Source organism: Gossypium hirsutum, chromosome D02 (assembly GCF_007990345.1).
Source record: "Gossypium hirsutum isolate 1008001.06 chromosome D02, Gossypium_hirsutum_v2.1, whole genome shotgun sequence".
Lineage (NCBI taxonomy): Eukaryota > Viridiplantae > Streptophyta > Magnoliopsida > Malvales > Malvaceae > Gossypium > Gossypium hirsutum.
The window spans coordinates 52,732,700-52,804,788 of NC_053438.1; the positions used below are offsets into that span (position 1 = coordinate 52,732,700).

At 34.2% G+C, this 72,089-nt stretch overlaps 1 protein-coding gene and 1 pseudogene across 1 annotated transcript; one reads left to right on the top strand and one right to left on the bottom strand.

The window, feature by feature from the left end:
* The first annotated feature begins 26,896 nt into the window (after positions 1-26,896).
* On the top strand, positions 26,897-34,411 carry LOC107909921 (cysteine-rich receptor-like protein kinase 25). The gene is made up of 7 exons (XM_016837629.2): positions 26,897-27,965; positions 28,082-28,203; positions 28,296-28,584; positions 28,658-28,790; positions 33,623-33,727; positions 33,852-34,002; positions 34,082-34,411. The coding sequence occupies exons 1-7, from the start codon at positions 27,017-27,019 to the stop codon at positions 34,409-34,411; spliced, it is 2,079 nt and encodes a 692-aa protein (XP_016693118.2). The 5' UTR covers positions 26,897-27,016.
* Positions 34,412-34,441: 30 nt separating this feature from the next.
* Positions 34,442-37,798, bottom strand: LOC107909923 (putative receptor-like protein kinase At4g00960; annotated as a pseudogene).
* Positions 37,799-72,089: the final 34,291 nt, after the last annotated feature.

Below are 72,089 nucleotides of genomic sequence, written 5' to 3' on the forward strand. Positions count from 1 at the left end.
TGTTCATCTTTTTTTTTTTCCTTTTTTTTTTACTTTTCCCAAAATCCTTCCACCCTCTTGCCGTTTTTCTCTTTATTGCTGCTGAATTTCAGCTCTCTTTCACCCTTCACCTTCTTGATTTTTCTTTTCCCACTCTGCCTCGTGTCGCTCCATGTTTGTCTGGGATTGTTCGGTAAGTTTTAGATAGGTGATTTGTCTTCGTTTGTTCATTTTCTTCTAAAGTGTTTTGTTTATGCCAATTAGGGGAGGATTCAAGGGCTTGTAATCACCAATCGGAGTCTTAGTTTGTGTGGGAATTACTGTTCATCGGTTGAAGGTAAGGTTTAGTCGCTTATGGGTTAAAACCTCGATACAAGTTTGATTTGGGATCACGTTACGTGAGACTAAATTAGTGTTATTTGTTCAATTATAGGCTCTAGAGTGCTCGGGGACTGTTTTAGCATCAATAAAAACTAGGTGTGTACCCGAAACGTAAAAAACAGGATTCGGTGAAAAGTCAAAATTGCTTGTTGTTTTGACAACAGCAGTAGGCTAAATTTGAAAAATCACCATAAGTTGTAGAAATTGAATTGGAGGATGAAAAAAATATGGAATTAAATATTATTGAGTCTAGTTTCTCATAGAAGAAACGGTTTAAATAATGGAATTGTAAATCGTGAGATATAATAAGTTTTGTAAGACAAGGTCAGAATGAATTCGGGTTCCCCTGTTATGACTTTGGAAAATCATAAAAAATTGGTAACATCGTCCAAGTTTTTTATTAATGAGTTTATTTTTAATAGAAACAAATGGTAACATCATCCAAGTTTTTTACTAAAAGATAATTAATTTTTAGCAAAGAAAGGTCGAAGCTGTCAGACAGCAGAATAGGGGTAAGTTTGAAGATTTTACTGTAGTTATTGGCTGAATCAAAAATTCTAAAAATTTTATGGTAGAAAACTATTTGAGTCTAGTTTCAAAGACATCAAGCGAATATTAATTTGGTATTTTGTAGCTCAAGATATAAATAAATTAGTAACAGTGACTCAAGTAGACAACTTTGAAGGAAGATATAAGTAAATAATGAAAACATATATGAATATTTAGCTAGCACGGGTTACATTAAAAATGGACCACGCGGTCAAGGCCAATTTGGGCTGAGTGGGCCACACAGGCGTGTGGGCCCAAACAGGCAGACCACATGGGCATGTGAGCCCTTTTTCATTGAATTGATTGCTAAGGTTGCACGAGTTGCTCAAGTCGACTGTGAACCTACTGTAGGGTCGGTAAGCATCACTTAGACCTCTAATTGTGTGAATTGACTGTTTGATTTATTTATGTGTTGAGCATGATGATAGTATGCTTGTATACTAAACTGGTTATATGTACTGATGTCCTGAGATAGAATGTTATGACTTGTATGTTGCATTGCATGGGTTTGGGTTGATTATATTTGGAGGAAGTGTATTGAAAGGCTCTTAAGCCTAACATACTGGCAGCTCATCTGCAAATTACTGTTTTGTGCCACATTCGGTACTACCTAGAGTGTAGGGATGGGTGGGTTGATTTGATCTCCACATGGAGTGTAGGGTTGGACGGAGATGGTGTGTAGAGACTGGTTGGGTAGAACTTTGTTATTGAATACTGCATGGCTGCTACTGATACTATGATGGGCTAAGGTCGTATTCTAGATTTGATATTGTACTGAGATGGGTTAAGGCCCTACTGCATATTTGGTGCTATACTGAGATGGGCTAAGGCCTAAACACTGAAAAAGGGCTTAGGCCTAGGACTATTTTAACTGTGCACTGTGATTTGCTATTGTTTGTTTTCTGTGGGATTACACACTGAGTTATCGTAAACTCACCCCTTTTGTTTAAATGTGCACAGGTAATCTCCAGATTTAGACGAATCGATGCGGCGGAAGACTCGGTAGTGATCGCGATTTTGGACTTTCATCGTTTTTAACCCATATTTACAATAATTGGTTTTATTTCTATTATATTTTTACTGGCTAAGTTTTTGGGTTGTAATTGGACTTTCGGACTTTGATGTTGGGTTTTAATTATCTTTATCTTATGGATTACAATTGCTAGTAGTAGGAAACCTCGGTTTTCAAAAGAAACAAATGTTTTTCCTAAACACACGATTGTTTAATCTGTTTTAAAAGCTTACACAAACGAATAACGTTTTGAAACTATTGATTAAATGTGCATCACAATTTTGGAACTAATAAGATATTAAGATAAGAAATTTAATGGAAATGGTTTTAACTCGACGACACGGTTTTCAAACACCTTATCATGTGACATTGCTAGATCCGGCCATAACGTCTGGGCCGGGTTTGAGGTGTTATAGCTCCACCACTGGAGAGTTTTTGGGCTCTACGGTGGTGGAGCGACCGCATACGGTGGTCGATTTTTTTTTGTAAAATTACATTTTTTTAAAAAAATCACCAATTTTCCTAAAAATCGAAACTTTATTTTAAAAATTTAAACTTTTCCTTTAAAATGACTAAAAAATAATTTTATTTTAAAAATCTAAACTTTCTCTTTAAAAAAAGCACTATTTTTAAATTCAAAGCTCTATTTTGAAATAGTTGTAAAAGATCAAAATTTTATTTTAAAAAATTTAAACTTTTCCTTTATTTTAAAAATCTAAACTTTCTCTTTTTTTAAAAAAAAATTAAAACTTTTTTCAAGATCAAAACTTGTTTTTTTTTAAAAGAAACCTTTATTTTATAAAGGGGAAGAGAAAAAAGGGGATTTTTAGGGCTCCTAAGGGCGGAGGATCGACGGTCTGGTGACGTCCCCTTCATCGAAGCCCAAAAATTGACCCCTCATGACATGTCTAAGGCAAAAAAAAAATAGAAGAAAAAAAGAGGAAATAGAATGCTTGTTGTTGGTGTTGTTTTTTTTCACTTATTTTTTTAAGAACAAAATTTGAAAAACCTCTTTTTTTTTCCTCTCATTTCATTTCATGTATATATACTACTTTTCAATATTGTGTATTTGTAAAAAAAAAGATAATAATAAAATTTAATTATAATAGTAGTAGTAATGATAATAATAATTTGGGCCCTTGGTAAGCCCAAAAAGAAATGAAAAAGAAAGAAAAAATAAAGGCCTTTAATTGGGATCAGATAAAAATGGGTGCCTACAACAGTTATATATTAATTATTATCATATATTATTGTTTATTATTATAGTGGTTGAAAATATGCTCTAAGTCTATACTATTCGTACATTTGAAAGTTAACACTCCTACTCTATTATATAATATTATATAATATTATATAATATCGTATAGTATACAGTATATTAATAATTTATATATATTTATCAATGATTTAACATTATAATATCATGCAATACTATATTTTTATTATAATATATAATATAATATTTATATATAATAATACATTACATATTAATTATTATAAATTATTGTTTATTATTATACTAATTGAAATAGGTTTTAAGTCCCTATACTTTTCATACATTTAAAAGTTAACATTCTTACTATATTATATAATGCTATATCATATCATGTTGTATATAATATATTAATAGTTTATATATGCATCAATGATTAAACATTATAATATCATGTAATACTGTATCTTTTATTATAATCTGTAATATAATAATAGTACATTATATATTAATTTTCATATATTATTGTTTATTATTATACTGGTTAAAATATGCTCTAAGTCCTTATACTTTTCGTACATTTGAAAGTTAGCCCCCTACTATATTATATAATGTTATATCATATCATACTTTTTATTGTTATACTACTTGAAATATGCTCTAAATCCTTATGTTTTTCATACATTTGAAAGTTTGTCCTTCGACAACATTATAATCTCATATCATATAATATATTAACAATTTATATATATATGCATAAATAATCAAACATTATAATATCATGTAATACTATAACTTTTATTATAATCTATATTATAGTAATAGTTATATATAATAGTAGTACGTTATATATTACTTATTATCATATGTTATTGTTTAGTATTATACTGCTTGAAATATGCCCTAAGTCCCTAAACAAATGTCTATGTGCTTTGTTATAATAATAGTAGTAAGTTAGCCCTCCTATTACATTATATAATGTTATATCATATCATATAGTATGTAATATTATATATATGATACGAATGTCTATGTGCTTTGTTCTCTCGTGATGCATTTGATCTTTGCTGAGATGTATGACACTTTGACTATCACAATATACAACAGTTGCCCCTTAACAAAATTGCTTCTTTTACTGCTTCAGTAATTACTATGTATTCTGCTTCATTAGTCGACAAAGCTATTGTAGCTTGAAATGTCACTTTCCTACTAATGACACAATTCCCCTAAGTAAATAGGTAACCTGTGAGAGACCTTCTTCGATCTAAGTTTCCTGCATAATCAAAATAAACATATCTGACTAAACCCATTTAAGTTTTTCTGAACTCTAAGCACATGTTAGAAGTACCTCGAAAATATCTGAAAATCCACTTAATTGCATGCTAGTGTAACTTACCAAGATAGACCATGTATCGACAAACAACAGTAAAAGAATGTGAAATATTGAGACGAGTGCATACCATTGCATACATCAAACTACCAACTGCACTCGAATAAGATACTTTTTACATGTACCTTTCAACTTCTTCATTCTGTGAGGAATCTAAAATTGAGAGTTTAAAGTGTGCAGTTAAAGGAGTACTTATCGGTTTTGCATCTTGCATCTCAAATCACTCAAGGATATTCTTGATGTACCTTTTTTGCGACAAAAACAATTTCCCGAAATGTCTATCTCTCAAAATTTTCATCCCCAAAATTTTATTTACTGCACCTAAATCCTTCATCTTGAACTTAGACTTAAGCATGGTTTTAAGACGATCAATTTTAGATGGATTTTTAGCCACAATCAACATATCATCAACATAAAACAAAAAAATACATAAAAGAACCATCATCAAGACAATGTAGGTAAACACAATTGTCATACTTACTTCGAGAAAAACTAATGCTCAACATGGAGTCGAACTGCTTATACTATTGTCGAGGAGACTGCTTCAAATTGTATAGACTTTTGTAAAAGACAAACATGATCTTCTTTACCTTCATATTTGAAGTCTTTCGGTTGTTGCATGTATATGTCCTTCGCAAGTTCACCATGAAGGAAAGCAGTTTTTACATCTAATTGCTGTAACTAAGATTGTTTGATGCAATAAGAGCCAAAAGCTCCCGAATGGACAAATGTTTCACAACAGGAGAGAAAACATCATGAAAATTAACTCCCTCCACTTGACTGTGGCCCTTTGGAATCAATCTTACCTTGTACCTAGTGTCGTAAGAATTCAAACCTTTTTCTTTTTAAACACCCATTTGTAGCCAATGATTCTTTTAACGATGGGTTGTTTAACTAGCTGCCAAGTCTCATTCTTTTGAAGTGATTCCATCTCTTGTTCCATTGCAATGAACCGTTTGTTAGAATCAAAGACCTTAACTGCCTCATAATAACACGAAGGATCGGTTGAATCAATGCTCTCAGTAACATTTAGAGCATAAGCCACTAGATTTCCTTCATAATATTTCTCTGGTGGTCGAATTTCTTACATTTTCTTATCATGAGCCAACTTATAATTAGTTAACTGAGATGATGAAGGTACTTGAGGGTCAGATGAAGTCCTAAATTGATCCAAAACAACTTCAATTTTGTAAGAATCAGGAATTTATTGCTTTGATGATGTCACTTTCTATCTTGTCGAGACAATGATCATGTTTGTCGTGACATTGAGACGAGGCTCTTCGTTTCATCGCGACGTTGCCCCATGTTTCAACTTTTTCCTCCACCTTGCTCGAGACGCTTTGATTTGCTCTATATTTAAAAGCAAAAGACCCATTTTCTAATGGAAACATGGCAGATTCATCGAATGTAAAATCTCTACTAACAATTATTTTGTCAGATTCCGAACACCACAACTTAAAACATTTTGTACTGGTGGAGTATCCCAAAAAGATGCATTTAACAACCCTTGGGTCAAGCTTTCCCTGGCTAACTTTAGTATAAGCATGACAACTGAAAATTCTAAGATTAGAATAATTGGGAGGATTACCTGACCATATCTCATCTGAAACTTTACTGTTCAATGCTCGATTAAGAGATCAATTCACCAAATAACTTGTCAAGTTTACGACTTCAACCCAAAATTTCTTCCCCAAACTTGTATTAGAAAGCATGTATTGGGCCTTTTCTAGTAAGGTTTTGTTCATTCTTTTTGCAACTCCATTTTTCTGTAGAGTTTCAACAATGGTTTGATGTCTTTCAAATCCTTCCCATTTGCAAAAATATTTAAACTCTAAATAATAGAACTCAAGGCCATTATCCGTTCTCAACAGCTTCACAGATTTTCTAATTTGTTTTTCTAACAGTGTCTTCCACTGTTTGAGGATTCTGAAGACTTTGCTTTTCTGTTTAAAAATATAAACCAAAATTTTCTGGAGTGATCATCAATAAAAGTTAGGAAATACTTATTACATCCTTTTGAGATGTCAAGAGACGAACCCCATAAATCAAAATGAATGTAATGAAGAGTCACTTTTATTCTATGCACTATTGAATTAAAGTTGACTCAAGTTTGCTTCCCAAAAATGCAATGCTTATAGAGACCTAACTTACACACTCCAGTGTCTTTAAGAAAACCTTTGTTGCAAAAGACTGTCATACCTTTCTCACTCATATGACCCAATCGCATGTGCCAAAATTTGGTTTAATCAAAACCAGTGAAGAAAGAATCACACCTTGTCATCGAGACGTAGAGAATATCATCACCGGGATGTTGCATTGTCACAATGTTGGGGTCTTCCTTGTCTTGACATGGCAACGATTTCAACTGTTCTTCAGTAATTGTAGTCGCACCAATTACCATTGACCCTTGCAGAACGCATAACCTACCTTTTTTTTTTGTCCTCTCATCACAACGAGAACTCCACGAGAGACTTTTAAGCCATTTGATTCAATAACTATCCTACAAATATTAGAATCCAAAATTCCCAACGAGATGAGATTTTTCTTGAAGTGAAGTGTTCAAATAATTTCATCATGCATCTTGATTTGTACGGTTCCTACGCCGACTATCTTACATGGAGAATTATTTCTTATCAGCACAACTCGACATTCAATTGAATTGTACGTGGAGAACAAGTCCCTATTGGGACACATGTGATAGGAGCACTCTGAATCTAGGATCCATTCAGAAGTAAGATTGGAGATTTCACTCGTCGACACCAATAAGAAATCATCACCTTTATCTTCAGCTACACTAGCATCAACAACTTCAACTTTTTACTTATCTCTCTTACAATTTATTATCCCTCTTAAATTTATTTTGAAGTTTCCAATATTCTGCCTTAACGTAGCCCACAATATTTGTCATGGATCTTGGATTTAGATCTCACTTTAGACCTATTTCGATCAATTTTTCTAGATTGTTGTCTGCTTCTTGCAACTAAAACTGAGGCTTGCTCGTCTGACATTTTGTTTGGGCCTAACTTGTTTTTGAGTTTATCCTTACTTAGAAGATTCCCATTCACGTCTTTGAACAAGAGATGATCTTTCCCATGAATCAGAGTTTCTTTGAAAGTTTTATAACAAAAGTGCAAAGAACATATCAACAACATAACTTGATCCCTGTCACTAATATCTACTTCGAGATTCTTTAAGTCATTAAGAAAGGTAACAAAATCACTAATATGAACTCTAATAGACTTACATTTGGTCATTGTGAGCATGTAGAGAAGTTGTTTTAATACTAACCTATTGGCCAAGAATTTTGTCAAGTGCAAGGCTTCCAATTTCTTCCATAATGAAAATGTTGTTTTCCCCTTCAAAACCTTTTGTAACACTTTATTTGTTAAACATAATTGAATTACAAATAGAGCCTTTTTGTTTAACCTATCCCATTCTGACTGTTCCATGTCTGTGGATTTCTTCTCTGCAAAGATCTTTTCAAGATCACTTTAGACCAGTATTGCTGACATGCGAACTTGCCACAAACTAAAATTTGCTATGTTGTCATCTCTGAATGGGTTACTAGCTCTGATACTAGTTTGTAGAAAATTAACTTGAATAATGCAACGAACAAGTAAATTAACTAAAATCGAACAAATCAAACACACAAATTTTACATGGAAAAACTCCTCAAATGAGGATAAAAAACCACAGGCAAAATGACATTTCACTATAATAAAGGAGAATAAAAAAGAATGAGAGAATTAAAGAAAAACCTGAAACCCCACACGAAAAACCCTTCAAACAAATAACAATATTCTCTCAAACTAAATATTTTTGCTGTATTAAACTTAGAGTAGCTAAGACCTATTTATAGGTTGAAACTCGTACAATATTTGACTACAATAACCCTAGGTTAATTAGAGTTTAAGTGGAAAACTAAAAACAAAGTTTCACTGGGAGAAGAAAAGTTGAAAAACTTGAATTGTACGTCACCACATCATGATGTCGGGACAAAGAATACTTCCTCGTTGCAACGTCACACACTGTTTAGTCCAAAATATGAGTTGTAACTCCACATTATTATAGATTATTATTTATTATATTAGTTGAATATGTTCTAAGTCCCTATACTTTTGGTACATTTAAAACTTATCATTGCTACTATATTATATAATGTTACATCATATCATGTAGTGTATAATCTTAATCTTGTGTTTCCAGTAATGAAAAAATCATCTATTAGATAAGGGCTAATATGCTTTGTGACCTCTGAAAAAGTTCGCTTCGCTACCTATATTTTTGTTTTGTTCACTTTGGTATTTGAACCTAGCAACTAGATCTATTTTGGTCCCGAAACTTCGATTCTATAAAGATTTGATTATGTGACCAATGTTCTTAGAAGATGTTTGGATTGGTCGATCGAACCGATTGGACTGAGAATCGATCGATATACTAGTCCAAACAAAAGGGTTGAAGTAATTGAATAAGAAAACTGCTCGAAACCAACAAAAACTGAAAACTAAGGCAAAAACTTTTAGTTGAACTAGTTTAATAAAACTTTTAATTTTAAAAGTTTCTTGAATTTTTAATTAATTATTTAATTATTGTAGGTCAAGCAGTTGAACAGATCAAACTAATTGAATTGGAAAGCAATGGTCTGACCTATTCAGCTAGTGGTTCGATTATTAGAACATTGTATATGACACTTTAAGACTATGCCTTGTCATCAGCTGAAAAATTATAAACATATTATTTACTAAAATAATATTTACTAAAATTAATCAATAGCCTTTATTGATCATAAAACTCTCTGCCAATGAAATTTATTATTTACTAAAATAGCCTTTATTACCGCCTTTTTCTTAAATAAATAAAATTTAATTTAGAGATTATTTAATAATATTTAAATTTAAATTACATAAAAATCCTTTAAATCTTTAATAAATGAAATTAGTCTATAAATTTTAAGCATAATGACTTATTTGGCTCTTTCAACTTTAAAAAAAAATAATAATAAGTTCAGTCCTTCATTTTTTTAAATCTTTTTTAGCCTTTAAATTTGCGATATTTTATCAAATCATCCTAAAATGGATGAAAATTTTAATGTTTGTTAACTTTGCTAACGTGGCATACAAGTGAATTAATATGTGGATGCCACTTCAACAATTAATTAATTTATAAAAATTAAAAAAAGTTATAAAAATATTTTTAAAAATTAATTTTTTTAATATTTTAAAATTTTTGAAAAATTAAGAAATTGCTGACATAGCATCCACGTAGACTATCACGTCAACAAGCGTTAACTTTTCCATCCATTTTGAGGTGATTTGATAAATAATATAAATTTAAGTGCTAAAAGATGTGAAAATTTAAGCGAATAGCGAAAATAACATTTCTTTTGTAAATTTGAAAGACCAAATAAGTCATTATGCCTAAATTTTATTAAAATCTATTCTAAATCTCACTAATTAATCGTATCATACATCATATATATATAATATAACAAGATACATGAGTCCATACAAGTAACGAATCTTCTCTTTTTCAACGGTTTTTAAAATAATTTATTTAATTTTTATTATACATTTAATTTCTATACTTTTTAAAAATTATTCTATACCTTTCTAATCAAATTATTCTTTTAAAAATATTTAATTTTAAAATATTACTTGGTATATATTTTTGGTGAATTACAATAACAAGGCAAAGCCTGAATAACAAATATGAATAGTGCAACTCAAATCCAGACCACACTTGAGACAATAAACACCCTGGACCATCACACCATCACATGGGGTTCACTTTGTATATATTTTTAAAATTTGGTTCCTATTTATTTGAAATGATATTCTATATAAATATTAACTATTTTATCATTATGCATGGGATTATTGCATCCCGCATAACTTATAACATAAAATAGGAAAATATCTTTTATTTAATTTAAATAAATAAAATGTAAATAAATAAATTAAATCTTCATTTTATAGGGTATTTGGTAAACAAAGTTTTGAGTCTTTTTTAACTGATTTGAGCACAAATGGAGGATTGGGTAGTCAAATCCTCTAATTGTAATGTTTGGTGAATGGAGGTTTATAATAACTTGTTGAGCTAAAACTTCCAAAAACAAAAAATGTTAAGATGAGCAACTTTTTTCATAACTGATTGGGAATGAGATATATGGAATGACATATCTGATCATACTTACTCAAAAATTACTCCCTTTGCCACATGTATCTATTTCTTGAATATTTATGTACTTTTTAATTTATTTTCAATTTACTTGTGTAAAATAATTTTTTGTGCAAATTTATATTATTTGAAATATGCTACTTGCCAAATTTATTCAGAGTGTAACATAATTATCATTAATTTACATACTAAGAACATGACATAATTATCACTAAGAATATAACTTACAATTATATTGATACATTATTAATATTTATCAATTTTCACAAGGTTAATATTTGCAAATAAGGAACTTAAGAAATTTGTTTATGTAACGCCCCAAAATTTTAATTTTAGGTATTGTGAATGTGTGACACAAATACCTGTCAGCTTTAGTGGTTATGTGTTCTGTGCGTGTTTGGGAGGTCTCAAGTTCAAGCCAGGACTTGCGTAAATTTTGGTATTTTTATGAATAATTCCTATCTTTGGTCAGTAGGCTTTTAAGTAAAAGTTGGCAAATAATTAACAGAATGAGCCTATTGGTCTAGTGGATAATTGGAGTGCTGGTGTGAGGGAGATCATGGGTTTGAATCTTTGGGATGACAAAGGTTGTATTTTCCTCCTAATTTCAGCAAGAGTTGTGTTGAACTGAGTTTTTGAGTGGTGGATGTGTAGTGGGAAGTGAGAGACCGATTTTAGGACTGAATTAGGGGATTATGGGAGAGAATATCCAAAATCTGATCACTTTTCCTTTTTCAAAAAAAATTCATTTTTTTCTCCATCTTTCTCACGTTTTCTCTCCCCTATCTCTACCTAATTTTTTTCTTTTTTCCTTCTTACTCGATTATCTTTTCATTTCTTTCCTCTACTGTTGAAATTCCTTTGTTCCCCCTAAACCATTCTTTCCTCTTGATTTTATAGCGTTAAGCAGCACTTGTGCAAATTCAGTAAGTTGTTGGGTATCATTTTAAGAGATTACTTTGTGTTCAATAGTCTAATTCCGCAGTGTTGGCAGAAATATTTCATGAGGATTAAGGCTCTCCTCATGATTTTTGTAAACGTATCGATTTGAAGTTTTTGCAGCAAGTGTTCATCATTTTATAAGTATTTTGGTTTCGAGATTTTGATTAATCACAAGGTAAGATTGATTATGGTGTTATTTGTTCAATTATAGGATTTGGCAAAAAGCTGAAATTGCTTGTTGTTTGGACAGCAGCAGTAGGCTAAATTTGAAAAATTGCCATAAATTGTGGAAATCGAATAAAGGTTGAAAAAAATATGAGACTAAAGATATTTTAGTCTAGTTTCTCATAGAAGAAACGAAGTAAGCAAAAGAATTTCATATTATATGATATTTGAATTTTAGTGAGATAGTGTCAGAATGATTTTGGAATCCCCTATCTTGACTTTGGAAATTAATTAAAAATTGTATAAAAATAATTATTGGTTAGAATATATATTTTTAAAATCCTGAATGAGTCTACTTTTAAGATAAATAAACGGAAACATCATCCAAATTCTTTATGAAAAGATAATTAATTTTTAGTACAGAAAGGTCGAAACAGTCAGATAGCAGAATAGGGAAAAATTTAAAAAATAAACTATACTTATTGGCTAAACCAATAATTCTGAAAATTTTATGGTAAGAATATATGTGAGTTTGGTTTCAACGAAAATTTACGGATCTTAATTTGGAATTTTGTAGCGTAAGATACAAATAATTTAGTAACAGTGAGTCAGGTAGATAGCTTTGAAGGATCATATGAGTAAATAGTGGAAACACATATTAATAATTAACTAGCACAGGTTACCTTAAAATGGATCACGAGGCCAAGGCCAATTTGGGTCATGTGGGCTACACTGACATGCAGGCCCACACGGGCGAACATCATGGGCTTGTTGGCCCATTTTCACTGTTTAACTAATAAGGTTGCACGGGTCGCCCAAGTCGACTGTGAACCTACTGTAGGGTCGGTAAGCTTACCTAGACCCCTAATTGACTGAAATGACTGTATGACTGATATGATTAAGTCTGATGATGTTCCACTGATTTGATACTGTATGCCCTGTTTATATGCATGATATTATGTTATAGCATGTCATATCTGTATATTGCATTGCATTGGGTTGGGGGATTATAATGTTTGGAGGAAATGTACTGAAAGGCCTCGAGCCTAATTTACTGGCAGCTCAGCTACAAACTACTGTCTAGTGCTGCATTCGATACTATTTGGAGTGTAGGGATGGATGGGTTGATTATATCCCCACATGGAGTGTAGGGTTGGACGAAGATGGTGTGTAGAGGTTGGATGGGTAGGATTTTTGTGACTGCATATCTGTAACTGCTACTGATACTGTGATGGGCTAAAGTCCTACTGCATGGTTGTTTTTCTACTGAGATGGGCTAAGGCCCAAACTGGACTGATACTAATACTGAAAATGGCTTAAGCCCAAACTATGATTATTTGTTTATTGCCTGTTCATTTGTATGGGGATTACACACTGAGTTCACATAAACTCACCCCTTCTGTTTAATCTGTACAGGTAATCCCCAGATTTAGGCGAATCGGTGCATCGGAGGACTTAGTGGTGGCCACACGACTTCTTTTACACTGTTTATTACCTATTTATGATTTTACTATTATTTGGGAGTATTTTGCTGTAAGTATGGCCTTAATAGATTTTGGTTTAAATTTGGTTTTTATACGGTTTTATGATTTAAATCTGCTAGTGTTAGGTAAAACTCAGGTTTTCAAATGAAATTAATGTTTTATCAAAAATACCACGAATATGCAAACTGTTTAAAAGCTTCCGCAATAAGAAAACATTTTGAAAATGAATAACTATTTGTAAATGAATAATGTTTTGGAAACTAACGACACGATTTGAAATTAACATAAGATAATGAAAAAAAATTCTTAAATAGAAAAGGGGATTTAGCGACGACATATTTTTTTGAAAAGCACTACCTTGTGACATCGTCAGATTCGGCCATAATGTCTAGGCCGGGTCTGGAGTGTTACAGTGTATTTAAATTTTCAAAAAATATTCTATAACACTCCTTAGCCCATCAAGAAGACATGACATATACCATTCAACCAATCAGTTCGCCCGATGGTCTAGGGCATTACTAACGGATTCAAACCCTTCGGCTTAATATAAAAATTTTAGAAAAACCATTATGAAGATTTTACTTAGTGTAAAATTAATTTATCTTCTTTCATTTGGTAACACATCTTTAGAGAAAATAATAGGAGTTATAAAATAAAAATCTATTACTAAACTACTGCATAGTTATGGTATCTCTAAATCATAATAATTCATAATCAACAAATTAAGAGTGTTTGACATACACTTTCAAAAGAGGGGGCAATTTTATTTTAAGATGAAATAATACAAACGACGTAGTTAATTGAAAAAGTTAATTACAAAACATATGTACACGCCATCCACCACAACCATGCATGATACAAAAATAAACAAGTGGCTCACTCAGAACTGCAACTCTGGCATTTCGTGGACAACTTCGGTAAGTGATTTTATGAGGTTAGTAGTTGAGAATGTTAAGTTTCTGACTATGGGTTATTCTGTTGTTTGGGCAGCATCTTTTTGCTTGGATCGAGACTTTTCTGGTACTACCTCGTAAGTAAACCAATTTGAAGTGTTGGGGGTAAGTTTCAATCGTTCAATAGTTGAGTAACCCGTTTGGGTTGGTTTTAATTTATCGGTTAAGTGAATAACTGAGTAGTATTTCGGTCAATTATAGGTTCGGGATTGCTTGGAGTTGCTTTTGCATCAAAAACATTACATGTGTGTAACCGTAACACTATAAATGGAAATCAACGAAAAGCTCAAAAGTGAGGCTATCGACGTCACACGGTCATGCGATCGACGAGGCTGGCCATGTGCAATACACGAGCCAGATCGATTTGGGCCGTGTATGCCACACGGACGTGTGGGCCCACACGGGTGAATCACACAGGCATGTGGGATTTTTAGGCCAGGCTGTGTGAGCTACACAACCAAGGCCAATTTGGGCCATGTGGGCCACACGGGCGAACATCAAGGGATTGTTGGCCCATTTTCACAATTTCATTGCTAAGGTTGCAAGGTTCGCCCGAGTGGATTGTGGACTTACTATAGGGTCGGTAAGCTTTCCTAGACCCTTAATTGACTGAGATGACTGTATGACTGATATGATTAAGCATGTTGATGTCCCAATGATCTGATATTGTATGCCGGTTTACATACATGATATTATGTATAGCATGTCATATTTGTGTATTGCATTTCATTGGGTTGGGGGTTGGTATTGTTTAGAGGAAGTGTAATGAAAGGCCTTGGGCCTAATTTACTGGCAGCTCAGCTGCAAACCATTGTTTAGTGCAACATTTGGTACTTTTGGAGTGTAGGGATGGATGGGTTGATTATATCCCCACATGGAGTGTAGGGTTGGACGGAGATGGTGTGTAAAGGCTGGCTGGGTAAGATTTTGTGACAGTATTTCTGTTGTTGTACTGATTACTGTTGCTGTAATGGGCCAAGGCCCTAATGCATGACTGCTTGTGTACTGAATTGGGCTAAGGCCCTAACTGAAACTGAATCTGGTACTAAAAAGGCTTAAGCCTAGATTGTGACTGCATTTTGTTTACTTGCTCTATATGGGGATTACACACTGATTTTTGATTTATCTGTATAGGAAATCCCCAGGCTTAGGCGAATCGGTGCGGCGGAGGACTCAGCGGTGGCCACACAACCTTATTTGTCTATGTTTCGTACTTAATTATGATTTTAAATTTTATTTAGGAATTTTATTGTAAATATGACCTCTAAGGATTTTTCTTAAATTTAGGATTTTTAATTTATAACTACTAGTTTTAGGAAAACTTGAGTTTTCAAAAGAACCAAATGTTTTAACAAAATACTCACGATTACGCAATCTGTTTTAAAAAGCTTTCGCATAGATTAAACGTTTTGGAAGCTTTCGAATGATTAATTAACACGATATTAAAATTAATAAATAATAATAAAATAACTCTAAACGAAAAATGTATTTAGCAAAATTATGGTTTTCCAACACAAGCTACGATTTTCAAACACACTACCGTGTGACATCGCCAAATTTGGCCATAACGTTGAGTTTGGGGTGTTACATTTAGTGGTATGAGAGTCAGGTTCCAAAACTCAGCTATGGATGTGGGTTTTTAAGACATGATTTCTTAAAACTGATTCCTCAATGTTTTTACTGAAATTATGGTACACCAAGTCTCCGGCACCGGTCCAATAAGTTTTCTGAAACTGTGAATTGTTTAAACTAAAACTGAAACTGTCTTTGATAGTATATCCTGAAACTTCTATAGGTAGAATATACCAAGACTACTATAGATAGACTATACTAAAAACACTTAAAATAGTGTATACTGAGACTGTAGTAAAACTGATAGACATTGATTCACACTGCGGTGTACGAAACAAACTTTATACTTCTGATACTGTTTTCATAAAATATATGTTAATAAACACTAGAACTGTAAACTGATGCATAAAACTGTTAATTCAGATAAAAAGCAATTAGGAAATGAGCACCAAAGGTACTCGTGGATGGGGTACAATAGGCCGTGGTAGAGGCCGTAGAGGTGCTCGAGCTGGGTCTTTTTCATTTGGCAGTCTGCCTAATTTGGATACTAGTGAGACACCAACTTCACCTATAACTAAGACTGGTCTCATGATTGAGCGGCTGGGGACGACGCATTGCCCTAGGCCATGGTGAGGATTTTAGAGAAGGTCACTGAGCCCAGTACTAGAGTTGGAGGTCGCGGGTCGGTTACGAAATGATTCCGGTCTAACAGAGTTGAGCTTTTTAGGGGTATTGTTGGAGTTGCCACTAATGTGGTTGAGTACTAGATAGAGGCCACAGGGAGGATTATGGACTATTTGAATTGCACTCCCGAACAGAAATTAAAGTGGTTGTATCACTGCTATGTGATGAGGCATATCAGTGGTGGCTCACTGTTAAGGAGGGCACTCAAAATAATTGATTGACCTGGGAGTTCTTTAAGACCGCTTTTCAAGGGAAGTATTTGGAGGCTAGTTATGTGGATGCCTGTAGGTGAGAGTTCCTAAATATGACTCAGGGAGATAAATCGGTGGCCAAATATGAGATCGAATTTATGAGATTGAGCCGCTATGCGCAGGGTATTATGGCAACTGAGTACGAGTGATGTGTTCACTTCGAGGATGGGCTCAGAGATTATGTGGGGGTTTTGATAGCTCCACAAAAGGAGTGAGATTTTACGGCATTGATTGATAAGGTAAATATCGCTGAAGAAGTGAAGTGCGTTGAGCACTAGAACCGAGAGAGAGGTAGGAGCAAGAGGGATTCAGAGCCATCGAGTTTCATTCAGAAGCCTAAGAAAAAGGTCAAAGTTGATGGGCTGATCAAAGTAGGGACTTCTATTGCTGCTACTGGATAGCTCTCATGTACTGATTGTGGCAGACGCTATCAGGATGAGTGTTGAAAAAGAACTAGGGCTTGTTTGAGGTGCGTTTCATTAGAGCACCGTATTAGAAAGTGTCTGCGGTGGGCTGATCTGATGCAAGCTTCGGGTACCGGTACTGCACCAGCATCGAGAACAGTTCAGTAGCCACGAGAGGCTGTGGACAGGATAGATATGGTAATAGGTTGGGCCATGGTCAGAGAGCACGGGTAGAGGTGCTAGTCATACTGAGGCGAGGTAGCCAGCTCTAGTTTATGCTGCACGACGCCAAGAGAGATGGAAATGCTTTGGACATTAACACGGGTACGTTCATTATTTATAATGTACCTTATACTGCACTGATAGATATAGGATCCACTCACTCTTATATAGCTTGTACTGTGACTGAGAGCTTGGGTATCTTGGTTGAGAGCACTACAAGTAAAGTGATTATACTGAGTCCGCCGGGACAATCAATAAAGGTAAATACGTTGTTTAGAGACACTTCTTTAGAGATTCAAGGGGCTAATTTTTTTGCTGATCTGATGGAACTGTCTTTTGGAGAGTTTGATCTGATCCTGGGAATAGACTGGTTGGTTAAACACCGAGTGAGCTTAGATTGTGTCATAAAAAGGGTTGTACTGAGAACTGAGGAGGATAGCGAGGTAGTTGTAATTAGAGAATGTCAAAACTACTTATCGAATGTGATTTCTGCATTTGAGGGCGAAAAATTTAGTTCGTAAGAGATGTGAGGCATATCTTGCCTACATCAGTGTTTCAGATTATAAAGGTTCTTTGGTTAAGGATATCAGGACGGTTAAGGACTTTTCAGACGTTTTTCCTGAAGAGCTACCTGGGTTATCTTTGAATTGTAAAGTAGAGTTCAGGATTGAGCTCCTTCCTGGTACAGCTTCGGTGTCCATTGCTTTTTACAGAATGGCACCGGAAGAGCTTGTAGAGCTTAAGGCTCAGATTCAAGAGTTAGTGGATCATGGGTTCATCCACCCTAGTGTGTCTTCGTGAGGAGCACCAATTCTGTTCGTGAAAAAGGATGGATCCATGCGTATGTGTATTGACTATCGACAATTGAACAAGTTGACAATCAAGAATAAGTATCCCTTACCGAGGATAGATGATCTGTTTGACCAGTTCTGAGGGGTTTTGATTTTCTCCAAGATTGACCTCAGATCAAGATATCATCAATTGAGGGCTAAGGAGACTGATGTATACAAGACAACATTTAAGTCTCGATACGATTATTTCGAGTTCCTAGTGATGCCATTTGGACTGACGAATGCACCAGCAGCTTTCATGGATTTGATGAACCGAGTGTTTCAGCCCTTCTAGATCGATTCGTGGTGGTATTTACTGACAATATATTGGTGTACTTGAAGACTGAGGATGAGCACGATGAACACCTTAGAGCGGTTCTGCAAATCTTACGAGAAAAATAATTGTATGCCAAGTTCAGTAAATGTGAGTTCTAGTTACGAGAAGTAATATTTTTAGGCCACGTGGTTTCTGCTGAGGGGATTAGGGTTGATCCTCGAAATATTGAAGCGGTGTTGGATTAGAAATAGCCTAAGACTGTATCTAAGATTCGTAGTTTTTTGGGACTGACATGGTATTATCGACGATTTGTAGAGGGTTTTTCACTTATTGCAACACTCTTGACTAAGCTGCTACGTAAGGGTGTTTCGTTTAATTGGACTGATGCACAGCAAGAAAGCTTTGAGAAGCTCAAAACTATATTGACTGAGTCCCCTGTTTTGATACAGCCAGAGTGTAGAAAAGAGTTTACTGTCTACACTGATGCGTTCCATGTCGGTTTGGGATATGTGTTGATGCAAGAGGGTAGGGTGGTAGCTTATGCGTCTTGTCAGCTTAAGACTCATAAGGCGAATTATCCGACGCATGACTTAGAGTTGGCCGTAGTGGTGTTCGCATTGAAAATCTGGAGGCATTACCTATATGATGAAAAGTGTAACATCTACACGGATCACAAGAGGCTCAAGTATCTTCTCACTCAGAAGGAGTTAAATCTTAGGCAGCATAGATGGATTGAGTTGCTTAAGGACTACGACTGTATGATTTAATACCACCCTTGTAAGGCCAATGTGGTGGCCGATGCACTGAGCTGTAGGGCTATGACTGATCTGAGGGTGATGTTTACTTGTCTCAGTTTATTTGATGATGGTAGTTTGTTGGTCGAACTCTAAGTTAAACCGACGTGGATAGAGCAGATTAAGGGTAAACAGTTGGAGAATGAGTCTTTAAGTCTTTGCTTTCGATAAATATAGAGTGGGAATACTGTGGATTTTGGATTGAATAGCGAAGGGGTGCTCTGTTTCCATGGGAGAATCTGTGTACCAAATGATACTGAGTTAAGGTAGTTGATACTGAGAGAGGTGCATAGTAGCCCTTATGCTATGCATCCTGGCGAGAATATAAGATTTACCGAGACCTTCGTGAGTTATATTGTTGGTCAGGTCTTAAGCATGAGGTTACATATTTTGTGGGTAAATGTCTGACATGCCAGCAGGTTAAGGCTGAGCATCAGTTATCTTCGGGGTTGTTGCAGCCAGTTAAGATTCCACTTTAGAAGTGGGAATGGGTGACTATGGACTTCATTAGTGGGTTACCCCTTACACCTACTAAGAAGCATTTTGTATGGGTTATCGTGAATCGATTAACCAAGTCCACCCATTTCATACTGGTTCGTATTGACTACTCACTGCAGAAGCTGGCTAAACTCTATGTCTCTGAGATAGTGAGACTACATGCGGTACTGGTTGAACTTCAGTAATGCATTTCATCCTCAAACAAATGGTCAATCTGAGAGGGTGATTCAGATACTGGAGGATATGTTGAGGAGCTGTGTCGTTGACTTTCGAGACAATTGGGAGGATTACCTGTCCCTAGCAGAGTTTGCTCAGTCTCAGCTGTCTGAAAGAGACAAGTCTAGTTAGTAGACAATCTCCTTTAAGAAGACAGATGAAAGTATCCATATGTTCTAACCAGTGGCGGGCTTGTTAAGGAATCCAAAAGAAGACTGCTGCTAATTAGACAAGTGAGACTTAGGAATGAAAGACTAAGGTTGCCAATGACTTTTGCCTTAATGGGCGCTCCAGGCAACTTAAGGCAAGAAAACAACAGCCACAAAAAAAACTCTCATCTCTACCAAGTAAAATGTAGAATAAAAGTTCCCACTTCTATTTTTGGATTCATTCGGTTTGTTTTCCCATTTCGTTACTTGCAATATGGGCCAAAACTCCACAATCACAAAAGGTAAGTACGGATGTGGTAGATGCCATGTTTGTTTTTAGGAAGAAATTGGGTGAAACTATCAGGGAAGCCTCTGTACTTAGGGTTAGATTGTATTTAGGCTTTTCTATTGAAAAATGGGTAAATTAATCCTTATACACTTCAAAACATGAATTTTTTGTTAAATAAATACATCAAATACATTGGAAAATATTTTAATCACCGGTTGATGTGGGCTTTTTTTATTGATTTAATAACAAAATTAGCCATCTAATATTTACACATTCTAGAAATTTAATCTTAAATATAAATAATTCAACAAATTTAGCTCTCAATGCTTACAAAATTTGTCATTTTAGTTCTACTTCTAAAAATTCAATAAAGTTGGCCCTTAACATTTACAAAATATATCAATTTAGTCTTAACTCTAAAAATTTTAAAATAATTTAAAATATATATATAGCCATTTATGACTTTTTGGCTAACTATGATCGTAATGTGATTGTTTTTTGCCTGCCCCACCCCGATCAAATGCTCATCGCCATGCTTCGAGCCTGACACGAACCCAACTTTAAAAAATTTAAACTGTTGCAAAACTGAATTCGAGAATTAATAGTATATCCAACTTTGATCCAGCTCAACAGAAGTTTACTTTTTAATTTTTAATTTTTAATTTTTTATACAATTGTGATTAATTAATATTTTTTAAAATGAAAGATTTTGGCGTAATTTTTTTATTAGATTTGCTTAATGATTTATCTCTGAAGTTGTGTGCTGATGTATATTTAGACACATTTGATTACAATACACAAGAAAAAAGAGGGAAGAAAGGTTCCTTTAATAAATTATTAAACTGAGAAGATTAAAAATGGAAAAGGGTGAAAGGAGACTAATATAGAGGTGGTAGAATGAGACTACTAGTGATAAATTTTAGAGATTTTTAATTCAATTAATATTAAATATGTTTAAAAGGTAATTTCATAAATATCTTGGGGCAATTTTATTCTAAACCTGACTGGACTGTTTTAAAAAATTAACCCTCCATGCCCTGACAGGGCAATAAAATAAAACCTAACCTTATTGGGTCAAATCGACTTGGAACTCGTCGTATTTGGGGGTTTTTTGTCATCCCTACAACTAACTAATGTAAGATATTAAAAAAAGAGTACTTCTTTCAAGTTGCTTGCAAAAAACTCTAAAAAGTTGGGATAAAGCACAAAAATAATAATAAGATCCAAAAGAAAATAAAGGCATTAAAAATATTATTTGATCAGGTAGTAATGTAGCTAATTATTCTAGATATGTTCCAAATCAATTGGTTTAGTCCAATGTGAAGCCTAAATTATAGTAAAAAAAATTGTTGCAAGTGACTTGAAATAGATACTATTTTTCTTATTTTGTTTATTTTATTACCTCACATGGGTTAGTCGATAGATTATAAATGGCTAAAAATGATTTTTTTAAAAATATTTTTTAAAATTTCTAGAGTTAGGACAAAAATGATAGTTTGTAAATGTCGACGATCAAATTTATTAATTTTTTAGAATTAGAACTAAAATGACAAATTTTGTAAACATTGAGGGTTAAATTTGTTGACTTTTTTCTATTTATGATAAAATTGATAGAATGTGTAAATATTATAGGGCTAATTTTGTTACTAGATCAATAAAAAAAACTCACATAAGCTCATAGTGACTCAAATATTTAACTTTTAAAAGTTTAGTGACTAAATCGAAAAAATTAGTAGTTGGGTGACCAAAATAGAACAAAAGGCATAGTTGGTGACCATTTTTATAGTTTACCCATAAAAAATAATTTTTAGCATGTTCCCTGTTGTTAAATATTTAACGGATGAGCTAATTTGCATGTTTCAAAATGTATAAGGGTTAATTTATCGTTTTTCAATAGAGAGATTGAAATGTAATCCACACCTAAATATAGGGACTTCCTTAATATTTTTACCGAAGAAATTGATGCATTGTGCTCTAATTATTTGATTAATTATTATTTTATAAGCACGTAAAAATATATTATTAGTTTTTTTTGAAAAATATATATTATTGGTGTGAAAAATAGAACATTGATAATGACAATGTATCGCAAAGAAAAGAGAGAAAGATAAAGAATACGCCTTTGGATCATTGTGCTTCTTCTCTTTCTCCGTCAATGTTGAAGGCATCTTATCTACCACTAACAGGGCTTCCTCTAAGTCTATCTGCGCAAGAATTTCCTGCATCTTTATTTGCCACAACGCGAATATGGTGTTGCAACCTAACAGCAGAATTTCATACTTCAAAGACGCTATTACCGTGATTGAGATGAACAACCCGGAAGCTCGGATACCAATTTGTAAAAATAAAATATCGATAATGACAATATATAGTAAAGAAAATAGAAATAGAAATAAAAATAAAGAACACACAGATTTTACGTGGAAATCCTTTCGGGAAAAAACCATGGCAGAGGAGAAGAAATTTCACCATGTTGAATTCGAATTTATTATAAGAGGAGTAGACTATGTCTATTTATAGGCTTGTAAAACCATATTCTAATAGGAGTGAAACACCTTTTTTTAATTAATATCAAATAGATGGAGTTTAATAAGGTTTAAAAAACCTTATTCTAAAATAAAATAAAAGAAGTATAATTCTATAGGGATTTTACATTTATTTTATTTTACCACAGTATTTTATTTAAATAAGGATTCGGGTCACTTAATTCTAACAGTGTACATGACATGGACTCCTCGCATATGAAAGGGCTTCTTTCTAGTTGGGACAGCTAGTGACGAGATTGTGGATTGAGCGATAGATACATCCATAACAAGCGTATGGACTAGAGTCTCCTTTGTACATAGCAAGAGTGTAAACTTTGTTGGAGTTTTGGCCAATACTGGTAGTAAGGAAACCACCTTTTGTAGAGACATTAGATGGGAGAGAAGCAAGAATAAGGTCCCGATTTTTACCATATTCGCTATTCGTAGAGAAATTAACAATGTCATAACATTTTAGGAGAGCCTCAACAAGAGTGATGCCGATGAGGAGATAGGAGAGAATTAAAGAAAGAGTTGTAAGTTGAACCCACATTTTGAGGTTGTATGATTTGAAAGAAACGAAACCTAAAAGAAACAAGTGGGAACTTTAAATCTAGGTTTTTCCTGGCTGAGATGAGATGGGAGCTTCATTGCCTCGAGTAGAAGTCAAAAGTCATAGGAAACTTGGTTTTTAATTCCTCAATCTCAGCTGTCTAAGAGAGACAGGTCTAGTTAGTAGACAATCTCCTTTAGGAAGACAGATGAAAGTATCTATATGTTCTAACCAATGGCAGGCTTGTTAAGGAATCCAAAAGAAGACTACTACTAATTAGACAATTGAGACTCAGGAATGAAAGAATAAGGTTTCCAATGACTTTTGCCTTAATGGGCGCTCTTGACAACTTAAGGCAAGGAAACAAAAACCACAAAGAAAACACTCCTCTCTGCCAAGTAAAATGTAGATTAAAAGTTCCCACTTCTATTTTTGGATTCATTCGGTTTCTGTTCCCATTTCTTTACTTGCAGTATGGGCCAAAACTCCACAATCACAAAAGGTAAGTACGTATGTGGTAGATGCCGTGCTAGTTTCATGAAGAAATTGGGTTAAAGTACCTAGAAAGCCCTTTCCTTATCTGCAGGTTGTATTACTGTTTTTTTACTAAAAAAAATAGATAAATTAACACTTATATATTTTGAAAGATGTAAATTAATTTATTGTTATAATTTTCTGTTAAATAATGTTATGAAACATAATTTTTTATGGGTAATTAAATTTTTCGAAATTAAATATTTTAGTATCTCTAAGTAGATGTGAGCTATTTTATTGGTTTAATAATAAAATTAGCCCTTTAATGTTTACAGATTCTATCAATTTAATCCTACATATAGACAATTAAACAAATTTAGCTCTCAATGCTTACAAAATTGGTTATTTTAGTTCTTCTAAAAATTCAATAAATTTTACCCTCAACATTTACAAAATCTATCAATTTAGTCTTTAACTCTAAAATTTTAAAATTATTTTTAGAAAAAATTTATTTTTAGCTCTTTATAACCTACTGAATAACTATGATGACAATGGGATTGTTTTTTTGCCTACCTCATCCCGATCTAATGCTCTATCGCTATGCCTCGAGCTTGATCCACCCCCAACTTTTAAAAAAATTAACCAGGTCTGAACTCAGGCCCAAACCCAAAAGTTAATAGCATACTCAACTTTGATATGGCTCAACCTGAGTTTAATTAAGTTATTTTATTTTTTGTGAAAATGTGATTAATTAATTTTTTTTAGAAAGGGTAAGCAACGAAAATAGCCACTTTTGTTTACCTCAGGTTACATTTTAGTCACTTATATTTGGAATGTTACGTTTTAGTCACTTATGTTATTGTATTGTAACATTTTAGTCACCGAGCCATTAATTGTTGTTAACCGTGTAACGATAATCTGACGTGGTACGTTAAATCATAATTTCAAACAAAATTTTAGGTTAATTTATACAATCGATCTCCATATTTTTTCGTTTTGAGCAATTTAAAATTTTCTTTTATGTTCTTTTAACTTTCCCTTTTTTTTCCATTCTCTTCTGCTTCTCCCTTTGTTTTCCTCCATTCTCCATTTCTTTTAACATAGTTTTTCTATATTTTCCATTTGTTAAAACTAGCCCCTATACTTTTTTGGAACAATTTAATTTTTTCAAGTGAGGTGAGCTTATGGACTAGTTTTAACAAATAAAAAATATAGAAAAACTACATTAAAAGAAATGAAGATGGGAGGGAAACATTGGGAGAAGCAAAGAGAATGAAAAATAAAGAAAAAAAATGAAAGTTAAAAGAACATAAAAGAAAAAAAATTTAATTACCAAAATGAAAAAGTATAGAAACCAATTATAGAATTTAACCTAAAATTTTCGTTTGAAATGATGATTTAACATGCCATGACAGCTTTCCGTTACATCGTTAATGACAAATAATGGTTTAGTAACTAAAATGTTACAATACGATAACGTAAGTGACTAAAATGTAACATTTCAAACACAAGTGATTAAAATGTAACCTGAGGCAAACAAAAATAACTATTTTGGTAGTTTACCCATTTAAAAATGAAAGATTTACACAAATATATATATATTTTTGTAAAAATATGATTAATTAAATTTATATTTATCTCTAGAGTTGTGTGTTAATGTATATTTACACAAATATTGTGTGTACAATACACAAGAAAAACAAGGATCAAATGTTCCTTTAATAAATTATTAAATTAAGAACATAGGAAATGGGGAGGGTGAAAGGGAACTAATATAGAGGAGGTAGAATAAAATTATTAGTGATAAATTTTAGAATTTTTTTAATTTAAATAACATTAAATATGTGTAAAGGGTAATTTCATAAATATCTCAAGGTAGGGGTAGGGTGGTTTTATTCTAAACTCGACTCTGACTCGACCCCACTATTTTTAAAAATTAACCTGCCCCGCCTCAAACTCAAAATTCAATAAAAAAACTTGACCCTATTGAGTCGAATCAACTTAAAACCCATTGAATTCAGGATTTTTTTCCATACCTATGGCTAACCCATATAAAATATTTTAAAAAATTGGGATAAAACACAAAAAAATTCAAGTTTAAAAAAAAAGACATTAAAAATATTATCTAATTGGGTAGTAATGTAGCCCATTATTCCAAATCAATTGGTTTGGTCTAATGTGAATCCAAAGTTATAGTAAAAAATTTTGGTTGCAAGTGATTTGAAAGAGGATACTCTTTTTTTTTTTTTCTTTTTTTTAATACCTTACATATGTTAGCCAATAGGTTATAAATGGCTAAAAAATAAACCTTTTTTTAAAATATTTTTTAATTTTTAGAGTTCGGACTAAATTGATAGATTTTGTAAATGTTAACAAAAAATTTATTTATTTTTTAAAATTAGAACTAAAATGAAATTTTGTAAATATTGAAGGCTAAATTTGTTGATTTTTTTTATATTTTGGATCAAATTGATAGAATGTGTAAATATTATAAGGCTAATTTTGTTACTAGACCAATAAAGAAAACCTCACATCATGTTAGAAGGATTGAAATATTTAATTTCGAAAAATTTAGTAATTAAATAAAAAAATTAATAGTTAGGTGATTAAAATAAACAAAAAGTATTGTTGGCTGGTATTTTTATAGTTTACCTATAAAATAATAATTTTCAACATAAGATAATCATATCATTGATATTATTTTATAGATAAGATAATCAGTTCTTGTACCTAAATTATTAATTTATTTAAATTAAAAGAATTTATTCAAATCAAATTTAAATAAAAATTACAAATAAATTATCCTTTTATCATAAACAACTTTAATACTCATTGCTTTGCTTTGAATTAGTATATACTTAAAACTCTCTGTAAACCCAAGGTAAGGTTATCTTAACCATTTTGACTTTCGTCCACAATGGATTATTAAAATCTAAACTTGGGAAAATGAGAAAGAAGAAACAGAAATGTCAATCAAAATAGCTGAATCGCCTTCACCCCATCTTCAAACTAAGAAGAAAGCTTTGATCGTGATTGATGCCTTCCTTCAACCTCATTTCCTCTGTGCTTTTGTTTTTTTACATCTTTGATCTCGCAGCCGAAGCCAACCCAAGTTTCTTATACAAGATCTGTTATGACAAAGATACCACTTTCACAACAAACAGCACTTATGGAACCAATCTCAATCTCCTCCTCTCTTCTCTTACCTCCAACGCCCACCGGATCGACGGTTTCTACAACACCACGGTGGGGCAACAACCACCCGACAGAATCTACGGTCTCTTCCTTTGTCGAGGGGATGTTACACCGGATGTTTGCCGAGACTGTGTGGCTGCAGCTGCCAGGAATGCTACTAGTCTTTGTCCCGTGGAGAAAAACTCTGTGATTTGGTACGATAAATGCATGCTACGTTACTCGAATGAATCTATCTTTTCGACGATGGAAACCAGGCCTGGTGGGACTGTATGGGATAACGACACTTTTACGGAAGAGGAAGACTTCGTTGACATAGTGGCGTCTTTGGTGAAAGATGTAGCGAGCGAGGCAGCCGATGCTCCAATGGGTGCTAAAAAGTTTGCGACCAAAGAGGCGAATCTTAGCGGGTCTCAAAAGCTGTACAGCCTTGCACAGTGCACGCCGGATATTTCCGACGTGGCTTGCAATTTATGTCTTGAGAGTGCTATTACAGAATTCTCAGATTGTTGTCGTCAAAAAGAGAAAGCAACTCGAGCAAGTTCATTGCTGCCTAGCTGCAATGTTCAATATGGATTAACCCCATTTTATAACAAAACTGCAGGGGAAGTATCCAGGTCCAAGCCATCTCCTCTGCCGCCAAGAGATTCAGGGAAAGGGAAGAGCTCATCACAGACAATTATTTACATTATTGTTCCAACGGTTGGTTTCTTAGTGCTTTTGTCAACATTTTGTTATTGCATTCTAAGAAGGAAAGCAAGGATGAAACCCTATTTGCTAAAGGACCAGAAGGGTACTGTGGCCGTTGTCTTATATGTTAGCATATGGTTAACAATTCATATTTGCTTTTTCTATTTTTTTTTTCATATAAAATTACCCTGTAATTAATGTCATATCAATCGTCTGTAGATAAAAGCAAGGCTAGAACCATGAATTCTTTACAATATGACATGAGCACTATTGAAGCAGCTACAGACAATTTCTCTGACGCAAACATGATTGGTGTGGGTGGATTTGGCAGTGTGTATAAGGTACAAGTTGGTAGTACAATTGTAGATTTGTCTAAATCCATTAACCATACAGCAATTTGGACTATTGAGGAATGCCTGTGGTATTCAATCAGGGTACACTTGCAAATGGACAACAAATTGCAGTGAAAAGGCTATCAAGAAGTTCTAAACAAGGTGCAGAGGAATTCAAGAATGAGGTTGCGTTGGTAGCCAAGCTTCAGCACCGGAATCTTGTGAGGCTGTTGGGATTTTGCGTTGAAAGAGAAGAGAGGATGCTCATCTATGAGTTTGTCCCCAACAAAAGCCTAGACTGCTTCCTCTTTGGTCTGCCCCTCTTCAACTTAAAGCTTTCACCAAAAGATACATATATGTTATGGATTAAACTGTTACTTATGGACATTGGTATTTCTTATTTTGAACAACATTTGATCTAGATTCTGTCAGTTCCATAGTCTTGATGCCGTCTTGTATGCAGATACTGAGAAGCAGAAACAATTAGATTGGCCAACACGTCTCAAGATAGTTAAAGGAACCGCTCGTGGACTTCTATATCTTCATACAGATTCAAGGCTCAAGATTGTACATCGTGATCTCAAACCAAGCAATATCTTGTGTTGGAGCTAAGTGCAACAAATAGCAAGGTTCAACAAAAAGCTTGCCGAGCAAGAATCGAGACTTGCGGCAGAAACAAAGAAGAAAAATGAAATAAATTTTGAGCAAAGCTAAAATAGAGAGTATATGGATGAAATCTTGATTGAATTCATTCATATTTTTTAAAATGGCATAAAGCCTATTTATACAAGCTTACAACTTGACAACTTAGTTGGAATACAACTAAGTTTCATCATTACATCCACTTAAAATAAATCACCACCTACTACCACTAACAAACTTAGTTGGAATACAACTAAGTTTCATCATTACATCCACTTAAAATAAATCACCACCTACTACCACTAACAAACTTAGTTGGAATACAACTAAGTTACATCATTACACCCAAATAATAATAATAATAATAATAATAATAATAAAACATGTGATTGCTACATGCTAACCATTGCTTCAATACTCCTCCTTGGTTTGCATGGAGCAAACACCTAGCTTCCTTCTTAGACATTCGAACCTTGTGACATTAAGGGCTTTAGTCAAAATGTCTGCAAGTTGATCCTCAGAATTACAATGGATCAGCTTCACTTTCTGAGCTTGCTCCATTTCTCGAACAACATGCAACTTGATGCTGAAATGCTTTGTTCTTCCATGGAACACTGGATTTTTAGCAATTGCAACTGAAGATTGGTTGTCACAGAAGATCTCAGTAGCTTCCTTTTGATGCACTTTCAAATCAGCTAAGATTTTCCTTAGCCAAATGGCTTGGTTGACAGCACTTGCAGCTGCCACATATTCTGCTTCAGCAGTAGATTGAGCCACCAGACTTTGCTTCTTCGAGCTCCAGCAAAACATGGCTGAACCAAGGTTGAAAGCATACCCTGAGGTGCTTTTCATGTCATCTATCGAGCCAGCCCAGTCACTATCAGTGTAGCCAACCAGCTTCAGATTTCCTTCCTTGCTGTACCTTAAACCATAGCTCAAAGTGCCTTTGACATATCTAAGCACTCTCTTAGCAGCTTGTAAATGCTTTTTATTGCAACAATGCAAGAACCTTGAGAGCAATCCTACAGCATACATTATGTCTGGTCTAGTGGCAGTTAAATATAACAGACAACCAACTAGACTTCTGTAGGTTGTTTCACAAACCTTCTCAAAATCACCTTGGCTCGATAGTTTTTCTCCAACAGCAACAGGTGTTTTAGTTGCTTTACTGTTTTGCATGGAGAACTTGGTCAGAATCTTTGTGGCAAAGTTTCTCTGACTTAGAAATATCCCATTTTGTGATTGAGTCACCTCCATTCCAAGGAAATAAGACATTTCCCCTAGATCAGACATTTCAAATACTTCTTGCATCTTGGTCTTGAAATCGACCAGCACTGCTCGATCTCCTCCTATCACCAGCAGGTCATCAACATATAGGGATACAATGAGCTGTGTTTGTGTCCCTTGCTTCTTGACATACAGTGTTGGCTCACTCTTGCTTCGATCGAATCCCAAATTAGTCAAGTAGCCATCGATTCTGCTGTACCAGGCCCTTGGAGCCTGTTTTAAGCCATATAGGGCCTTCTTCAGTTTGTAGACCATATGCTCTCTGCCAGCTATCTCAAACCCTTGTGGTTGTTCAACATAGATCTCTTCATCTAAGAAACCATTCAGAAAGGCTGATTTCACATCGAGTTGATGGATTTTCCACTCGAGCTGTGCTGCTAAGGCAATCAGTAATCTGATGGTGTCTAGCCTGGCCACTGGTGCAAAGGTCTCCAGGTAGTCCAGGCCATACCTCTGACTGAACCCCTTGACAACTAGCCTTGCTTTCAGTTTGTTCAAGGTACCATCAACATTTTGCTTGGCTTTGTACACCCATTTCACCCCAATTATCTTCCTTTTGACTGGCCTTTCAACTAATTCCCAGGTCTGGTTCTTCTCAATCATGCTAATCTCCTCAGCCATTGCCTGCTTCCACTCTTGCTGAGCTTCAGCCTCTTCAAAATTGCTTGGTTTAGTTATGGCTACATGAGCTCTTTCATAAATCTCAGTCAATGGTCTTGTTCCTCTAACTGGTTCATCATCAATGTCCATTTCAGGAACATTTTGATCTGGCTCAGCTTGATCTGCTGCAAGTCCTTCTGAAACTTCCTCAGGTTCATGTTTTTCCCAGTTCCAACATGACTTTTCATCAAATACCACATCCCTACTGACTGACACTTTCTTTGTTGAAGGATCCAAGATCCTATAGCCCTTCTTAACAGTGCTGTAGCCCACCAAAATACCAGGTCGAGCCCTTTCAGACAATTTGTCCCTTTTGACAGCAGGTACATGAGCATAACAGATGCATCCAAAGACCTTCAGATGAGCCAGTGATGGCTTAAATCCAAACCAGGCTTCGAATGGAGTCTTCTGATCCAAGGCCTTGGTTGGAAGCCTATTTTGAATGTAGTTTGCAGTGTTAACTGCCTCTGCCCATAGTGCTTTAGGCAGATTCTTCTGAATCATCAAGCACCTGGCCATATCCATCAAACTCCTATTCTTCCTTTCACTTACACCATTTTGCTGAGGTGTATATGTGTTGGTAAGTTGATGTTTGATGCCTGCCTTATCACAGAAGGCTTGGAACTGAGCTGAGGTGTACTCAGTCCCATTATCAGACCTTATGGACTTCAGCTTGCAACCTGTTTCAGTCTCAGCAGCAGTCTTGAACTTCCAAAACACTGAGGCCGCCTCTAATTTCTGTTTTAGGAAGTAAAGCCAGCAATATCTTGAAAAATCATCAATGAACAGTATGAAGTACCTGTTTCCACTTAATGACTCAGTCCTCATAGGGCCACACACATCAGTGTGCACCAGTTGGAGTTTTTCAGAGGCTCTCCAGGCTTGATTCGAGGGAAATGGGAGTCTGGCCTGCTTTCCTAGCTGACACACTTCACACACATCATCATGATCCACTGAGTTGATGAAGTTTTCAGCCAAGTCCTCTCTGACCATTCGAGCCATCGATCTGAAGTTGGCATGTCCCAGTCTTTGATGCCAAAGCTTGGATTCATCTGATGTGACTGTGTAGGCAATGTCTGACTCCCTGGTCCAGTCAACTACAAAGCTCTTATTAGCCATAGGAACTGCCATCAGCTTGGATCCACTTGGATCATTGATTTGGCATTGGTTGTCTTTGAACACAACAGAATAACCTTTCTCCAGCAACTGAGCTATGCTGAGCAGGTTTCTGTCAATTTCAGGCACCAAAAGCACATTTGAAATCACTTTGGCACCTGTGGGGGTGCATATCAGCACATCACCCTTGCCTTCAGCTTGAATAAAATGTCCATTTCCTATCTTGACTTTAGTTCTGCAGCTTCTGTCTAAAGACTTGAAGATTGCAGCATCAGGTGTCATGTGGTTGGTGCATCCACTGTCTAGAAGCCAACCAGATGAGAACCTTTCTTGAGCAGCTGAGCATAACACAGCAAAGACTTGCTCCTCTTGGTCACTGTCCTCCTTAGCTACTCGAGCCTCAGCTTTCTTCTGTTGAAACTGACTCTGCCTTGATTTGGCCTTGCTCTTGCAGACTCTCTCAACATGACCCTTCTTTTTACAATGCTGACATACAGCATCTGGATTGAACCAGCATTTTTCTTTTGGATGACCAGCCCTTCTGCAGTGCTTGCAAGTCTGACCCTCTTTTCTTGCAACATCAGTCCTTGGCTTGTCTCTCCAGGCCTTCTTGCCTTTGTAGGCAGTGTTTGTTCTTGCCTGAAAGGCACCTTCTTGATGCTCCTCCAGTCTGCTTGCTCTTCTTTGCTCTTGAGCATATAAAGCATTGATCAACTCTGTCAGGGAGATGGTGTACAGGTCCCTTGAGTCCTCGAGAGATGAGATTTTTGCCTCATACCTCTCGGGCAGAGTTGCAATAACCTTCTCCACTATCCTAGCTTCCTTGAGCTGCTCTCCAAGGAGCCTTATGCTGTTAACCACAGCCATAATCCTGTCAGAGTACTGCTTGATAGTTTCTTCTTCCTTCATCTTCAAATTCTCGAAATCTCTCCTTAAGTTCAGCAACTGTTGCTGCCTTGTCCTCTCTGTCCCTTGAAACTCCTCTTGCAACTTGTCCCAGGCTTGTTTTGGTGATTCACAGGCCATAATCCTTGTGAAAATCACATTTGACACTGAGTTCTGGATGCAAAACATGGCTTTGTGCCTCTTGGTCCTCTCATCAGCATGCTGCCTGATTTGAGCCACTGTTGGATTGCCTCTAAGTGGCTCTGGTTCAACATCTGAGTTGACTACCTCCCACAGATCGAAAGCTTGTAGGTAGGTCTTCATTTTAACCACCCATATGTGGTAGCCTTCTCCATTGAAGACTTGAGGTGCAGCTGGTGAAAAGCTTGATTAAGCCATGAATTTGTATAACAGATCCCTTAAGAAATAGGCTCTTGATACCAATTGTTGGAGCTAAGTGCAACAAATAGTAAGGTTCAACAAAAAGCTTGCCGAGCAAGAATCGAGACTTGCGGCAGAAACAAAGAAGAAAAATGAAATAAATTTTAAGCAAAGCTAAAATAGAGAGTATATGGATGAAATCTTGATTGAATTCATTCATATTTTTTAAAATGGCATAAAGCCTATTTATACAAGCTTACAACTTGACAACTTAGTTGGAATACAACTAAGTTTCATCATTACATCCACTTAAAATAAATCACCACCTACTACCACTAACAAACTTAGTTGGAATACAACTAAGTTACATCATTACACCCAAATAATAATAATAATAATAATAATAATAATAATAATAATAAAACATGTGATTGCTACATGCTAACCATTGCTTCATCTTGTTGGATGAGGATATGAATCCCAAAATATCAGATTTTGGAATGGCTAGAATTGTTGAAGAAAACCACAACCTCGAATATACCAAGAAGATTGTTGGGACATAGTAAGTTTCCCATCCCATAATCTTTATTTCAACAACTGATAAATAAGGTCTATGTTTCGGGAAAATTCCATAAAATTTCCTGTTTTAGTCAACATAAGCATACTAACAAATACCCTCATCTTAGTGGTTATATTGCTCCAGAATATGCAGTGCATGGGATATTCTCTTTCAAATCCGATGTGTATAGCTATGGCGTGTTGACACTTGAAATTGTTGGTGGCAAAACGAACTCCAGTTTCTATAATCCTGAAAGTGCTGAGAGCCTTCTGAGCTATGTAGGTCCAACATGAAATTTCAATTTCATCATATAATTTCCTATGAAGTGATAAAGGACCAATGTTGAGATCATTACAGGCTTGGAGATATTGGACAGAGAGGAGGCCGCTGGAGATAATGGATCCGACTTTAAGAGATTCTTATGTGAGTGATGAAGTCATTAGGTGCATTCAGATTGGTTTGCTGTGCGTCCAACAAAATCCAAAGTCAAGGCCGACGATGGCTAGAATTGTTCCCATGCTTAGCAGTTCTGATATTACTTTACCACCACCGCAACACCTTACCTTCTTTTTCGGAACAAAGACAAGAGGAAGCACCTCAGGAGAAGAGATGGGATTGGATCGATCAACAAGGAAGTTCCAGTGCTCAACAAATGATGTATCTATCACCGAATTTTACCCTCGGTAGCAAGTTGAGTCCATTCTTTTGAAAAGAAAATTGATATAAACTGTTCTTCCATTAATTCTATGGAAAGGTTCTAATTTGAAGCTTCTTTTTTAATTATTACTGCTTTTATTTATACCAAAGAAGAATTGAGTATCTAGACAAAGATACAGAAACTAAGCAATGCAAGTACTAGGTACCATCTTCGAACTTCACCGAGGATCTAGTTCAGAAATTGAAGCCTCGTTGACTGACACTTGAATGTTTTCTCGTTTAGATTGATTGGAGAGTGATGATGATTGAGACTTCGTTTCTGTCTCCATGGTGGAATGCATGGAAAATGCAGGTCTTGATGGCACTGGCAGTGATATGGAATAGCTACTAAGCATGAGAACGACAGAGGCCATGGTTGGTCTAGAATCAATATTGTCTTGAACACAAAGCAACCCAAGATGGATACATCTCATTATTTCACTTCTGGAGCCATCCCTCAGGATTGGATCTACTACTTCCAAAGGAGTTCCTTCTCTCCAGTTTCTCCATGCCTGCAAAACTCGAGGAATGTGAACTTACATTGTGTTTTAGCAAATTCTAATCCAGTAATACGATAACCACAGTATGCAGCTTACATGGGTTAGAAGAGAGTCGCCCACTTCTTGGTTGGAGAAGCTACTGATTTTTTTACCACTAATGATTTCCAAAACCAATACTCCAAAGCTGTAAACATCGGATTTAACTGAATATTGTCCATGACATGCATACTCAGGAGCCATGTATCCACTGTAGATAAATAAATCTTAATGAATGAATTTAAATGGTAGCTAAAACATCCTCTAGAAGAAGTGCTAATGCTTAGGATCTTTGAGTTTTAGATATCACAAAGTTAACAAATAACATACACAAACAGATCCTTCTTAATACTTACTAGGTCCCAACGACTTTGCTTGTGTCAGCTCGAGTTTGATCAACCGTAAACAATTTCGCCATTCCAAAATCTGAGATTTTAGGATTCATCTCTTCATCTAACAATATGTTGGCTGGTTTTAAGTCGCGATGGATAATTCGGTATTGAGAATCTTCATGAAGATAAAGAAGTCCCTTAGCTATTCCCTCTATAATTTTGTACCTCTTCTCCCAATTTAGAATTAAACACTTTACTGGATCTACAAAATTAGAAAATTTCTAGGACTTAAATGCATATTCAGAATTCAAAATGTTTATACTCGTGATTAGTCATGAACAGAATAGTAAAAATCAGAGTTCTGAAACTTTTCACCAATATAACACAACTTGAACTGTATTCTGCCAAGACACGCAACCTAATAAATCAACAAGAATTCAATAGGTATAGTTTGAAAGGATCGATATCCCACCGAATATAAAGTTATCAAGGCTTGAGTTAGGCAGAAACTCGTAGATGAGAATCCTTTCCTTTTGTTCAAAGCTTAAACCAAGAAGCCTAACCAAATTCCTGTGTTGAAGCTTTGCCAATAACATCACTTCATTCTTGAATTCTTGTTCTCCTTGTCCCGAACTTTCAGACAGCCTCTTTACAGCTACTTTTCGTCCGTCTTCAAGCTGACCCTGGTGGTATTTGGAACAAAGAAGAATGATGGAAAACACCAAAGTTTATTTCCTAGTATTTGTTGGAAGCCATCAAACTGGAGGCTTCAATTTCATAAATTCAATCGTTCTCTATTTTTTTTTCCCTTCATTGAGATATTGGAAATTTTCAGAGGCCAAATCATGAATTACCTTATAAACAGAACCAAATCCCCCTCGTCCAAGCAAGTTGGCGTCTGAGAAGTTGTCTGTTGCAACTCTTACAGCATTAAAGTCAAACTGCAATGCTTCCCCATGGGTCTTGTTATCTGCAGCATAACAAAGAATCAATTAAGTTATAACAAATGAATAGGAGAGGAAAGCATCAAAGCTACTTAATGCTAACCACGTCTTGATTTTTTTTTCTTTTTTTGTTTCTAGATTTACATACTCGGTATATGGTTTCTAAAGAAGGATGAAACAATGCATAAACATGGCAAGGGGTCGATTTTTTGCGAAGTAGTCAAGTTAGGACTATAGAAAAGAAAATCAAAGACCAACTTACTTTGATCATCCCTCTTTGTTTTTTTTTTCCTTTTAAGGAGAACAGCAACTGCAAGTATGATAAGTACTGCCACCAAGATGACTATTGGAACAATTATAATGGCAATGGTATGGGATGAATGGCTGCCTCCGTCCCCTGCACAAGCAACAACTTTTCATTTACATCAATGTCTTCCTGAAACCAGCATGCCATCTAGCAGATCGGTAGTTACCTTTTTTTCTTGTAGAGTTCACTGACAGTGGCGGAGGACTAGCAGGAGAGGGTGGAGGAGATAAGGATGCAGCAGTAGAAGCATTGCGTGTATACAAATCCCATCTGAACCAACAGTTAGGCTTCTGAGCATAACCTCCCTGCTTTCCACGGCAACAGCTTTCATAGTAACTCACGGATTGCCTTAGGCAGGAATCACAATCCTTGTGTGATAAATCTGGAGTGCACTGCATAAGTGCATGTATCGTTTGGAATGCTGTAAAATCTGCTTCCCCGGTTGCATACTTAGTAGAAGACCCGCTGGAAGCCTTGCTCACCACTCTGTCCATCAAACTCTCCCAAATAGTATCAAATTGAGTTAAGTTGGAAGTGATGTCCGCCGTATTATAGCCTGAATCAGTGGGTTGTAGTTCCAGGATTCAGAAAAAGGGGCGATTTGCATAGCGTGCAAGACAAGGAGGATCACCTCCCCATGAAAGGGCTTCTTTTCTGTTGGGACAGCTAGCTATGAGATCCTGGATTGAGGCATTGAGACATGTATAACAACCGTTTGGAGTAGAGTCTCCTCTGCACATACCAAGAGCGTAAATTTTGTTGGAATTTTGGCCGATACTGGCAGTAAAGAAACCACCATTTTCAGAGACATTAGGTAGGAGAGAAGCGAGAATAAGGTCTCTGTTTTTGCCATATGTACTATTAAGGGTGAAATTACCAGTGTCATAGCATCGTAGGTTAGCGTCAACGAGAGCAATGCCGAGAAGCAGATGGGAGAGAATTGAAGAAAGAGCTTTAAGTTTAATCCACATTTTGAGATTCTATAATTTCAAGGAACCAAAATCGAGAAAAAAGAAGTGGGAACTTAGTATTCCAGATATGTTTCGACAGAGATGGGAGTATTTGTGCTTTGGTTTCCTTGCCTGGAGTGGGAGAAAGATTCAACAGCCCCCATTAAAGCAAAAAGATTCAATCCATGCTAGGAAGCTTGGTTTTCGGGTTATCTTTTTGACTAATCCAAGTCAATGTCTACCTATCAAACAAAATTTCGGAAAAGAATTTCGCTTAATTCATTGAAAATAATGCAAACATAATGAAAAATCATATATGTTGAATTGGATGGTTTTGTCAGTTTTGAACATACAAACTCGTTTTCTGTGGTACGTATTTTGCCACAGTTCCCACTTCCTTTCCAAGTTTCATTTGCTTCTTTAGAGTAATTACTCTTGTTGGGCTAATTAGTGCTGGGCTTTTTTACTTAAATAATTCAAAAAATATAAATATTTATGAAAATAACCCAGGTCGAAAAACTATAATGAAAATTACATGAAATCTATAGTGTCGAGCGATACTGGCATTCCGATGGCTGGCACCAAAGTCAATCACCGTGTAATGGTTGCTTGCTGATTGGGTCGGGATTTAAAAAAAATATTTTTTTTGTGCCGACACTGCAATGGCCGGCACCTGTTTGTATTTTTGGGTCTACTTTTTGAAAAATACGGTATTTCCCGGTTTGAAAAAAATTATTTTTGATTAGGTGTCAGCGTCTACATAGTCGGCACCGGAAAAAAAATTCAAATATTTTTTCGGTATTTTTTTGGTGTTGGCACCCGTGGTAGGTAAAAAAATTTTGGTCCCGTGTTTCTCAAGACCGAGACCCGAGTAAGAAAATAATTTCTTTTTGGTGTTGGCCTTCCCTTTGTCGGCACCGGTTATTTTTTGCAGAGAAAATATTTTTTTTAAAAACAAATTTTCGTGTCAACCTTCTAGTTGCCGACACTAGTATTTTGTCAATAATATATATTTTTGGTGTCGGCCTTCCATCTGTCGGCATCCATTTTTGAAAAAAAAGAAAATTTTTTTGGGGTGCCGAATATTTTTGTTGCCTGCACAAATAGACTATATATTGATTTTTTTATGTTTTGGTTCAGGTTTTTTTTTTTTGCTTTAATAATTTAAGAGAAAGAAAAAACAGAAATATCAGTGTTTTGTTCAGGAACCAAATTTTGTTGAAGATGAATAACCAAATGTTAGTGTTATTTCAATGGAGAAATGATAAATACAACTGAAGAAGGTTGTGTATTTCAGAGTCACAAAAAAATGAGAATGAGATTCAATAAGCATGTAATGCTGGCGGAACTTAAATGGAAGATCAATGTTGTAACACCCCTAACCCATCTTTGTCGCTGGGTTAGGGTTAGAGTATTACAACACACATCACAACAATTACTAACATTTAACTATTCAAATATCAAATTAAATAACAAAAATTAAATTCAAATGTTATTCATAACATAAATACCATTATTGACCTTAAATCGGGCATACAGTGCTTTTAAAAAATAATTTAGGAACAATTAAGGACTAGTTTGAAACAAAATTGAAAGTTTTAGGAAAATTCAAAAATTTTGAAAACAGGGGTCACATGACCGTGTCGCATGACGTGTCCCAGACTATGTGACACATTGACTTGAAACACACGACCGTGTAAAATGACCATGTGCAACACATGGTCGTGTGATAGCCCATGTCCCAAGCCGTGTACCCCTAATTTTTCCTTCAAATGCAAGTTTACCAAAATGTGCTTACTTGAACAAAAAACAACTTATTTACCAACAATTAAACATATTCAAAAGACACTTGAACAAGCCCAAAACATGCCAAAATCATCTAACTTAAGTGCCTACCCAATGAGTCTTTATTGACACCACAATTCAATTAACAAACTTATCCACAAATCATATCAAATAAGTTACATTCTAACCTATGAGTTCATACATAAAAACACATACCAACTTACCATGTTATTTTACCTATTCATATTCAATCTTACCACAATGTAAACATTTCCAAATTATTTATATTAACTAACCAAACCCAAGGTTGTATGCACACTTCATTCCAACACAAAAGGCATAAACATAAGTGGTCTAAAACCAAGCTTAAACATCTTTACATCACCCAAATATGAACACATAGAAATATGTACTCAACTTAAATACAAAACGCACCTATTACATGACAAGTTCCACGCCATAATTGAATTTTTATACCATGAACAAGCATATTATTAACCAAAAGCATACATTCATCGCACAAATATAGAATATACCATTTGTAGTAAGTACTTAAAACATATACAAGATACTCTTATTACATGTCACATATCCCAAAAATAAATATTTTCAAAATCTACCAAAAAGAGTCTGGATAGTGTGATATTCGCGTTGATCCAATTGCTCGATTCTACAAAATGTTATCTACAAGGGAACAGAAAAATGAAGTGAGTAAAATTTTACGAGCTTAGTAAGTTCACAGGTTGAAATGTTATAACTTACCATATAATCACAGTTTTATAAATAGCAAAAACAATAACTAACATTAACTATGTCAATTACAACCATTCAACAGGTGAGTTTCATAAATACGAGTTATTTAATCACCTCATTTATAAAGTATCAACCATTATCAAGTCACGATATAATATCGGAAATCATGAACATATGTACAAATCTTTGACAAGAAAATATAACTAAATATTAGTTACATATCATCATTAAGTCATTTAACCATTAAAAATTCAACTCGATAAACAATACAAATGGATATGGATACGTAGTTATCCACCCAAAACACGCCAGAAAGCTCATACAAGCCAAAACAACCGAGAACACGCCTTGGCACCAAGTGCCTAGCCCATAGGGTAACATTTCTCTAGAAACATGCCTAGACACTAAGTGCCAAACCTGAAAACTTTACATCCGCCTCCGGTAACACGCCAAATCACTGTAAATATAACACGATAGTCCGCAACAAATGTTAGACTCCAGTATATTCAGTGGACAGTAACAAGTCTGGAATCATCATCTAAACACAAGTCAATCCTATACATCGCAGCGCGCAAAATAATCTATTGACATGCAAATTGTATCCTATCCTATGTTCATCCGGGCTCGATATACAAAACTGCATAATATCTTATAATACAATTTCATTACTCACCTTGAATAATCATTATGATTATTTTATTAAATATATATTCAATAAATCATAAATCACAAGTTAATAAATTTTGGCAAATTACTTACTACTGCTAAATTGCAGAGATAGCAAAATTAAGGACTAATCAACAACTTTCCATTTTCCACGATTATCTACTTGTTCTTGATTTATAAAGTAAATTTTATTTCAATTATCAGCTTCAACTTCATGTAATATTTAATTTAGTGCTTATGTTTTCCTATATATAATTTTTCACAATTTCCCTAAAATTTTACACATTATTCGATTTAGTCTTTAAAACCGAAATAAGCTTATTTTCACAATTAATCCTTATACCTATTGAGCCAAATTTAATTACATTCCAAATCAGCCCTCTAATTCTGAAATTTTACAAGGAAACCATGCCAAATTTAACAACTTAACAATTTAACAATTTAATCTTTAAACTTAAAAACTAAACAAAATCACTTTACAAACTAGTCCAAACTCATTATCAAGCTTCCAACTAAACCATTTTCTATATAAAAAACTCTAAGATTCATCAATGGAAAATTTTAAAATCTTTAACAGTTTCGAAAGTGGAGGTACGGGTTAGTTGGACCTAGCTGCAACGATCATAAAAACATAAAACTATAAAAAAAAAAACATGATAAATTTGCACTTACGTGCATAAACCAAACGTTGACCGAAGCTTCCAAGTCTTTTAAAATGGTGATTCGGCTAGGAGAATGAAAGAATGAAATAGATGAAGTTTGATTTACCTTTTTGTTTTATTATTATAACTTAAACATTAAAATAATAAACATTTTAACTATAACTTACTTAATTAAAGTTGTAAAACCGACCACTAGTTCTAATAATGTCCTATTTTCCATTTAAATCCAACCGTTAATACTTTTAAATCAATTTAGTACTTAAAATTAATAGTGATGAATTTTTGCAATTTTTACAGTTTAGTCCTTTTTCTTTAATTAACTAATTAAACAATAAAATTTCCAAATCAAACCTTCACATACCAAAATAGTAACTCTGTAAATATTTAATAAAAATATTTACAATTTGGTTTTTGAAAACGAGTCTCAATACCTCATTTTTCGAAACCACTTGACTTTCGGGACAACCACCTATACTAGTCATTTATTCAATTCACTAAAATTTCATCAAATCGAAATATATTATAAATTATAATTAACTCATATAATTTAAATACTAATTATTACATATTTACTTGTCAGATTTGTGGTCCCGAAACCTTTGTTTCCGACACCACTGATATTAGGTTGTTACAAGTGCAAAGATAGTTACCCATTGTGGGTAGGGCTGTGCAAAATTCGGGTAAAACCGAAAAAATTCAGTTAACCGACCGAATTCAGTTAATCAGTCAGTTAACCAACTTTTTTTTGTCGGGGGTCGGCTAATTATTTTTTGATTTTTCGGTTAACGGTTAATTTGATTCGAAACCGGTCGGTTAACTGAATTTTTTTGGTTTAGCTGAAAAAATTAATAAATAAAATTATAATATATAAATAGGCCCACTATTCACCTAAACCCAATCCAAACCCAAGTATCCAACCGAACCTAATTACCCAAGCCAACCTAATCATAAAAATTACAAATAATTTAATAAATAAAAATAAAATTCTAAAACTAAAACTAAAACTAGAGGCTATAAATAAAAAACATATAATTCGGGTAATTCGGTTAATTCGGTTAATTTTTAACCAAAAATAAAAAACATATAATTTTCGGTTAATTTGGTTAACTGACCGAATTAACTGAAAAAATTTTGGTTCGGTTAACGGTTAAAAATTTTGAAAGGTCGGTTAATTCAGTTAATGTTATTTCGGGTCGGTTAACCGACTAAAACCCCTAATTGTGGGAAGCATATGTCAAGATTGTTCTACAAACTTTCATTTTCAACCGATTCGTTGAAGTTCTCAGATATGGAACTTGTAGATGATGATGATGATGTGGCTACAATGATCGCAATTTATTTCCCACTTAAGATCGAGAACCCCTGACTGGTTGAGTTATTTGTAGAGTTAACCGATCATGAACCCGTTCAAATTGTCCCTCAAGTAAGTCAACATCATAGATTTGACTTTGATCTTAATGTCTATTGGGAAGATCAATCAAGCTATGGAGGGATATTGCAAACGTCCAAATATCTAAACTACGGTGGTTGTTCGTATAACAACACATCTCAGGTCCCGGTCTAGAGATACATCCAGAGGTATTGGGCACCATAGAAGATGGTGATGAAGGGTCTAAAAATGAAGATTTTTCCCATCAATTGTTAAAGTATGCCCAAGGACCAATCATGAGATGGTTTTAATTACATACTCGTTTTACCTTGTTTATTAATATAAGGCAATGCCATTGTTATTTCAGTTTCTTTTTCTTTGTGTATAAATAAATTGAATAACAATAAAGTCCTAAGAATAATATGATTATTCTTAAAATGTCTTTATTCAAGTATTATTCTGGGCTTGGACAATAATAATGCATTGAAACTAATGTGTAGTTGATTGATGACAAAGTGTTGTCATTGACATAGGGATGCCAAAATCAATACATGAGCATGTGTTAGAGAACAACAAATTGGACTAACCCGCCATGAGTATTTTTCTTGGATTATTATGTAATAGTCACAAATATTACTCATAGTGATAACTATGTATATGATCCTTAGACTTGAGATCATCATTGTCCGAACATCGTGAGTTGTATATTTTGATATAGTCAAACATCTACCGTAACAGGTTGAACTATAAAGACTAATATTGGGTATACCATAATCCATGTAGTGGGATATGATTTATCCATGTTTTGTAGATGTAGTTGTTGTTGATCTGCGAGATGGAAGTTTGGGTCGGGAGTTTTGGACTACAGTACGTGAGAATCAAGTGAGTCTGTAAGCTAACTCTTGTATGAATAGTATTCATATGAAATTTTTCTATAGAAACTGATTGAATAATGAAATCAAAGCTAAAAAAGTATGGTATGATGGTTATGTAATTGTATGAGTGATTGTTGAAAATAGAATGCGTGCCATGGTATGGAATCTGGGAAGTTTAGGTTCAATTACATATGTGTGTCTCAAATGTATGTTATGGGGTATGATCTGTTAAAAGATGAATGTGGTTCGCGTTAGTGCACAAAGGGTCTGTGAAGTGAGTTTGTGTCTATTTTGATGGTATTGTCTAAAGGGGTTCGTCAGAACTTTAAACACGAATTCTGAAAGGAAAATTCCATGGTCATGGCACTCTCTAAAGGAACTTCAAGGAAGGTTATTACAAAAATGGATTTTTCTACTTGTTCTATGGGATGATGGGCAAACCTTACGTAAGTGAGTTTAGGCAAATTCATATCACAAAAACACGACAGATAAGGAAAAACCTTTGTGGCGTAGTATGAAAGAAAGCCTTTGTGGCGTAGTATGAAAGAAAGCCTTTATGGCGTAATATGAAAGAAAGCCTTTGTGGCATAATATGAAAGAAAGCCTTTGTAGTGCAATATAAAAGAATAGCTTTTGTGGCGTAAAATGAATTGAAAGCCTTTGTGGCAAACCATGAAAAGAAAGTCCCTGTGGTAAATCACGAGATGAAAACTTTTGTAGCGATCTCTGAAAGGAGATGCTCTTGGCATGTAATGGTAAGACTCTTAATGGTGTACTGTATAGGATATCCTTTATGGCGGATTCTGTATCAAATTGTTTGGAATATTCAGTATGACTCGTAAGTTGTGAGTAAGACCAGTAAGGCATAATGTCTCTATAGACTACAGTAAAGTATTATACAAGATTATAAATCGGTTGTGAATGATGAAGATTGAAGAAATTTAGAAAAGTGTATTCTGAATAAGGAACCCACACTTTATATTTGAATAAGGTAACTGCTATCTGAATATATGATGATTCAAGAATTATGATGAAACAATGGCTTGGAGTTATGTGTGCAAGAGTAACGGTGTTTCAATGGTATGAACCACTGGTAAGGAAATTTATAAAGGTTATTGAAAGTTTAGATTAAAGAGTGTAAGTGGTGCATCGAAGGCATTGAGGGGAAGAGATTAGTTCTGAGCAAGGTAAGGTAACTGACATGTAAGAGATTAGAAATTTAGGGAGTATTCGCTACTGATTAAGTTGAAGGCTCAGAACGATGATATCATCTAAACAAATTATCAGTTGAAATGTGAAAAAATAATGCAGGTAAATGATGTTTTACTCACTAAGCTCTCGTGAACTTATCTGTGTATGTTATGTTACATATATATTGATGTGGGTCTGCGCCAGGAGGGACGACACCAGGATTACGCTAATAAGCGGCGTATCGGGTTATTATGCATATAAAGTGTGTTGGTGGCATGTTCAAGTCTTAGTTGTCATTGAGATTCCCATACCTTAAGGTGTCTGTAATATATTAGTTTGGTGAGATCATGAGATAAATCAAACTAATTTGTCTAACTTAGTAATGTGGAGATCGAGAGGTAAAATTAAAACAAATTGGGAGTTTAGTGATTTAGATCCCTAATCCAAAGGTTATTTAGCAACATGGAAGTCAACCAATCACTACTTGTCATTTATTTATTTTATTCTATTTTACAATTTAGTCATTTTTAGTGTTTAGTAGTTAACTAGATTAATTAACCTCCAAATTATGTATTTTTGTAATATAAAAATTAGTGAGTAGCAAGCTAGAATATTTTATTGCACGCTTGTCGAGTAGGAATTATTAAAATCACTTACTTTCTTGGGTTCAATCCTTGGAATACTCGTGTGTTCCATTGACAATATAAATATTACAATTGACATGTCACACTTGCAGCATACCACCTAGATTAGATTGTTTTAGTGTTAATTCTCAACCTTGGTGCACGGACGTTGGGGCACGGTCAGTATGCCACACTATGAATGTCACAAGTGAATAAATCCATAAACGGGTTTAGGATCTATTCTTTTAGGGTCTAGTCCGATGTACTATCAGTCCAGTCATCACATCTATGTCTTTATCTTCTAGGAGTCATCTGCTCTGATGCCCAAGACAAAATATTTCCCCAGTTGGACTTAATAGATGACATATTAGTCTTTCAATTTCGATTAGACTAAGGACATATTTAGGTTGGTCTACTAATACAAGTTGTCTTTTCGTATTACGATCTAGCCACGTAATATCGCTCAGTATTAGTTTAAACATTAGATAACCAATTAGCTAATATTTACTCTCATTTTTCTTTGCATAAAAAAATAACATGAAGACAATTATATAAAGTATTAATGTAATTCATAAATAATTTTATTAACCAATTTATTCAAAAAATTACAAGTGTACATAGACAAAAATACCACATTTAGGGCACTAGATCCAACAAAGATAGCATTTTTGAATAGCTATCTTGAAGAAAGCACTAGATGATGCAACCCACTAGATATATAGCTAAAGAAAATGAGCATAAAGTTTGCAAACTTCTTAGATCTATATATAAACTTAAGCAAGCATCTCGCCCATGGAAACAAAGGTTTGATAAAATAATCAAAACTTTTGGATTTGAGAAAAATGTAAATGAACCTTGTGTTTATAAATGTGTTGGGGATGGAAAGGTGGTCTTTCTTGTTCTATTTATCGATGACATTCTACTAATTGGAAATGATATAGAGACATTTGCATCGGTTAAACTATGATTAACTTAACAATTTAGCATGAAGGACTTGGGAAAAATTAATTTTGTTCTAAGCATTTGAATCTTGAGAGATTGAAAGAACAAAGTGATAGCATTATCACAAGCTTCATACATATACAAGATATTGGAATGTTATGCAATGACCAATTCTAAGAAGGGAACTCAAACTTCAGTATCAGGATTTTATCTTTATTTGGAGAAATGTCCTAGGACAGCGGAAGAAAGAGAAAATAGGAGAAAGGTTCTCATGCTTCTAAGGTAGGAAGTCTCATGTATGTCATGTTATGCACACGTCCAGATATCTATTTTGTAGTTTGGTTGGTGAGTCGATATCAGACGAATCTTGGTCCAAGACATTGGCAAGTAGTTAAGAATATACTGGTTTTGACTTTCAAACGTGTCAAGATTCAATGAAATCGACGTCGAGATGTGTTTTTGTCCTAGGCAGTAGGTCTATAGTGTGAATAAGTGTCAAGCAGGGTTGCATTGCTAACTTACTATTGAGGTCAAACGTGAGGTATGAAAAAATTTATGACACTATAATAGTTTGTATATAGCCAAACACCAAAGAAACCACATAAGGACAAAACACATTGATAGAAAGTATCATAAGGGAGCAAGTAATGTTTGATGGAATAGTGGATGTAGTCAAAGATTGCATCTGAGATCAAATCTTATGGATTTGTTTACCAAGACTCTAGTAGCTAGGGACTTTTCGGGAAACATATGGAAGGCATAGGAATGTAAAACATGACTCGTCTACTTCACTAGGACAAGTGGGAGATTGTTGGATTTGGTGCCCTAAGTATAGTATTTTCGTCTATGTAAACTTGTATTTTTCGAATAAATTGGTTAAATAATAATATCCATTAATTACATTAATATCTTTTGTATATTGTTCTCAATGGTTTTTGTACGAAAAGAAAAATTGAAGCAAATATTGACTCAATGATCATCTAAATGTTCAACTAATACTGAACAATATTACGTAGCCAGGTCGTAATACAAAAAGACAACTTGTATTAGAAAATAAACCTAACCATGTCCTTTGTCTAATCTGAAATGAGAAAATTGATTGAAAGATATCAAGTCCAATTCAGGAGATGCTTTGTCTTAAGCATTATAGTGGATGACTCCTAGAAGATAGAGACATAGATGTGACTAACTGAACTGATAGTACATTGGACAGAACCTAAGTAGAATAGATCCTGAATCTGTTTATGGATTTATTCACTTGTGACATTTATAGTGTGATATACCTTAATCCTGAGTGGATGATGGACTATGTATGTGTGACTCGTATACTTTGATCTAAGTAAAAGCCTGAGTTTAAATAGATAAAGAACTAAAAGCTGATGCGTTGGATATACGAATTTTGTAGTATGTAGCATCTTTCACAATAGCGGAATTCATAGCCCAGGAAATGGGTAAATGATATCCTCTCATTGGCATTACATGATAAATGAAAAGTAAATGTAACCACAAGTCGTTTGTCTTTGTGATAAATGACTTAATTACTATTTGATAGTAATTGACTTTTCGTGAAAGGAAATTTAATAGTTATTGTGAGATAAAATAAGATCATACTAGGAGAACAAATTTATCCCAAATAAATTAAGGATATCCTATTAGGGTAACACACTTATGATAAGGTCATTGGACGAACACTGATTGAGTAGCTATCGTAATTGTATGTAATTAAGGAGAGCTTAGTCATGATACTATAGTGGAATGACTTCGGACTAAATGAGTTTTTAATTAATAGCCCTAATTGTATATGTTCAAGTGGTCCCTCTACTAGCTCGTTGAAACCAGAAATGAATTGTATAAAGAATCAAACAAACAAAAATAGATGGAAATAATAAAGTTAGAGAAATGAGTTGCATTTGGAAATGAATGTGTTTTCTTACTAATTATGGAAATGACATGATTATTAATTTAAGTTTTTCGAAATATTATTTAATTAAATTATTGAAGTTAAAAATAAAATTAAATCAATTGGTCATTGTGAATATGCTTAATATAAAATTAAACATATTTTCTAATATATTTTTTACGATAAAGTTGTAACAAATTTAATAGAATTAAAATTGGGTTGAGAAAATTATTTAATTTAATTTAATTTAATAAATAATATTTATTTTGTGAAATATAAAAAACATGTATTGGGTTGGATTAAATTATAAAGTGTTGAGTTAAAAGTTAATGAATGACATATAATTGGACCCAATATAGGAGAGGCTCAAAACCCCTCTCCTAGTTGAACTAGGAAATTAGTTTTTCTATCAGATAAATATTATTTGCATTTTATTAATTCAACCAAAATTTTTCCCTCCCTATAAATAAATTACACTAGTAGGGCTAAATATAACACAACTTTGAGATATTATTATTTTGCTCGAAAATAGTGAGAATTTATTTTCTAAGTATAAATTATATTTTTGGGGAATAATGATTCTATGGATTTCTATTGAGAGACAGATTTAGAAAATTGCATCTAGTTCTGTGTTTGATTCGAACTTGTTTGAGCCTACATTCGATGCAATTCATGGTACGAGAATAGCGGAGAAGGTCGTTCTATTGAAAGTTAGGAACGTTTAGGATCCGTCTTGCATAAAATACAAGTATTTTTCATAAAAAATTTTATTTCTATAAATATTTTAAACCAACTCAATTTTGAAAATTTTAATTTCCCGCTCTAACAAATTTTTTTTTTAAATCAAATTTTTTCCAACAAGGAACCTTTTGTAGAGACATTAGATGGGAGAGAAGCAAGAATAAGGTCCCAGTTTTTATCATATGCGCTATTCGTAGAGAAATTACCAATGTCACAACATTTTAGGAGAGCCTCAACATGAGTGATACCGATGAGGAGATAGGAGAGAATTAAAAAAAGAGTTGTAAGTTGAACCCACATTTTGAGGTTGTATAATTTGAAGGAAACAAAACCTAAAAGAAACAAGTGGGAACTTTAAATCCAGATTTTTCATTGATGAGATGGGATGGGAGTTTCAGTGCCTCGAGTAGACGTCAAAAGTCATAGGAAACTTGGTTTTTAATTCCTCAATCTCAGTTGTTTGAAAGAGACAAGTCTAGTTAGTAGACAATCTCCTTTAGGAAGACAGATGAAAGTATCTATATGTTGTAACCAGTGGCGGGCTTGTGAAGGAATCCAAAAGGATATTGCTTCTATTTAGACAGGTGAAACTCAAGAATGAAAGACTAAGGTTGCCAGTGACTTTTTCCTTAATGGGCACTCCAGACAACTTAAGGCAAGAAAACAAAAGCCACAAAGAAAACTGTCATATCTGCCAAGTAAAATGTAGAATAAAAGTTCCCACTTATATTTTTTGATTCATTCGGTTTGTTTTCCCATTTCTTTACTTGCAGTATGGGCCAAAACTCCACAATCACAAAAGGTAAGTACGAATGTGGTAGATGCCATGTTTGTTTTTAGGAAGAAATTGGGTGAAACTATTAGGGAAGCCCCTGCACTTAGGGTTGGATTGTATTTAGGCTTTTCTATTGAAAAAATGGGTAAATTAATCCTTATACACTTTGAAACGTGAAATTTTTTTATTAAATAATGACGTCAAACACACTAGAAAATATTTTTTTATGGGTAAACTATAAAAATGATCACCCAATTATGTCTTTTGTTCTATTTTGGTCACCCAACTTTTTTTTTATTTAATCACTAAAGTTTTTGAAATTAAATATTTTAATCACCGGTTGATGTTGGCTTTTTTATTTATTTAATAACAAAATTAGCCATCTAATATTTACACATTCTAGCAATTTAATCCTAAATATAAATAATTCAACAAATTTAGCTCTCAATACTTACAAAATTTGTCATTTTAATTCTATTTCTAAAAATTCAATAAAGTTGGCCCTTAACATTTACAAAATCTATCAATTTAGTCTTAACTCTAAAAATTTTAAAATAATTTAAAATATATATATTTAGCCATTTATGACTTTTTGGCTAACTATGATGGCAATGTGATTGATTTTTGCCTGCCCCACCTCGATCTAATGCTCATCGCCATGCTTCGAGCCTGACACGAACCCATCTTTAAAACATTTAAACTATTGCAAACCTGAATTTGGGAATTAATAGCATATCCAACTTCGATCTGGCTCGACAGAAGTTGAATTTTTAATTTTTAATTTTTTTATAAAATTGTGATTAATTAATTTTTTTTTAAAATGAAAGATTTTGGCCCAAATTTTTATTAGATTTGCTTAATGATTTATCTCAAGATTTTGGCCCAAATTTTTATTAGATTTGCTTAATGATTTATCTCTGAAGTTGTGTGCTAATGGATATTTAGACACATTTGATTACAATACACAAGAAAAAAGAGGGAAGAAAGGTTCCTTTAATAAATTATTAAACTGAGAAGATTAAAAATGGAGAAGGGTGAAAGGAGACTAATATAGAGGTGGTAGAATGAGACTACTAGTGATAAATTTTAGAGATTTTTAATTCAATTAATATTAAATATGTTTAAAGGGTAATTTCATAAATATCTTGGGGCAATTTCATTCTAAACCTGACAGGACTGTTTTAAAAAATTAACCCTCCACGCCCTAACCCTAAATTCAATAAAAAAACTGACCTTATTGGGTCAGATTGGCTTGGAACTCGTCGTATTTGGGGGTTTTTGTCATCCCTACAACTAACTAATGTAAGATATTAAAAAAAAAGAGTGCTTCTTTCAAGTCGCTTGCAAAAAACTCTAAAAAGCTGGGATAAAGCACAAAAATAATAATAAGATCCAAAAGAAAATAAAGGCATTAAAAATATTATTTGATCAGGTTGTAATGTAGCCAATTATTCCAGATATGTTCCAAATCAATTGGTTAGTCCAATGTGAAGCCTAAATTATAGTTAAAAAAAATTATTGCAAGTGACTTGAAAGAGATACTCTTTTTCTTATTTTTCTTATTTTATTACCTCACATGGGTTAGTCGATAGATTATAAATGGCTAAAAATGATTTTTTAAAAAAATATTTTTTAAAGTTTTTAGAGTTAGGACAAAAATGATAGTTTGTAAATGTCGACGATCAAATTTATTATTTTTTTAGAATTAGAACTAAAAAGAAAAAATTTGTAAACATTGAGGGCTAAATTTGTTGACTTTTTTTATATTTATGATCAAATTAATAGAATGTGTAAACATGAGGGGGCTACTTTTTTATATTTAGGATCAAATTGATAGAATGTGTAAATATTATAGGGCTAATTTTGTTACTAGATCAATAAAAAAACTCACATAAGCTCATAGTGACTCAAATATTTAAGTTTTAAAAGTTTAGTGACTAAATCGAAAAAATTAATAGTTGGGTGACCAAAATAGAACAAAAGGCATAGTTGGTGGCCCTTTTTATAGTTTACTCATAAAAAATAATTTTTAGCATGTTCCACGTTAAATATTTAACGGATGAGCTAATTTGCATGTTTCGAAATGTATAAAAGTTAATTTATCGTTTTTCAATAGAGAGATTGAAATGTAATCCACACCTAAATGTAGGGACTTCCTTAATATTTTTACCGAAGAAATTGATGCATAAGAAAATTCAAATAAATCAATATCTTATATAAAATATCCGTGCTCTAATTATTTGATTAATTATTATTTTATAAGCACGTAAAAATATAATATTAGTTTTGTCGAAACCATTTTTTTTGAAAACAAAAATTTAGTTGTTGACTTTAAAAAAAACAAAATTGGCGTCGCCACCGATCCTTTATTGAGGTGTGATCGGCTCACCTTAAAAACGATTCTGGTCTGCGAATTTTAAGAAAACAGGTTCGGTAGTCAGTTACGTACGAGGAAGGGTTAGCACCCTCGTAACGCCTAAAATCGGTACCAAATTGATTATTTCATCTCTTAGTGTCGAGGGTTAAAAAGATTTAAAAAAAAAACTCAAATGATGAAATCTAAAAAACATAATCAATTGTTTAAGTCAGACGAAAAAATCGAGACTCAATACATTAGGGTACAATTTCTCAAAATCCCCAAACTTTGAATATCGCTTTGATTTTATAAGAAAATCTTCATTTCGAGAAAGCAATATGTCATGCCCAATACATTAGGACACAACAAGTTAAGTTCCTGAAAATGATTTTATACATATGCATTTTGAATAAAGAATATTCTCGATTACTTAGGATTAACAAAGAAAATCGGAACCTAATACGCTAGGGCTCAATTTTCTCGAAAATCCCGAATATCGAATATTGCATTATTTTAAAATCTTTTGAATCAAAAGAGAATGATTTTAATGTTTTGAAGAAACCAAATACATTTTCTTTTTTTGAAAAAAATGATAAAATGTTAATATACAACATGAAACAAATACTTTAATTTAAATTTTACATGTATATGTATAAGTATATACATATATAAAAACATGAAATACACCAAACAAAAACAACAACAAAACTTATAATAATTCTAAAAAAGGTACGTATATGTATATTATAGAAAATGCATGTATATATGTGCATGGATTATGAAACATAAAAGATGTATATGTATTATAAAATAAAAAAAAGGAAAAAAAAAGTATAATATATTAATAAATTATGAAAATATGAAAATATGTATATATATAAAAAATGTGGAAAATATATTTACAATAATTTCGAATAGTATATGTATATATATATTATAAAAAATGTATATATATATGAATTATAAAATATGGAAAATGGATAAATATTATAAAATATAAATGTATATACATATATATGCGTATAAAAACTATGAAAATAAAATAGTAATAAAATATGTATATGTATTTAAAAAACATTTAAAATATATACATATATATTATAAAATACATATGCGTGTATATATGTAGGTATAATAATATATAATATAATAATAATTAATACAATAAGAGTGTAAAAATAATTAATTTAATAATAAATAACTAATAAAAAATAGAGGACTAAATTGAAACAAAAGTAAAACATGTGGTTAAATTCAAAAGAAATAAAAAATGTTTAAACACATTTTGAAAAACAAGGGGGATCAAATGCGCAAATAGACCATCAGAGGAAAATGCAGGCTGCAAACGGTAAGCTTTGTATGCTACATAAAGGTCACTTAAAACCTAAATAAAAAAACCTTAGTTATTTCTCTCCTGTGTGCGCCGTTTCTTCCCAAAACCCCTCCTTTTTCCTTCATTTTGCACAGAACAAGGAAGGGCTTCGAGAGCACATCACCCAGGTATGGTTTCCCTTTTAATTCTCTTTGATTTGTGAAGAAAAGAACAAAAGGAAAACAAAAGAAAAAGGAAAGAAATCGAGGAAAAAAAAAGAAAAACCTTCAAATTGCTCTTTAATTCTCTGTTTTTTAATAGGTTTTGATATCATCCCCCCTCCCACAATACAATTTTTCTCCAGTTTTTATAGTCAGAATTACAACAAAATAAAAGTGATAAAAAAATCCTATTCCATTATTTGCTGCGTCTATTGCTGTTTGGATCTGCTTTTCTCACAGGTATGGAGGCTGTGGAAGAGGCACATGTGCGCGGAGGATGCGGCGGCATTTAGGGTGTGCGACACTGGAAGTTGTTTGCTATTAGGGTTTCTGCAATCGGGTTGGGATTTGGGCTGTAATGGGTTTGTAATTTGGGCTTGGTGTTGGGTAATGTAATTAGGTAATGGGTTAATAGTTAGGTTTGCAATATTGGGGCTTAGTGGTCTGATGTATTTTGGGTTTGGGTAAATTAATTGGGCCTACTGTTGTAATAAACTGGACATTTATTTGGTTTATTTTATTTCATTTTAATTCTATGATTTTGGGCCCGGGCTAAAATTGGGTATTACAGCTACCTCTCTTTGCTCGTTGTCATGTAACGAGAACGGAGCAAAGACTCTAAAAATAGCCAATTTTGCCCGGTCGTGTTGGACATTGCTGCTCTTCTTCAAGTAGCCTCATTCCAACCTATTGCATTCTCAGAGGTATAAGAATTGGTGCTTCGGTCCAGTCTACTACAACGCCAGTAAGATAGGATTTATAACTTCAATCTGCCCCATTGCAACTTCAAAGATATAAGATCCATCACTTTAATTCGTTTCATGGAAACAAGATTCGCTACCTTTAGCTTTAATCTGTTCTATTGTAACGCCAAGGAGATAGGATTCGCTGCCTTCGATCTGCTCCACTACTGCTTAAGGAGACAGGATCTACAATCTTCAACCTACTCCACTACTGCTCAGGGAGAAGGGATTGATGGCTTAAATCTGTTTCCCTACTACCTTGCGAAGATAGGATTTGCCATCTTCGATCTGCTCCACTACTGCTACAATCTTTAACCTACTCCACTACTGCTTAGGGAGATAGAATTGGTGGCTTAAATTTGTTTCCCTACTACTTTGGGAAGATAAGATTTGTCGTCTTCAATCTGCCCCACTACTGCAGAATCTACAAACTTCAACCTACTCCACTGCTGCTCAGGGAGATAGGACTGGTGTCTTCGATCTACTTCGCTGCCAGCACAAGAAGACAAGATCTGCTATCTTTGATCTACTTCACTGCTCCACTGCTACTCAGGGAGATAAGACTGCCACATTTGATCTACTTCACTGCCAATACAGGAAGACAAGATCTGCTATCTTTGATCTACTTCGCTGCCAATACAGGAAGATAAGATCTATTATCTTCGATCTACTTCACTGCCAATATATGAAGACAAGATCTACTATCTTTGATCTACTTCACTGCCAATACTAGAAGACAAGATCTGCTATTTTCAACCTGCTCCACTGCTGTTCAGGGAGATAAGGCTTTATCTTAAATCTACTTCCCTACTACCTTTGGAAGATAAGATTCACTGTCTTCGATCTGATCTACTATTGCTTAGGGAGACACGATCTACTATCTTCAGTCTGCTTAACTGTGATGTCGAGGAAGTAAGATTCGCTGTTGTAGTTTCAATCTGTTCCACTACACCACTAGGGAAGTAAGATTTGCTATTCTCAGTTTGCCCCACTGCAACTTCAGGGGAATAAGACTTGCTTTCTCAGTCTACTCTGCTGCAACCTCAGGGAGATAAGACCTGATGCGATCCATTCTAGTTCAACTGCTCCGCTACAACCCAGGGGGCAAGGTTGGTGTCTTCGATCTGCTTCGCTGTTGGTGCAGGAAGGCAAGATCTGCTATTTTTAACCTGCTCCGCTGCAACTCAGGGAGGAAAGGCTAGTGTCTTCGATCTGCTTCACTGTCAGTACAGGAAGGTAAGATCTACTATCTTCAACCTGTTCTGCTGCAACCGAGAGAGGCAAGGCTAGTGTCTTCAATCTACTCCACTACTGCTTAGGGAGATAAGATCTGTAATTTTCAACCTACTCCGCTGCTGCTCAGGGAAATAAGGCTGGGGACTTCGATCTGCTCCACTACTGCTTAGGGAGATAAGATCTGTAATTCTCAGCCTACTCCACTACTGCTCAAGGAGATAGGATTCACAATCTTCCACTTATTCCACTGTTGAACAGGGAGATAAGATTCGTAATCTTCAATTTATTCCACTATTGACCAGGGAGATAAGATTCGTAATCTTCAACCTATTCCACTGCTACCCAGGGAGATAGGACTTGCAATCTTCAACCTATTCCACTGCTGCTCAGGGAGATAGGACTCACAATCTTCAACCTATTTCGCTGCGGTCCAGGGAGATAGGATTCACAATCTTCAACCTATGTCGCTGCTGTCCAGGGAGATAGGATTCACAATCTTTGATCTGCTTCGCTATCAGTACAGGAATACAAGATCTGCTATTTTCAACCTGCTCTGTTACAATGCAGGGAGGCAAGGCTTTGTGGTTTCACCGATCTGTTCTCTGGGGAACATGACTTGTATAACGAACCTAATTATGCCTAAGATTAGGATGGCATGATCAAAGTGCATCAAATACTCCTAACTAGACATGTGTGAATGGTGTTTGCATGAATGTAGAATGCTATTTTTGAGGATGATCCTTTTTTATCGCTTAGGTTATCATTGCTCGAAGTTTATTAAGGCTTTATCACTAACGTGCTACAACACCTTCCTACTCGACTGGCGTCTCCGAAGAAATACTTTGTCAGATTGCCCCCACTGTAAACCTCAAACTTCAATCCACTGGGACACAAAATATGTACCGTAATTCTCTCACTACAAACCGAGGGTAAAAATATATGGCTTTTTCTCAATCCTCTCATATCACAATTCAAGGATACATGATCATATCTCTCTGGTCCCTTACACCATTCACCGGGTGTCGTACCAAAGGCTCATGCACAAATAAAGGCTTTCTTCTCCAAGGAAACCTCTTCCTATTGCCTGGTGATCATTGCTTGCTTGTTTATTTAAGTTCTTACATCAACACAACATCTTGTCATTTTGTTCAATCAATGTTTTTGACAACAAAATCCAAAGAAAAAGTCCTAATTTAAACTCTTCCTTTTCAGATTTCCAACCTTTAAACCTAATGCGTTCTAAATAATAGTCCTGTTTCAGGCTCCTGTATTATTTAGAAACTTCTAGAGTAATATGAAAAACTTCCCTTGTGAAAGTTTTATTAGTCCATTAATCATTATTCTAATGCAACATGCTTGCAAAAAGAACAAAACGATGGATAAAATAGAGCTAGTTCTGAGCATAGCTCGAAATGAATAAATTATCAAAGATAGTAAAGAAGGATAACAAAAAAATTAATTGGGAATGCGTATCTTGGAAACGAATGAAGTGTTCAAAGAATAGCAAATTTAGTATAAATAGTATGAATATTGGGTGCCCCAGATATCGCTGCTTGAACTTCTCTGTACAAACTTTCTGAAGATCCTTCTGAGTTTGATATGTGTTTAGGAGATCTATAGTGCTCTGCCAATGCCCCAAGATGTTGCCTACCCTTTCCTGATGATTCAGGTATAACAAGATCACCACATGCCCCAATTTGGTTAAAATTCGAGTTGCTCTAATCACCTCGTGCCCCATTCTGTCCAATATTTGAGCCGCCCTTTTCGGGTTTTCAACTCAAATCCCCTTTGGTCTCAAGGCGCTCTTTGTGGATTTTCACCTTGGCCTCTCCATTTTTCTTTTCTTTTCCTTTTCCTTTTTCTTTTTTATCACTTTCATTAACCCGATTAGCGTGAAAGACAGTACTTAGACTAATCCGCCGTAGCCGCTCTCTCAACCAACTCCGGTGCTTCTTCGATCCAGAACCATTCCTCTAATAAGCATCATCCCTCCTTTGCCAACACATGGGTTGCCTCATTTGCATCTCTCCTCACATGGTGAAAGGTGACATAAACAAACAAACCCATATTTTGTTTTATGTCTATAATGATTGGGCCAAGAACTGACTTGTCTGATGTGTCTAATTGCAGTTTTTTGATAATTGCAAGAGATTCCCCTTCAATCTGAATATGCTGGAACCCAAGCTCCCTCGCAAACCAAATTGCCCATTCACATGCCTGAGCTCTGCCACAAACGCATCTACAACATGAGAGTAAGGGTAAGTACAAGCCCCCATTATCAAACACACTTTGTTTCGTATAATAACTCCTAAAAATGATTTGCTTCCATGCACATTAAAAGAGGAATTGAAATTAATTTTCACAGTGCCCTGTTGTGGTGGCCTCCAGTAACTAGTCTTAGGCATACAAACAAGGGGGCTCTCATCTGAAATGGATTCCAATTCTTTAATATACCCTGCAATAAACCCTGATATATCTTGAATTGAAATGGATTCCAATTCTTTAATATACCCTGCAATAAACCCTGATATATCTTGAATTGATTGTTTGATACCATCATACACCAATCAATTTCTAACAAACCAAATAGCCCATATTGTTACTGTCAAAAGTTTTATGTTTATACCATTTTCCATGTTGAACGAGTCCATTAACCAATATCTATGGTCTGAGTGCTTTGAGACAGGGGATCTAGTGACATGCAAAAAGTCCAGAACTTGTTCTGTAACTGGGCAAAACTGAAGGAGATGGTCCACTGACTCAGTACCCTCAAGGCACATCAGGCAAGCACTAGGATTAAGGAGATTTCTCTTATTCAGATTAGCATAAATAGGTAAAAAGTCATTGTAAACTTTCCACAAATGAAATTTTATTTTCTACTGAAGTTGTAACGCCCATAGAGTAGAGAGAAAAATTTGTACCAAGAGTTGTAGTAGGCTTGTTAGGAGTGTTCTGGTTTGATAAATTTCCATGTAACAATAACTTGTATCCACTTTTGACTGTAAACTCCAACGTACCTTCAACACACCAAATTTCGAGATCGGGTGGTTTCGTCTGGGCTATGGGGATGGATAAAATAACATCTACTTGGTCAAATTCAACAATCTCATGAACTACATCTTCGTTTCGGTTACCTTGTTATGGGTTAATTAAATCAGCAACTTTAGTAAATCTTGTATTTATGTGTTGACATTTAACTCTGTCATCTCTAGGTCTAGGGGTCATTCCAAATGTTCATTGATTCCCCGTCTCCAACCCGCCAACCACGAATGCTTCTCTAGGTGAGAGAAGGGTAAGTTCCCAACCCAGTAGATAGAAAATCAGTTTTTGGATAATAACACGCTTTTAAAAAATCTGGTCAGGAAACAATCTGGTTGAGTCCAAATACGCCAACTTTGCTTAACCAACAAAGATAAATTAAACATAGAAAAATCGAAAAAACATAAGCCCTCAATGGAATTTGGTGCACATAATTCTCTCCACGAACTCTAATGAATATCCTTTAACGTTTTATCATTCCTCCACCAAAATCGATTAAGCATATTTCTTTTTGCGTCTAAGTATCATAGGTAAGTCAAGATATTTTTTGCATTTGATGACAAACGAACACTTAGAATAGAGGTAGTTATATTTCTATCGCATTTAACCACATTTAACCCAAAATAGATCAACAACTTGTCATAATTAACCATTTTCCCCTATGCTTTCTCATATGTCGAAATAATTCTATAAATGTTTTCAGCTCCCTCTTTTGAAGCATCCTCGAATAGTAAGCTGTCATCCGCGAAAAATAGATGGTTAATTGTCAAAGGACATCTACCTATTTGAACTCCCCTTACCAAATCCCTCTCCTTAACATCATCCAACAGTGTTGAAAAGCCTCTAGCACATACCAAAAACAAGTACGGGCTAAACGGATCCCCTTGCCTAAGACCCCTTGTTGGCATAAACATATCACTTAGACATCCATTGAATCCCACTATGTAAGAAACTGAAGCCACACATCGCATTATCAAGGTCACCAATCAGCATGAAACCCCAAATTGAGCATTATTCCAACTAGAAAATCCCACTTCACCCTATCATAAGCTTTGCTCATGTCTAATTTAAGGACAAAGCTTCCTTGTCTACCCTATCTTTTTGTTTTCAAAGTATCCAGAATCTCATAAATAACAAAAATATTATAAAAAATTTGTCTATTCGGGATAAATGCATCTTGTGCCTTATAGATACATACATTCAAAAACCCATTAATTCTATTCACAATGGTCTTAGAAATAATCTTATATAAGAAACTACAAAGACTAATAGGTCTAAATTGAGTAATGGTTCTCGGATTACTAAACTTAGGGATCAAGACGATATGCGTGCTATTAATTTCCTCTACCACAACATCACCTTGGAGAACAACAAGAAAATAGGAAGATACCTCTGGTCCCAAAATATGCCAATATCTCTTATAGAACAAGTTAGGAAATCCATCAAGTCCAGAAGTTTTAAGGGGGGCCATGCCTCTCACCGCCAAATTTCCTCCTCTATAAACGGTTTCAACAATTCAACATTCATATCATGCGAAATGCCTTGTTGCACTTTATCAAAAGTGGCGCCCACTTCTCCCTCCTTCAATGCTGTGAAAATATCTTGAAAATAATTAGAAACAACACCCATGACTCTATTTTCATCCTCAATCCATCTTTTTGCCTCATCCTCAAGACCCTTAATGGAGTTATGACACTTCCTTCCTGCTGCTAATTTATAGAAAAACGTGGTGTTATGATCCCTATGCTTTAGCCAATTAATATGTGCCATTTGTTCCTAATACAATTCCTCTTTGTCCACCTCAAGATTTAGCTCTAACTGAATATTCAGCAATTCCAAGAGCGTCTCATTAGTTGGTTCATCTGTTACTAACACATGCAAGGCCTTGTGATCTCGTTTCAGTTCAGAATTCCAATCCATGAGTCGATGACCCAATCTGACTAGTTTCTTGGGTAATTTTTCTGTAATAGAGCCCTAGTAATCTCGGATCACATTCTCACACTCACCCTCCAAACACCAATCAACATCAAATTTGAATCTCCTTTGTCTTTCCCCATTATTTTAGATATCCAAATTTTTACTTGACACTAAAATCAAACAGTGGTCAGAGATGAATGTAATAAGTGATCAACCAAAAAATCGAGAAACTGACACCACCACGGCGCATTTGCTACACCCTGATCCAGCTGTTCGCGAATGTTTGTTAATGCAAATTTACCCCTCTCCCAAGTGTACCATTTTTTATTGTAACCCAAATTAGTAATATCACAATCGGCCATTATAGAATGAAAAGCTTCTCTTTCTGCCTGATTTCTACCACTCGATTTTTTAAAAAAGAAAGCAACTTCGTTAAAATCACCCATCGTTAACCACTGTAAGTTTTGATCCTGACCCAGCCTGCAAAGTAGATTCTAAGTAGAGTCTTGTAAGTGTTCCTCCAGATGGCCATAAAACCTAATAAATCGCCATTTAATGTCACCATGTTTCTCATGCACTTCCACATCAATATGCTACCTCCACCCTAAATACAAACCACCTTTTGAACCATCAACTCCAACTTCTATTCTATTATAAAATCCACATTTCCTACGAATACTTTCCATCTTCCTCACACTTAATTTTGTCTCCATTAGAAACAAAATACGGGGATGAACAACTCTCAGTTTATTCTTGAGACGATAAACTACCCGTGGATTCCTCATTCCAGTGACATTCTAGCTTAGTATTTTCATAATGTTCGGCTGCCCTTCCTAGCAAAGCCAACTGATAAATCATCAATGCCTTCGCACGCATCTGTTACTAGAATTGTTTGTTATTGTTTCTTCCCATCTTCTGGCTGAATGAGGCTATTTTCACCATCAAATCAAAGTCCATAAGCTCAACTACCATAACCTTATCCTCATTCAGCCCACTTCCATCATTAAATCCCTTATTAAATCCAAAAAGAATCTCATCATTAATATTCGGATTCCTATGATTGATATAACCCCTTGAATTAGACATTGAGTACCTAAAGTTACGTACCATTGATTCCTTTTCCTGATACGAACTCGTTTCGAAATTATTCGAGTTGTATGTGTGTGCCCGATCATGAATTTGAGTAAAGCTGAGTTTGTTTCAACAGAATAGATGAAAGGCTCCAAACAAAGGTTTTAAAAGGAAAAAGGTTTAACAGTGAATGGAAAGATCGGCTAAGGGTAGAGAATGAACCAACAATAAAGATTATTGACCCGAATCTCAAGGTAGCTCTTAGGTGAATGTCGGTTTAGGAAAATTAGCAAAGAACCTTGACCCACTATCAAATGTGATAGGAACCAAAGGTATAATGAATTCCACACCAGAGGTGATAAGTTTGATTTAGCAAAGGAATGAATGAGGCCACAAGATAACTTGATAAGTCAACTCAGTCCCGAAAAGAATAAGAAGAAGTGGAAATCTCACAAGTTTCAATTTTAACATAAATTCAACAAAATTCCCTTATAATAAGCTGATTACAAGTATTTATAATGCTAAATAAGGCCTAGCTGAAAAGTCACAATTATTTAGCTTAAATGAGCTAATAATGAGTTAAAATTAACTTAATCATTAAGCACAAACTCTTGAAATTTCAAGCCTAAGTAACAGCAACTTTAATATTCCAATTCAGCTGATTAAATAATCTTGAATGCTTAGGTTTCATTCTTGAGCAGCCAAAGAGTTTAGGAAGAGCTTTAAATTATCCCTTGCACAGCCAAATAGACACCATGGAGAAAAAGAATAGGCTGCTGAATTTAAAGGATGTATAATGCTTTCCTTTAAATAATGTAACAGCTCATTTGAATGATGTCTAATGCTCTCCTTGAATTGATGTAACAATCCCTGTATGTAACAAATTCCAACTGAATAGTAACAATTAACACTTTGTAACAACCCTTGTACTTAATTGATTCCAACTAAATAGTCACCTGGAAACATTTATTAACAAACACATTTAAACACACTAAACTTAATAAGCAACTAAATAGTCACCTGCAAGCATTTATTAACAAACACATTAAACACATTTAAATACATATTAGACTTAATAAGTTTAATTAATAAACTGTAAATAAACACATTTAACACTTAACTTAATTTAATAAACTAAAAAAACATGCAACAATAAATTATTCCAGCAACTAAATTAACTAAGATTAACTTAATTAACTAAGATGAGTAATTTGTTCCAGCAACTTAATTAACTAAAATGAACTCAATTAACTAAGATGAGTAATTTATTCCAGCAACTAAATACTTATTCCAGCAAATTAAAAATATGTTGAAGTTAAGCTAAATGAGCTTGGGTTGAACTAGACGAGCTTGAAGAAGCTAGAATTGAGCTCATTGAGCTGAAATTAAGCTTCATTTTGCACTTGGGCCCCTCGAGCTTAGGCCAATTCTAATGTCGTCGAGTTGTATCGAAACATGATGCAGTTGGGATAGCATCATTTCCTTATCCGCATATCGAAAGTCCATCCCATCTGGCTGATGCAACCAACGATTGATTCTCACCGGTCCTCCCTTTATCGTGGCTCACAAAGTAGTATCCCAACCAAACACTATTTTGGACGGGTCAACACAAACCCTCACTGGACAAAAACTTTCCCCATGTCCAAGCTTTCCATAGATAAAACAAAAGAGGCTAAGCTTCTCATATTGAAAGCGAGCATAATATGGTTGATCTCCCACCTGAAACGTTTCCCTCTATTTAGGGCCAACCTCACATCCAATCTCACTTTTATTCTCATATACCATTACAACCTTAAAGACAAAATTCGCATATCATATTCCATGAACACTCCAAAATGTTTAGCCATTGTTTCTAACATAAGACCTGAGGGCAAATTATGGATTTGAATCCAAAATACAACACAATTTAGCAAAACTGTGAGTGAATCTTCTTTCATTTGCCGTTTATGTAATAATAAATGGTTGTTAAAAAACCATGGAACACCTTTTAAAACTTTGTTCATATCAACCGTATGAAAGAACTTAAATGAGTAATGTTTCTCCCCTATATTAGTTATAGTAATACCTCCAATAGGGTGCTATAAATCAGCCATGGTATTCTAAAAAGACGAAAAGTGGAGCACGCTATTTGTCAAACAAGTTCCAACCAGTGAAAACTTTATATCCCGTTCCATCTCTTTTGCATCCTCCTGAAAAGCATCCTCTTCCTCATTCGAAAGGCGAAGATTTGCCAGATCATCCACCATTAAAGCACCAATCGAACCAAGAATTAGAAAGACCGAAAGAGGAATTGCAAGAAACCATAAGAAAACTAAAAAAAAACAAAATCGTGTCAATAAGGACAAATTAAAACCGTGCTAGAGAGAAAATTGTTCAAAATTTATACATTATAAATTTAAATTAACGTTAAATTTTCACAACAAAATTTGACGGGTGTTGAAACCACCAAGTATAAATTCCTACGACAAAATAACACTAACTAGTAGTAGGGTTGAATCCATAGGGATTGGTTATCTACTTTCGCCTTTTCTCGTGATCAATATTATTTTCACAACAATAGTCGTGCCCACGACTCGTGACAAAATTGCTGGGAAAAATAAAAAGTAAGGGAAGATAAAAATGTTTAGAAAGTAAATAAAGCGAAATAGTAGCAATAAACAATTTAATAAAAATAAAATGAAATAAGAAAATGGAATTGAATTTCTTAAGTAGCATATATATTTAAGCTTAGCCTCAGCCTCACTATACTCTGAACTCAAATCGATCCTTGAAAAAGGGATTTTTCCCTTCCAAATGATAAGTTGGTTATAGCGATCAAGGACACCTCAACTGCCAACTTTTTCGTATGTAGTCAGTTCTAGTATGACCTGCAAACTGACCTTTTTTGAATTTCTAACCACGTAATTCGTGCATGTAATTTAAGATTATGACAGTCTTGCGATTTAGAAATCCCAACTCAAATTAATGGCCTCAACTGTACTGGTCGTTTAAATTCGATCACTATCTCCCTTGACAAAATCCAACCGGCCTTTTCCCACCTAGACATGCCAATGTGTTCGCGGAAATTCAAATACAGCACGACCGACTTGACTTCCCAAATATACGCCAAAACAACTCCAACCCAACGTGCACTTTATGTTGAAATGGAATTATCTTTAAAGGACGAATTTGTACTATCCCATATTCTGGAGAGATAGCAAATACCATGTTGAAAAGTGCGGGTTCATATCTCACGATTTTTTTGGTGGAGCGATAATTAGGCTAAAGCTATAATGGAATTAGTTAAGCATGATATTAATCATGTTAGTTGGTGTATGTAAATGGATTTAATGGAAATGGTAGAAGGTGGGAAAGGAATGGACTTGGGAAGCAATTAAGCCAAAAGTAATAAAAATGGAAAAGTGACAGAATGCCTGTATTGTTAAAATGTGTGAAAGGAGAAAAAGAAATAAATTGCTTTTTGCATTCAATTTCCAAGTGTATTTTTTAAAGGCCACCAACACCAAGTACTTATACACATTCCTCATGCTAAATTTAGCAAGATTTTTTCCTAAAAATATCAACTAAAAATCATATTCATATAATTTATAGAATTTTGACAATTTCAAAAATCTAATTTTAACTAGTCAACCACTAATTTTTCAATTCTTCAATTTGGCTCTCCTCTTTGCTTTTCATTCCAATTTAGCCCATTTTGTTTGATTTTGAATTTCAACACTCCAATTTCGTCCTTGATAAGATAGACACAAGTTTAGTAGCATGCTATTCGAAAATTAGCCAAAAATAATTATATTAAAAGCACAAAATTAACTTGCTATCAAACTTCATTTATGCCATTTTGATTATTTCTATTACATTTAAATTTTTGTCAAGATAAAACCTTTGAATATTGTCAAAGGTTGCACGATTACTTTGGTGCATAGTTGCCTATTCACATCTCACTTAGATGTAGTTATAATATTTTGATTATTGATGCAAATTTTTAGATAAACAGTAATAATAACTAGTTAGTATTCTTGTGTGATGCACGGTCAGTAGTCTATATTAAATTTATAATAGTTTTTTATAATATTAAATTTTAAAAAAATTAAATGCATTTCATAAAAATCATTAATAAATTGAAAATGTAATGCAATTGCAAAGTATTTTAATAATATTTAATATTAGAATAATATAAAAATTTATCATAATTTGAATATTAATATTAATAGATAATCATTTAAATAATAATATTAATATATTTTTACAGTTTATTTATTTTATATAAATTGATAAATTATTATTTTTAATGTTAAAATTATTAATATTGAGTTTTTTGTATTCTTATATTTATCTTTACTCTAATAATAAAAACAAATAAAAAATTTAAAAAATTGTAATATATAAAAGAAATAAAAAATTAAAATATATATTGAATACACTATTATAAACAAAAATAATAGATAAAAGATGGATATGAGAATATGAAGATTTCTATTGCATTCTATATTTTTCATCATATTTACAATTAGCATACTTCTATATATATATATGAAGATTAGACTCTTCTTATTTTAATTCATAAATAGGAAAGGGGTTACAAGAAGATGAAAGGTTTAAGGAAGATGAAAGGCTAAAAGTTAAAGAAGATGAAAGGTGGAAGGTTAAGGGAGATGAAAGGTGAAAGGTTGAACATCCACTTAATAGCATTCATAACACTCCCCCTTGGATGCTAATTTTATAAAGGATATGCCTCATTAAAAATCTTACTAGGAAAAACCCTATGGGACAAAAACCTAGTGAAGGAAAAAAGAGTACACAATCTTTTGATACACAGTATGTCACAACCTTAAAAGAAAATGTAGTGAGAATTTACTCCCCCTCATGTAGGCATCACTTAAGATCTTTGAAACGACACAATCCAATGTTGAAAATTAACTTCTCAAATTCTTACTTGAACGGATCTATTGAACATTTATATCTCCATTCTTTTGTAGATCATGAGTGAAGAAAATTTTAGTGATATATGTTTTGTTCTATCACCCCTAATATATCCATCCTTTAATCATGCAATACAAGTTGTATTATCTTCATATAAGACTATTGGAGCTTCTTTTTTAGAGTATAAACCACCGTTTTTTTGTATGTGATGAATTACAGACCTTAGCCACACACATTCACAACTAGCCTCCTGGATTGCCAAAATCTCAGTATGATTAGAAGAAGTAGCAGTAATTGTTTATTTCATAGGACAGAAAGAATCTTTATTTACATTAAGTGACCTAACAACCATTGGGGTGCTCAACGGATGTGCATTATGCATGTAAAATCTTCTTAGTACTTTTTCTATATATGCTGTTTGATGCACAATGATTACATTATTTAGGTGCTCAATTTGTAACCCTAGAAAAAATATTATCTTTCTAAGGTTTTTCATTTCAAATTCTTTCTTTAAGCCTCAATTGTCATTAAAATCTCTTCAGGAGTCCCTACGATATTTAAATCATCAACTTACACAACAATTATAACAAATCCTGATCCAAACCACTTTATTTAAATGCATGAGGAAATGAGATCGTTATTATAGCCTTCTCTCAATATGTACTCACTAAGGTGGTTATACCACATGCACCCAGATTGTTTCAATCCATAAAGGGATCTATTTAATTTGACGAGTAATGTTCTCGAGAACATGAATTAGATACTTCTAATAATTTAAAACCTTATGGAGTTTCATGTAAATGCTATTATCAAGTGGGTCATACAAATAAGCTGTAACTATATCTATTTGGCATAAATCAAGCAATTCTCTTATTGCCAGACTAATCAAGAACCTAATAGTTGCATCCACCACAAGAGAGTATGTCTTTTCATAATCAATACTAGGCCTTTCTGAAAATCCTTGTGCAACCAAATGTGTTCTATATCTCACAATTTCTCCTTTTTCATTTCTCTTTCTCACAAAAACCCATTTATATCCTACAGGTTTTACACCTTCAGGTGTACGAACTACATGTCCGAATACATATCTCTTCGCAAGAGATTTTAACTCTGCCTCAATTGTTTTTTTTCCATTTTGGCCAATCATCTCTTTGTCTACATTCTTCAATTGACATTGGCTCATGATCCTGATGTGATCCGACTCAGTTGATTGATTCGATTCACTTAAAATTGTATCGGTGTTGGTAGGTTCGGTTTGGAATATAAACAAGGTAAGATAGAAAATGTAATTGATGGAGATGGATAATAGAACTTAAACGTCAAGAAAGTTTCAATAATATGATGAGTATCGCCCTAAATCTTATATGGTTTAAGGTGAAAAGATGGAAACAGGAACATGGACCTCGACCTGTTACTTAGCAAAGTAAGAACCGAAGGTATATTGAAATGGATGAACGCCACACCAGGATTGGTGATAAGTTAGGAAAGAGTTCGGTTGACGCCACTAGCACGCTAGATAAGCCAAATCAAGACTCACACAAAATATGAGAGGGACAATCCTCACAAGAACAATAGTTCATTCAGAAATTTGACAAAAAAAAGTAATTAAAATGGGTTCGAAAGATGGCTTGGTTTTGGAGATGGATAGGTTCGGTTTTAACAAATAAAATGACTTATAAGTTAATCGATAAAAATGGGATGGAATACGAACTTAAGTGTCAAGATCGATTCAATACTATGTAGAGTATTGCCCCGGGACTTATATTGCTCAAGGTGGGTTAAATAGTTTATCGAAGATGGACCTTGACCCGTTACTTATGAAGAAGTAAGAACCAAAGGTATAATAATATGGTTGAACGCCACACCGATTCAGTGATAAGTTCAATGGAGTTCGGATTGACGCCACTAGCAAGCTAGATAAGTCACTTTGAGACTCGAACAAAAGAAGAGATGAGGTAACCTCACAAGAACAAAAGTTCTATTAAGTTTAGTTGATCCAATTCTGTAACCTTTTACAATAAACAAGTAAACTATTTATAGGCAAAGACTAAGCTAGCCGAATTGTCACAGACAATCCTTAAAAATTAAGCAAATGAATTCAATTAATTTAGCTAGCAAGATTCGGCTGAATGGGAGCTCCAATAGTCAGCTTATAGAATGAGCAATGGATTTGGAAGCTTGGAAAGATGCATGGCAGCAGCTAGGTTCGGTTAATAGGCTTAAATAAGCTCAATTAATTGGCAACATTTGCTGAAAAGTGACCAGCAATTAAAGGAGGTAATGAGAAGCCATTCAAGGTGTGAAAACTCAGCTTTGAATAGTCATTGAGTGTGAACACTATGAACCGAACAGCCAAGATGAATCCAGCAATGTGAAAGGAATAAATGGCAGCTTTGGAGTAGGAAACATTAGCTCTCTCGGCCGAATAGTCACATAGGAATGTTCAAAATTCAGCTCACCAATTTGATGACATTTCATGCATGTATCGCCAGGTACATTGAACCCAACATGCATGCACCTTACTTAATGTATTCCCACATTCGGCCAACCTACATAAAGATGAATGAACTTAATTAATGCAAAATTCAGCTGAACATAATTAAGAACATAATTAAGAACACAAGATTAAAACTAAACACACTTAATTGAAATAAGATAAGACGAATTAAAAGCATGCAATGACACAAACTTATTTATGAGCTATAGTAATTAGGAAAACTTAATATCATGCAATAAACACAAATTTAATAATGTTTGTCCATATTTGAACCAATTAAATACCGAATATAAATTGAGCTAAATAAATTAACATATTAATTTATTTCAGCAACTATGTAATCGCATAAATGAAATTGAGCTGAAACAAAAATTATCGAGCTGAAATTGAGCTAATTCGAGCTCTTGGAGCTGGAAACGAGCTAAATGGAGCTCAACGAGATGGAATTGAACTAATTCAACTCGCATGGGTTTGCAAGCAATGCTTAGGGAGCTGGTCCAAAAGTGTGCCCGGGGCGTGGTCGTATCAGATCCACATTGACATTCAAAATATCTAGTGCTACATTGCTTGCAAATATGTCATCAGTGTCGATTTGATTTTGGTTCCACTTAATTCTTGACATGACATAATTTGTTGAGATCTCTTCATTATCAGGTACCTGAGATTTTTCTTGAGCTTCAGTCATGTCTAAAATTTCTTCTGAAGATTTTTTTAAAGTCATTGCTTCCTCGATCTGACCATTATCTGTTTTTGCTCCTTTTCTTTTTCAATGATTCTTATCTCTAGAACCAATTGGTCTACCGCGCTTCAAATGTGCTTAGACTCACTAGCAACTAGAGTTTTTCCTTCAGGGCCACCTATTTTGATTGGAGCATTTACAGCTGATATATGTGATTTTGTCACTCTTTTTAGATCAGTAAATGCGTCTGGCAATGGATTTGCTAAACTTTGCAAATGAATTATCCTTTCAACCTCCAGTTCGCATTGTTGCGTACGATGATCAAGATGAGACAATGATAATTCATTCCAATCTATTTCTTTTTCCAACTGTTTATTTTCTACCATTAACGTTGGAAAAACTGACTCGTTAAAATGAAAATTAGCAAATTGAGCCGTAAATAAATTCCCTGTTGATGGCTCGAGATATTTAATTATTGATGGGGATTCATATCCAATATATAATCCTAACCTCCTTTGATGACCCATTTTAGAGTGTTGTGGTGGAGCAATCAAAACATATATAGCACATCCAAAAATTCTCAAATGGGAAATATTTGGTTCCTAACCAAAAACCATTTGTAACGAGGAGAACTTATGATAACTTGTTGGCCTAACTCAAATTAGTGATGCTGCATGTAGTATGGCATGACCCTAAGCAAAAATTGGAAGTTTTGACTTCATAAGTAATGGTCTTGCAATCAATTGAAGACATTTGATTAATGATTTAGCAAGATTGTTTTGTGTATGAACATGTGCTACAGGATGTTCAACATTTATTCCAATAGACATACAAAAATTATTGAAAGCTTGGGAAGTAAATTCTCCAGCATTGTCAAGACAAATTGTCTTGATAGGGAAATCTAGAAAATGTGCTCGTAATTTGATCAACTGAACAAGTAACCTTGCAAATGGCAGGTTGCGAGTTTATAACAAGGATACATGTAACCATCTAGTCGAAGCATCGAGTAAAACCATAAAATATCTAAATGGTCCACACGAAGGGTGTATTGGTCTACATATATCTCCTTGTATCCGTTCTAGAAAACTGATAGATTCGTAATTTATCTTGGTTAGTGATGGTCGAATGATTAATTTGTCTTGAAAGCAAGCATCACATGAAAAATTATTAGCTTGAAGAATCTATTAGTTCTTGAATGAATGTCCACATGAATTGTCAATAATTTTTCACATCATAATTGAACCAAGATAGCCTAACCGGTTTTGCCAAATAATAAATTCATTAGTAAACTTCTGATTTATTATATCATGTGCTTTAATTATACTAATTCACATGTAATACAAACCAGAGGAGAGTGCAGACAATTTCTCCAAAATATTTTTTATTTCCTTGGATTATACTCGTAATTTGAAGATATTCATCATAACCTTCACTTATTATCACAACATAATATCAATTATGGCGAATATCTTTAAAACTCAACAAATTTCATTGAGACTTAGGAGAGTATAATGCATCATTAATTTGAAACTTAGTTCCTCTGGGCAATAATATATTTGCTCTTCCAGAGCCTTCTATGATTTTGGTACTACCGGACATAGTACTCACACTAGGTTTTTACATTGTCAAATGAGAAAATATTTCTTATTCTTAAGTAATGTATGAGTAATTACACTATTTTCTAAGCATAAGTGTAATAGCCCATTTTGCCCGGCCCACTCAAAACAAGACCAACCCATAAACTATTAACCTAAGCCTAATGACAATACATCAGACCCAAACCCTAGCCCAACATCAAATTTTTAGAAACCCTAAATTGGCCTCCCCTACATGCGCGCCGCTCCCACGCACAGCAGCTCCCACGTACGCCTCCACGTTGACTGACCACGTACCTGCAATACAGTAAACAAGAAAGCAAGCAGTGAAAAGAAATGGACTAATAGCGAAATGGAAGGAAAGAAATATTATTATTTGTTTTATATATCTTTTTCTTTCTTTCTTTTCTTTTCGTTTTGGCTATAAAAAGCCAATTAAAATCTGTAAACAGGAGGAGACATAGATAGACATTAAAATAAAAGAAAAACTGAAGTTTAAAGGTGAATCGCGTTTATTATTGTCTATTTTCTGTTTTTGTGTTTCATTTTTTTATATATACATAAACTACAGTAATGGGAGGGAGAGGTATTACCTCCCATGATTCGCCGTCGAAACCGCGTTCACCTCGTTCAAATCGGAGCTTGACGGAGTGCCGGGGTTTGGTTGGAGCTAAGAACGGCGGCAGGGAAATAGCAAAACCGTAGCAGAGGGTTACTCTGCTGCTTTGAATT

Bases quoted from the DNA above. Each gene is read 5' to 3' on its own strand.
- LOC107909921 (XM_016837629.2), top strand. From the start codon at position 27,017: ATGCCTTCCTTCAACCTCATTTCCTCTGTGCTTTTGTTTTTTTACATC. The intron at 28,791-33,622 runs CTTGTGTTGGAG...CCATTGCTTCAT, and splicing joins GATCTCAAACCAAGCAATAT to CTTGTTGGATGAGGATATGA. The intron at 33,728-33,851 runs GTAAGTTTCCCA...CCCTCATCTTAG, and splicing joins AAGAAGATTGTTGGGACATA to TGGTTATATTGCTCCAGAAT.